Source organism: Capricornis sumatraensis, chromosome 8 (genome assembly GCF_032405125.1).
Source record: "Capricornis sumatraensis isolate serow.1 chromosome 8, serow.2, whole genome shotgun sequence".
Taxonomy (NCBI): Eukaryota; Metazoa; Chordata; class Mammalia; order Artiodactyla; family Bovidae; genus Capricornis; species Capricornis sumatraensis.
This window is the reverse complement of record NC_091076.1, coordinates 74892967-74946883: the sequence shown is the minus strand read 5'-3', so window position 1 is coordinate 74946883 and position 53917 is coordinate 74892967. Positions and strand designations below refer to the sequence as shown.

Here is a 53917-nt window from a genome sequence, read left to right as displayed (position 1 = left end):
ATATATATATATTCTTTTTCAGATTCTTTTCCATTATAGGTTATTACAAGATACTGAATATAGTTCTCTGTGCTATATAGTCAGACTTCCATGGTGGCTCGGACGGTAAAGTGTCTGTCTACAATGCAAGAGACCTGGGTTCGATCCCTATATATATAGTAGGTCCTTGTTTATCCGTTTTGTATATAGTAGTGTGTATCCGTTAATCCCAAACTCCTGATTTATCCATCCCCTCTCCTTTCCCCTTTGGTAACTATTAATATGTTTGTTTTCTATGTCTGTGAGTCTGTTTTGGTTTTCTAAATAAGTTCATGTGTATCATTTTTTTAGATTTCACGTATAAGTGATTGTATGCGATAAAAGTGATATCACATGTAAGTGATGGCATTTCTCTGTCTGACTTACTTCACTTCGTATGATAATCTCTAGGTCCATCCACCGTGCGGCAAATGGCATTGTTTCATTCCTTTTTATGGTTGAGTAATATTCCACTTATGTATGCATATATGGACATCTTCTTTATCCATTCATCTGCTCATGGACACTTAGGCTGTCTCTATACCTTGGCTATTAAACATAGTGCTTCTGTAAGCATTGTGGTGCATGTATCTTTTTGAATTAGAGTTTTCATCTTTTCTGGAAGTGGGATTGCTGGATCATATGACAACTCTATATTGAGTTCTTTTAAGGACACTCCATGCTGTTTTCCATAGTAACTGCACCAACTGACATCCCCACCAGCAGTGTGTAAGCGTTCCATCTCTCCACATGCTCTCCAGCATTTGTTATTTGTAGATTATTTTTTGGCCTCGGCTCATGGCTTGCATTATCTTCGTTTCTCGACCAGGGACTGACCTCAGCCCTCAGCAGTGAAAGCACCAAGTCCTAACCACTGGACGACCAGGAAATTCCCATTTGTAGACTTTTTGATGATATCCATTCTGACTTGTATGAGATGATACCCCATTGTAATTTTGATTTTCATTTCTCTAATAATTAGTGATGTTGAGCATTTTTTCATGTGTCTGCTGGTCATCTGTATGTCTTTGGAGAAATGCCTATTTAGGTCTTCTGCCCTTTTTTTTTTTTTGAGTGGATTGTTTTGTTGTTGTTTTTTACCTTAGGTTGTATGAACTTTTGAATATTTTGGAAATTAAACCTTTGTCAGTCACGTCATTTGCAAATGTTTTCTCCCATCCCATAGGTTGTCTTTTTGTTTTGTTTATGGTTTCCTTTGCTGTGCGAAAGCTGATAGGTTTGCTTAGGTCCCATTTGCTTACTTGTGCTTATATTTCTTTTGCCTGGGAGCCTAAAACATTGCTGTGATTTATGTCAGAGGATATTTCGCCTATGTTCTCTTCTAGGCGTTCTGTGGTGTCACGTCTCAAAGTCTTTAAGCCATTCTGCGTTTTCTTCTGTGTGTGGTGTGAGGGCATGGTCTAACTTCATTATTTCCATTATTTCCCCTGCAGCTGTCCTGCTTTCCCAGCACCACTTGCTGAAGACACCGTCTTTTCTCCATTACATATTCCTGCCTCCTGTGTAAAAGCTTTTAATTTTGATGAAATAAAATTTATCTATTTGCCTTTTGTTGCTCATGCTTTCAGTGTCACCTCTAAGAAATCATTACAAATTTCAAGGTTATGAAGATTTACTCCTGTGTTTGCATTCAATCCTGGCATCGGGAAGATCCCCTGGAGCAGGCTATGGCAACCCACTCCAATATACTTGCCTGGAGAATCCCATGGCCAGAGGAGCCTGGCGGGCTACAGTCCACGGGGTCTCAAGAGTTGGACACGACTGAACACGCATGCACAGCTTCTTTTAGGAATTTATATTTTTAGCTGTTTGATTCATTTTGAGTTAATTTTTGTATATGGTGTGACATAAGGGTCCAATTTCAGTCTATTGCATGTGAATATCCAGTTGTCCCAGCCACACAGACCCCTGGGCTGGGTGTCTCCCAAGCTGCCTGAGAACCTTGAAGAAAGGGCACAGTCGCACCATTTTGGAAAGGACAGGTCTGCTAAATGCCAGACTCAGTTCAGGCCAAGATAGTCTGAGTCTGGGAAGATGAAGAAAGACGGACTAGGAGAAATGAATATGATGAGTAAAGATAGGACAAGAAGACAAAGCTGGCAAGGAAATGAGCTGGGGGAGGCGGGTGGGCATTGAAATGTGGGGACCAGAGGCAGGCTGGCTGTGAAGGATGGGGAGCCGAACAATGACCGAGAGTCTGGAGTTGGGGTGAGGTTGAGGCAGAAGACAGGAGGAGACTTGGAGCCAAGGGTCCCTCACTCACCCAGCCTGGCCGGCCCTGAGGATAAGGACCCTTAGAAGATGCTACGCTAAGACTGCCTGGCAGACTGTTCTCAGCTCCTGGAAAAAACTGGTCCCACCCCTGCACACCTCAAAACAATAGATGTCATCGTTTCCAGGCAGCTGCGACGGTTGGGCTCTGGGACCATCATCAGGGTTCAACTCCTGAGCCTACCATAAACAAGTATGTGCCCTTGGGCAAGTCACTTAGCCTCTGTGAGCCCGGATAAACAGTCGAAGGAGGAAAACCTCAGTGGAGATAAAGGGAGTCAAGTCAGGCAAAAAGTGCTCAGATTACTCCAGCACAGGCTGCTGGCCAAGTGTAACTTTCTTATGCCAGAAACCCAAGATGTTTAAGGATACTTGTTTTCTGATTATTTCCATATTTAGGTTTTTTACGATTATGGTATATACACTTATGAGCACCAAACCCAGTGACACTTAGGATCTGTGTCTTGGCATTTTAACCTGGGGCTGCTCCTGGTTGGGGATGGGAGGCTGAGGGCGAGGGTCAGCCTATTGCTTTGACCTGAGCACGGCCAGGCTGCACTTGGCTGGGAGCCAGCTGCGGCAGGAAGCATTTGCTGCCAGGAATCCCCGTGCCTGGGGATGCCTGGCATGGGCTGCCCCTCTGGGAGGAGCCGAGGCAGACCTTCCACAGGGGGGAAGCGGGGGGTGCAGGGGGTGGGTTCATGGGGCCTCACAGAGGCCACCAGGCTAGCACATGACCCACACTACAGCTTGGGAGTCATCTCAGAGGGTGGGCGACCTGCTGCAGATTTCACACAGGTTTCTGGGGATGGAGCCCCAACCTAACTGGGCTCTCTGCACCCCTCTCAGAAAGCTGAGGTCCAGGCCTGGAGGCCGTGCGAGTCTGAGACATCTCCCTGTGGGGACTCACATCCACTGTTTGGCTGCGGGCGTGGGCTCTCAGCACCTCCTTGGGAGGAAGCTGGCATTGTGTTCTCAATGGCCGGTTGTGGAAAAATCGCACACACAGAGCAGAGTAAACACAGCGCCGGAGCCGCCGCCATGGGAACCGCCGGGCGGAGGTGGCAGCTGGAGGCCAGAGGAGGGAGGCTGTGGCTTGGCCCAGGCTCACCTTGGAGCCAGGAGACTGCCAGCACAGATCCAGAGGGCCTGAAGGGGGCTCGAGGGGGTCTGACTCAAGGAATTCCCCAAGGTCACCCGTGAGCCAGGGCACGCACAGCAACCCAGGCTCTAGCTCTTCTGCTCCCTGCTCTCCCAGCCAGAAAGGCTGGCAGAGGGACAGCAGGAATTTCTTCCTGAGCCATCATGTTGAGGACACTCCGGGGACAGCCCTCATCCTTGGTCTTCTAGACCTTGACCTTGACGGCTGCTCAGAGCAAGGAGTCGTCAATACCCAGGTGACACTGAGTGTAGTTCCAAGTACTGCTTTCTATACTTTCATTAAAGCCCTTCGCAGTTCGATACAGGATACAGGATGCTTGGGGCTGGTACACTGGGATGACCCAGAGAGATGATATGGGGAGGGTGGTGGGAGGGGGGTTCAGGGCTGGGAACTCATGTACACCTGTGGTGGATTCATGTCAATGTATGGCAAAACCAATACAGTACTGTAAAGTAAAAAAATAAAATTTAAATTTAAAAAATCAATAGAAAAAATAAATAAATAAAGCCCTTCGCAACCCCCAGAAAGATGCTACTACCTGGAAGACATTGGCACACAGAATGTGTGAGCCCATGAGAGATAATTAGCACGTGGAGGCATTAGCACATGGCGGTATTAGCACTTGGGAGACAGTCCCACTCGGACGGTATTAGAAACAGAAGGATTCGGTGGGATGGGTCAAACTCATGACACACCACCTGTGCTCCGTTACTCAGGGCCTGATCAGGGGTCCCTTCACTTAAGTGGATGATGAATCAGCTGGAGGCTAGGAGCAGCTCTGTTAATCAGGCTTCCTCGTGTGACTTGTAACACATGCCTTTGGAAGTGGCTGGACCCCTGAGCCATCTTGGGACCTCGGGATAAGGTTGGTTTGCTCCTAGGAAGCTATCACCTCCTGTTTCAAAAAATAAGGATCAAACAGCATGTCCCTCAAGAGTCTCGCAGGAGAGAGACTTGTCCGCCGAGGCCACCAGCCCTGCTCGGCCCTCTGTCACCCACGAGGCTTCGTCTCTGGGCTGCTCTGCGCTCAGCACTCACTCTGTGTCCTTATGCTTCCTCTCCAAGGAATGTGCCGCTGCTGAGGCTCTGCAGAGCCTGGGGCCGGCCAGGAGCCCCCTCCTCTTCTCTCTGGGACCATCACAGTGGCTCACGCAGAGCCGGCCCCTCTGGTGTCCATGGCGGAGGTCCCTGACCTGGCATTCTCCCACAGCCATGGTGGCCTTTCATGTTCCTGCCTGCTCAGCATCTCTTCCTCCAGCCTCAGTATCTCGACTGTCCTTTAGGGATCCCCCTTCAGCCCTTGGGTGGACCTTGCCACCCTTCCCACTCCCCCATCTCCCTGATTCAGAGCATATGACTCCGCATAGCCAACTGGAGCATGACAAGCATTGGTTCAGGAATGGACACAGGACCCCTGTCCCATGGGAGCACAGGATATGAGACTCAAATCAGGGCTTTTGGTGAAACTGTTGGCAGAGAGAATCTCCTTCCTCTGGGGTGGCCACACAAGTGAGATGTTGTGTAGAGCTCCTGGCAGCCATTTTACCACCAAGAGGAGAGAACACCCCCCCTTGAAAATGGAGCCACCACAGAGAAAACCCAGAGGAAGAGAGAGACAAATTCTGTGATTCATAATTTGAGAACCCTCAATGCAGCCATTTCTGAAGCCATCTCATCCCCTAAGCTATTCAGAGAAATGAGCCAATAAATTTCCCACTTGTGCTTTGGCCCATTTAAATCAGGCTGGTGTCCCTTGAAATTGAAAGGGACAGGACTTGTCCACCACGTCCAGTGCAGACTGCTGGACTTGGGAGCCTCCCGATGCCCCTTCCTTTCCTCTGGAAGATCCTAGGCATGTGACTGGCTTCCTGGTGGCCTACATCACTCACTCTTCACTCAGACTAAGAGGGCTGAGGCGATCCAGAAGGCCGGGCTAGAGGGGTAAGAGGCGAACCAGGAGAGACCCTGCTGGGCGATAGCTGGTGCAGGTGTCGGGGGGCCAGGGCAGGGCAGGTGCCTGGTCCCAAGGCATGAGTAGGTCCAAGGTGCAGCTGGAGAGGCTTCTCCAGGCCATGAAGTAAGTGAGATTCAAAGGGCTGGTGAGGGGCTTCCCTGGAGATCCAGTCGTTAAGAATCCACCTTCCAATGCTGGTTTGATCTCTGGTCAGAAAATGAAGATTCCATATGCCACATGGCACCGCCAAAAATAAATGAATAAATAACCACAAATTTTTTAAAAATTAGAAAAAAACAAAAGACTGGGGAATCCATCCTGTCCAGACCCCATTGTGTCCAGGCCAGCAAGGTGACTGCAGCTACAGGGGCAGGGACTGCCCAGGACCCAGTCTCTGGGCAGGGCTCTGTCCACTCCGGGACCGTAGCAGGGCAACTGAGGCTCCACGGGCACCCGGCCCCATCTCCGCCCCCACCCCTTTTCCTCCTACCGATTCTCTGTGCAAGGTTTCCTTTGAGTACACGTGTCTGCCCCCAGACAGTGTGAAACATCACAGCCCGGAACTGAAGGGGGAGAGCCTTAGAGACACCCGATCCCTCCTATACATCCCCAACCCCAGCCACTGTGCAAGGGGGGAACTGGGTCCAGAGAGGGGCTGGGATCTGCCAGAATTTGCATGGCAGGTGCGGAGTGGAATGAGGATCTCCCAGCTCCCAGGCCAGATGCATCCAGGCCAGGTGCATCCAGGCATATTCACTCTCTAAGTCTCAGGAGGGAGCAGGCAACGGGGGAAGTGAAGAGGAGGGGCCTGAGGGCAGGCCAGGGAGCTGCTGGATCACCTGTCTGCATTTCTGTCCCTGGGGCCGGGTGGAGGTGTGAACATGCCCAGTGCCCCTAGTTCCCTTGGAGAAGGGAAGGCCTCAAAACAGTCCGGAAGGCTGAAGACAGGCAAGATTTGCCAAAGGTCCCCCAACAAATGGGAAGCTGGCTGAGACTTGAGCCTGATGGCCTGCAGCTGTGTTCAGGGAGACCCAGCTTCCGCTTCCCCTTCCACCCTCCTCCTTCCCCCACATCTCCTCTCATCTGATCTCTGATGGGGGCGGGAGGGACCTTGTTTAACCTCTCCTCCCATGGGGTGCACTCTTATAGAGGAAGCCCCGGAGGTTGATTCACGGTCACTGGCAGGCTGCATACTTTCAGCTTGGGGCAAGGTCACTGCTGTCCCTGTTCAGAACCATAGTAGAATTTGCTCCTGAGAAGGCCAGGTGTCTTCTCCAGCAGCTGGGAGAAGCTTCTGCAACCACTTACCTGCTGGTCCAAGCCCTGCTGAATTCTGGAGAAGCCACATACCTGCCCTGCAGCCTGCAGGGGGCGCCCTTCTCTCCCAGGAGGGGTGGGCAGTGCAAGTTCCCAGGCAGGGATGCTCTGTGATGATCTAGTTCACCAAAGAGGCAGCTGAAGCACCTGGTGGTGTTCCAGGCACCTGGAGTGCCCCCCATCCCCAGGGACCCTGTGTCCAGGCTGGTTGGGGGATGACTGGATATGTGGTTCCTCAGGCTGGGCCCATGGTGTCGGGTCGGCATCTTACTGGTCAACCCTGGGGCTGCCATCAGGGCATCACAATGAGAATCTCCTGAGATCTGGGCTGAGCCCTGGGTCAGAGGGAAAGATCCAGAGCCGACTCAGCTCAGGAAGACAAAGGAGGGAGCATGATGCACGCTTACGTGTGCATACACCCACACACACACACACAACCTGGCACTGGGGCTGTGAAACGGTTTCAACATCGTCCTGGGCAGCGGACAGGGGAGTGGTGGGCGGAGAGGGGAGGCAGGGAGAGCTTACATTCTCAGGTTAGAAAGACCAGATCAAAGGGTACAGTCCAGGCTGCATGGGGCTAGCTTGCTTCCCAGAAAGAGAAGATCATGTTGTTGTTTCTAGTTAATTTATTAATGTTACTTTCAGCAGCACTGGGTCTTCATTGCTGCATGTGCGTTTTCTCTAGCTGCGGCGAGCAGGGGCTACTCTCTGTTGCGATGCGTGGGCTTCTCATTGCAGTGGCTTCTCTTACGGAGCATGGGTTCTAGGGTGCCCAGGCTTCAGTAGCTGTGGTGTTCAGGCTTAGTCGCCAGGCAGCACGTGGAATCTTCCCGGACCAGGGATGGAACCCGTGTCCCCTGCATTGGCAGGTGGATTCTTAACCACTTGACCACCTGGGAAGTCCAAGACCCTGTTTTAATGAGCACATCCTAGAGCCTGCCAGAGCCTGTGTTTTCTCTGGCCCCTGACAGGACTGGGCTTTAGTCTTCCATCTAATTTATGTTAGTCTAGTAGGCATATGAGTTACCTCGGGCTGCATAATTTACAGTTCTTTCACTAGAAGGGAGAGTCTATGCCCTCCCCAGACACAGCCTGCCGTGGGTGCACCTGGGGGGACGGGTTTTCCCTCCACTGTGGGCACAGGTCCAGCTGGTGCCAGCTCCCAGCATTGCCATACATGAGTAAGAATGTGAGGTCACTGCCACCAGCATCGCCATCCCGCAGGGTTCCTGTTCTGTGGCTCTGCCGTGGTTCCCATTCTGTGGCTGTTCTCTTGACATTTATGATAGCAAATGTCCTCACACAAACGTGTATCGTTCTCATCAGCCCCCATGAATCTTCTTGCGGACAGCAGGCCCTGTTTCTTCAGGACTCTGACCCCTTTTCCCTCTATGTGGCCTTGCTGTTTCTCCTTGGGACACTCCCTGGCCTCTCTGGACTGCAACTCTCACCTGTACGAGAAGAGAAGATGTGAGAAGAGGACTCAGAGGTCTTTCCAAGTCAGATGTCCCAGGTTCTACTATTTTGTCATTTTCAGGGTGAGGGACGGAGCCACAGCCTCCTTGCCCACGACTCCCCAAGGCTGAGCACTGTGTCCATTAACCCCTTCTTAGTCTATGCTCCAAACACCTTCCTCTGCCTGCTGGTGGAGCTGCAATGCAAAGACAGTGCTTCAGGGCAGGTCCCACGCTCAGTGCTGCCGCCTCCCCATGAGGTGGGTTCTAGCATTATTCCCACTTCTCAGACAGTGACACAGAGAGCAGGTCTGCGCTTTTAACCTCTGCACCACACTGCTTCCTTTTTTTAAAAAAAAAAATGCAGCCCCCAAAACCCAATTCAGAATATTTACAATCCAGGTAGCTAAACGCTTGAAAGCCTTGGTGACTGAGACATGGGATTCACCTTGGCTGGGCGCCCCTTGTAGTCACAAGCTCATGACCCTCACTGTCTTCACTGACACAATGTAAAATGGGGTCAGCTTTTGAGATGTCAAGCTGTTCACCCCAGAGCCTGACCTAAGTCCAGACTAGGACCTGCGTGAGGTCACAGGCAGACTGTGGTAAGGAACAGCCTTGGTTCATTAATTCAGACTGTACTTAACCCCTTAGGTTCTAAATGAACTGTGTTTCTCCCTTTCGCTCCCTTTGTTCTCCCTGGGAAACCTCTAGCAGCCCCTCGTTTGCTGGCTTCACCTCAGCTGTTCCATCCAGGTGGGTACTAGGCTCCTGCAGCAGTTCTGATTCAGATGCACAGACGGCTCACGTGCATAAGGCCAAACCTGAGGCTGAGTGAAATTACCCTTGAAACCCTCCAGGAAGGGGTGGGGAGCCAGATCCCGGTGCTTGTCAGTGGTTTCAGCCAGCTGGCTTTCCTGCCAGGCATGGGGCAGTCTTGGTTTTTCCGGTGAAGCCCAAACGCAAAGCTATCTGCACCCTGAGGTCTTGAGAGATGCTTGGCTGAGAAGATTCACAGATCTCTCCCACTGACCTACTGAGTGGAAAAGCAAGTGGGGTGACCTACACCATTTACCATTTACATAACTCATCTCCCACTTGCTCTGAATAAAGGGCTTTAAAATCACCTCTCAGAACAATAAATCTGGGTGTGGGCAACTCAGGCTGTTGTGCAGCTCAGCAATGCCTCTCAACCTCAAACTCCTTCCACATGGCCACGCTCAAAGTGGGTTTCTCATCCTTAACTGGGATGCCTCACGGCCACAAAATAGCTGCTGCAGCTCCAGGCATCCAAACTCTTCATAGGGAGGAAGCAGGGAAAGCAATGGTTTCATCATCTGCATTCTATCCAGGAAGCCCTCTGCAGGTGTCTGCTTAGACTTCTCTGGCCTTAAGTGGGTCATATGGCTGCCCTCAGCAGTCAGGGAACTGAGAAAGCCATTACCTGGCAAAGAGGATTTAAGCTTGCAATTGGCTTAAATCACTCATGATTCATGCACCAGGTTGGAGCAAAATCTGTGCTACCAGGAGTGAAATTATCCAGGGCTCTGTTTGCAAAAAGAAAGCACCTTTGTTGGGTTAGCTAATAATGCCATATATTTTATCAGTTAAACTCACAACAGCCCACTGAAGTGGGTCTTGTTATTCACATTTTACAAATGATGAAATTGAGACTCATTTAGTAACTTGACTGGTAATTAGTAGCAGTTTCATCCCAGGTCCATCTCCTGCGAGAGTACTCTTAACTACCACATATGCTTCAGTACCTGCTACTTAAGAATGTACCAGCCAGGCAGTGACCCTCCTAAAGGAAGGGATCACATCTTTCCCATCTTTGTATTTTAGCAGTGTCTGAAAATTGACAGAAACCCAATTGAATTGATTTAAACACAAAATCATTTGGTTTTGATACTTGCTGCTTTGTAATACGTTTTATAACCAAGAGTGCAAACTTGCCAACACTACATTTAAAAAAAAAACACCTCTCTCTCTTTTTTTTTTTTTTATTGTTTTCCGCTTGCCTATGCTGGGTTCCTGAAGTCCTGGGAGGCATTCCAATGTAAATATCACCAGTGATGGAAATCGGAGGGAAGGAGAGGAGGATGAAAGACTAACTGAGGCCCCGAAGAGTGTCAGTTCCTCATTAACTGCGGAGCCATGGAAAATTCTTTGTTCCCGCCTGTTGGCGTCTTGCCTCCAGGATCTGGGTGGGTATTGCCCTTGGCCAGCTTCCTGGTCAGGTCACAGACAGTTTGATCAAAACTGGGGGACTGTCCTGGGGAACAGAGGGTAGAACCAGGCTGGGTCCTTGGAAGTGGACACGAGAAAAAGATGGGCCCTGAGCATCTACAGCCCGGTAGACCCCTGCTGGCCACTGTACATACACCAGCTCGTGCCGCACTCAGAAAGCCTGTGGGATGAGAACTGCAATGTTACCCATTCAACAGCTGAGAAAACTGGGGCTCACAGAGGTGAAGTCACTTGTCCTAGGTAACACAGCAGAGCTAAGATTAAAAACTAAAACCTGTGGGCTTCTCGGGTGGGGTTCTTTCCCCAGTCAAGAGTGACTGCTATTGCAGGGACCTTGAAGAGGATGCTGACAGCATGTTGGCCCCTTCCCAGAGCTATCACCAGGCTGTATAACTCAGCGGTCATGAGCAGGGGCTTTGAGTCAGAACCAGGTTAGGAAACTAGCCCTGCACTGCCTAGGAACCCAGCACAAGCAGAATAGCACAGTGGTTAGAAGCCTGGGCTCTGAGACCAGACGGCCTGGGTTCAAAGCTCTGCTCTCCTAGGTACCGAGTATGTGGCCCTTACCTCACTGTGCAGCTCTGTGACACTAGGAGGTAAGAACCTGCTCTAAAGTGTAAGGAAGGGGTAGAAGAAGCTGATGCTAAAGATTAAATAATCCACTCAGCCCTGTGGCTGGCTTTACTTCATACCCTCAGAGCAGATGGTGCTGTGAGGTGCCCAAGGCAGATCCCACACCCGGGTCCCATCCTTCCCTCCACCCCAGCAGCTGGTTGTGAATGACCCACCCAGGAGGGCCAGGGCTTATTTGAGTATGCAAAAAAGGTGGGTGTGACTCCAGGGAATTAAAGGCAAATGGAACCCAACTTGCAAATTGGGCATTTTCCATGGAGTGCGGTTGTGGGGGCCTGGGCTGGCTCTTCTGTAAGTCATGGCCTTCTGTAAGTCATGGCCTCAGGGAGGGAGTCCGGAGAAGTAGAGGACGTGCCAAGGTCACCCACAGGGCCAGCGGTGGGGCAGGGAGCCGCGCCTGTGCGTCTGTCCGGAGGCTGGCCACGGCCCAGGCGTCAGGTGTCTTGGGCAGCATTCCCGGTCGGCCGCACTGAGGATCTGGGTGTCTTTGCCAACTTCCCTGAACTCTCTGGGCTCCTGGGCCCCACCTGGGGACCTGGAAGGGACCCAGACTGCGGGGGCTGACCTGGCAAGAGGCAGTGCTTGGGCTCTGGGCCATGGTGACAGGATATCCCCAGGGAGCTGGGCTGGCCGCCACGCAGGGAACACCGGGGTGGAGACCTGGCACCGCCAAAGAGAGGCCCAAGAGAGCACCGAGGAGGGCAAGTCAGGACAGCTGGGCCCCGAGGGGGCAGAGAGCAGCCCGGGGTGACCGACTGTAGGGTGAGGGGCCCACAAACTGAGACTTGAGCTTTTCCTCTGCCTGCAGCCTGGGAGCCAAGGGCAGACCTGGGGCTCCTGCCACTCTGTCCTGATTTCGCTCCTGGCTGGGCCACATGAACAAGTTCTGATCACAGAGCCTGTGAACTCCAGACACTGTTCTGTTCTACCCGCATTGCACAGAAACCCTGGGTCCAGAGGGGAGGGTGCTTTTTCAGACCACCATGGCCTGGGTTGAGCCTGGAAGGACCCAGCCTTTCTTGAGGACTTGACCAGCCCCACTAGTCCAGCCTCAGGCCTGTGGGTAGCCTCTGGGCAAGGCTGAATCAGTAGCCCCTGCTCTCAGCACACAAGAGGCAGGGAGGGTGGTTCTCCAGGTTGAGCGGCTGACCAAGACAAGCCTTGCCCTCAGGCACCCCCAGGCCAAAGGCCCTTCTTCATACCAGGGAGCGAGTCCCAGGTCTCAAATTCCTTTCCAAGCTGTGCCTCCGTCTTAGAAGCCTAGTCAGGTGTAACTATTTACAAGGCAAATACGAGTTTTGTGTTTTATCATCTTACAACCCACTACCAGCTGATGCTCCATAGGCAGACTGGTCAGGCATGGCCTGGAAACTGGAATGAAGCCTCCGGCCTGCCATGCAGGACTTCTTACCTCACAGGTTAAGATGCTGTTAGGCATAGCCCAAGACTAGTTGAGTCAATATGTGCTTGTTCCAGACATTGTAGCAGCAAAAGTAACACAGAGCTAGGAGGGAACCCAACCTGCTGTGTAACCGCTAGCAAATTTCAGCCTCTCTCTGGGCCTTAAATCCCCTTCCATATAATGGGAGTGCTGACTCTCATGTATCCATAGTGAGAATGTCACAGCTCCTGGATGTGATTATACTCACTCAGTCTTTCACTTTCCAGTATTTGTGCCCCATTTCCTTTTCTTCTCTTACACCACTGGCTAAAAACTTGTTCACTCAACCAGTGTCTTCAAGAGTCTAGTAAGTGCCAGACCAGGTGCCAGGCACTGAGATTATCTCAATGATGAGTATACAATGAAGAGTATAAACACAGTTTCAGCCTCGGGAGATTCCCAGCCTGGAGGTCTTTATAATGACCTTCAAGCACTGTACCTCCCTGCAAGGACCTTGTAATGATTCGGATGCAGCTCCTTCCTGTTCTGGAGGGATGCCCCACCTGGATGCTGCAGACGAAAATACAGGCAAACAGGGAGGAGCACACAGATACTGGACCACCCAGGAAGCACAAGTCACTAGCTCCTGGGGGGGGGTCAAGGAGGACTTCTTGGAGAAGGCAGCGTTTGAGCCTGGCTTTAAAGAGTGAGGAGGATTTAGACAGGTAAAGATAAGAAGAACTAGTTTCCTACTATAGGTAGCAGCACGAGCAGAGGCAGGCAGGGAGAAGACAGGTCAAGGTGACGGAAGTCTAAGGTGCTGAGGAGTTGATGTTAAGTGGGGAGACCATGGGGAGCCATGCAAGGTACTTGAGCAGGAGCGCAGCTGCATGGCTGTGCAGGAAGAGGAATCTAGTAGCAGCAGCAAGAGGAGGCAGGCTGGGAAGAAGCAGGCGCACCCTCACGTGCTATGGTCCCCTCCCCCTCCTGAGGTCCAGAGGGTGTCTCTGTCCACCATCGGGAGGGAGATGACAACTTCCTCTCCTCAGCCTGGCTGGGGAGATAAGGGGGCAAAGACAGGAAGTTGCCTCAAGAAGCTGAGTCGTGAGCAGCCCAACCCAAGGCCCCAGCCCCTACGCTGTGCAGGGCGGTCCCAGAGAGGTAGATGCAGGAAAAGGAGGCCAGGCTCCTCAGGCCAAAATACAACGGCCTAGGTGTCCAGCGTGGCAGACCCCTGGGTGCCCGTTCTGTCCCACTGTTGACAAAGCCCCCCACCCCAGGTCCCTGAAGGCCAGGTGTGGCCCCTTCCCAGGAAGAGGCTTCAGACTTTTCCTGCCTTAACTTGGTCATTCAAACACCCTCTCTGACACCTGTGGGAACTGAGGTGAGTCTGGGCTCACGGGGGCACAGGGTGGACAGCGAACGCCCAGGTGCTGGGAGCCTGATGGGATCATGCAGGGCTGAGAGTCTTATTGACCTCAGGGATGCCCCGTGGCTTCCTGGCCTTAAGGTCTAATAGGAATGAGCCCCAGAGGACTGCAGGCTGTTCCCAGCAGAGGGACAGAGTGAGCAAAAGATCCAGAGACAAGACACTTCTTACTGGGTACAGGGAACTAGCTGTGGCCCCAGGGGGACAACATGCGCGGCTAGAAGTGATGGTGAGTTGGGGCTGAGGAAGCTGGACACCCCTGAGGGGCAGGGCCGAGGGGAGGGGACAGGGTGGGGTGCCTGTCCCAGGGCACAGGAGGGGCTGGAGGTGCAGGGTGGAAGGGTGGTTCCAGGTCAGGTGGGGCCCTGGGCCCAGGAGGACTAAGGGTGTGGAGGGGGAGGGGATCCGGAAGTTGCACAGGGGTCCCCAAGCCCCAAAGACCAAAATAACAGAACTTGGGGTTAGGGAAGGGAGCCGACAAGAGGGTCTCCCACTCTGTACAGCTGGGGGTCAGTCTTCCTGGCCCACCTGCAAGGGGTCTGTCCAAGTGGGCGGAATGGGGCTGAGACAGTGGACCTGAAATCCATGCTCAGCAGCAGCATCTTAGGGAGCCTGGGACACCTGCCCACTGGACCCTGGTAACCCCGGAAGAGGAAGTGAGGTTCCCAGGTCTTTAGGGCTGTTTGCATTCAAGTCAAACCCATTTACAAACCAAAGTGGGGCAGCTACAGGGCAACCTCAGCCCCTCTGTCTTCTCTAAAGACCACTGCCCCTGCCCTAGCCGCTCCACTGCTGGCACTAATGTGCCAGACAGGAGGACTCAGGCCCCGAGATGGGCACGCACCTCCAAGGCCTTGTGGCCAAGTCAGCTTTGCATGGCATTTCCTTGGGCTTCTCTGGTGGCTCAGATGGTAAAGAACCTGCCTGCAATGCAGGAGACCTGAGTGTGATCCCTGATCAGGAAGATCCCCTGCAGGAGGAAATGGCAGCCCATTCCACTATTCTTGCCTGGAGAATTCCATGGACAGAGGAGCCTGGAGGGCTACAGTCCCAGAGTCAGACGCTTTCACTTTTTCCCTTGGCCTGAAACACCTTTCCCTCCCCTGTTCCTTCAGATTTCAGCAGAAGCGTGCCTTCCCCCGGGAGACCTCCTCTGATCTCCCTGTCCTCCCCACCATATCTTCAAGGCATCCCTGGAACCCACCGCATGTCTGTGTGTGGTTATTTGGGATGAATGACTTGCTCCCTTCTCCAGGTGAACTCAGGGGAACAGGGACCCTCTCCCCAGGGTCTGGCACCATTCCTGGTGCATGCTGGATCCTTGATAAATATTTGGGAAGGACGGAAGGGAAGAAGAAAAAAAAAAAGAAGGGAGGGAGGGAGAGAATGAGAGTGAGGAGGAGAAGCTGGGACAACGACAGGATGGGAATCCAGTCCTCCTGTCTCCAACCCTCCCAAGCTCTGGCCTGGCACCTGTCCCCTGAACTAGAGCTCGAGACCCTCCCAGCTTCGAAGTGGAGCCCCCATTGACCAGGCTGTCCCATGCTCACTCCTAGGCCTCTGAGGAGCTCTTCCCAGCTCAGCAGCTGAACGCAGCTAAGGAAAGCCATCCGCACAGGAGGAACAAGACTCACAGCCTGGGAGTTTCAGCCAAAGCTCCAATTCCATGGCTCACGTGCCTGCTTGAGTCCCATCCTCTGCCTGGGCCTGTTTCCCCTTGTACACAATGGTGAGATAAGCCTTCAGAGCCTCCTTCAGAGCCAGAAGCATGCAGGGAAGAGCAGGAATACCCAAGGGTGGTGCAGCCAAGGAACTGAGTTTCCAAAGCGGGGAAACACTTTAGGGAATGGAGCTGGAGAGCACGCGAGGCCAGAGAACAGCCTGCACAAAGGGCTAAAGCTAGAATGTGAAAGACCGGTTTGCAGAGTTGTGGGGAGACCGGTCTGATGGGATATGTGTGGGAGCCAGATGGGAAAGAAAAGGCTGTGGCTTCTGAGTTGAAGGGTCTGGGTTTTATCCTGCTAGTCATGGGTCATGGGAAGCAAAGGAAGGTTCTTGAGCAGAGGGATGAAGTCAAGAAATCACCAGCTCAGGCAGGTAATCCTGATAAACAGAAGTGTGGAGGTAGGGAGGCCGGGGAGGAGGCTGTTGCAAGGCTTGAGAGAGAAAGTGGGGCCTTCTCTGAGCAGGGGCAGAGACAGATGAAGCGTGGCAGGGAGAGGGAAGCTGCCGGAGAAAGCCCACTCCGTTTCACCTGCAGGCCCGCAGGACCCTCACACTCCTGCAGCCCCAGATGCACTCCTAGCCTCCTCCCCGCAGCCGCTCCTCCCCGACCTCAGGGCTAAACCTCTCCCCCACCAGGAGCTGGCTGTCATTCCTTACTTTCTCTCATCCCAGAATCTAATCCACAACCAGGTCCCTTCCATCGCAGCCCACTCTGACTTTCGGTCTGACTTTTGACTTTTGGAGGTGGAAGTGTCAGTCGCTCAGTCGTGTCTGACTCTTTTCGACCCCATGGACTGTAGCCCGCCAGGCTCCTCTGTCCGGGCAAGAATCCTGAAGTGAGTTGCCATTCTCTTCTCCAGGAGATCTTCCCAACCCAGGGATCGAACCCATGTCTCCAGCATGGCAGGCAGATTTGCTACCGCTGAGCCACCTGGGAAGCCCATACCTCCTCCTTTTTCTTCGGAACATATGGGGGGTCCTTTCAGCCTGTGTTCTCCCCTTTAGTCCTGCCGTCTTAACAGCTTCTGGGAGGGACACTATTCTTAAAGGCAAATGTGACCTGGAACCCCCCACTGCTTAAAAAGTCAGGCCATTAAATGATCCATCAAGGTTCTCAGCATCCTAGCCCTGCCTCTCTGATCTACTCTCCTGATCCTCCTCCTGCGCTCCTTATGATCCCTCCAGGCAGAGGGACTGAGCCAGTCTCTAGCATAAGACTGAGGTTTCCCACCTTCTACGTAGGGTGTTTTTTTCTGTCTGCAACAGCCTCTTCCTGTGGCCAGACCCAGCGGCAAAGGCTTACCTTTCCCCCACGCTCCGCCCTCCCCTGCTTCAGATGAGCTTGGCAGGCATGCCTCCTGCCACAGAGCTGGTAAGCTCTGCCCTCTTCTGTCCTGCGGGGGATTCAGACAGCACTCGGACTGCGTGCCAGGCTTGGAGCTCTCAGCACCTGGCAGCTGGGAGGTGGGGAGGACAGACCAGCCCTTTGGACAGTGTACCTGTGCCCATGTCCCCCTGGCCACCAGCTGGTTGTCTAGGTGAAAACAGAGGGTATAATGGGGCACACAGCAACTGGGCAAGAAGCTGAGGTGTGAGATGACTGTGTGTGAGTCTGTGGCAGATTCTGTGGAGGGGTACCCAGAAGTTGTCATGGGGGCAGCGGAGTGGGTGGGCATGCTGACAGGTGTGTGAACCTGCCAGCTGCTGGCCTCGCCTGGGGTGGATTCAGAGGCAGGGTTGGGTGGGGTGGGCTGGAGAAAGGGAACATGGGCCAGGCTGCCAGAGCAAACAGACAAGCCTTCTGGCGCTTCCTTCCAGCAAACACCAACTGACAGCTGAGGGCGGGGTGGAGTGGGAGAGGCTTCGTGTTAAGGTCCCTGGAGTTGACAAAGGGGAGTCAGACCCTAGGATGTGTAAGTGGGGGAAGGGAGGGATTTCCAGCTGCTTTTGTGACCAGGGCTTCATGTCCCTGGGAGAGAGGTCTCTAGTGAAGGGCTCTCTGTCCCCACGGAGCCCTGGCTAACATTTTCCCCGACAACTCAGAGATACAGGTAGGGCTGTCTCTGTGGACCACAGAGGTGGAGGAAGAAAGGGAGAAACACAGGGAATATCAGACTTGGGATGTAAAATGTCAAGCTGTGGGACTTTCCTGGCAGTCCAGGGGCTAAGATTCTATGCTCCCAACGTAGAGGAGTTCCATCACTGGTTGAGGAACTAGATCCCATAGGCTGAAACAAAGAATTCAAATGTTGCAACTAAAGATCCCATGAGCCACAACTAAGACGCAGCGCAGCCAAAAAAGTAAATTAAAATATTACAAATAAATAAATAAAATGTCAGGCTGCAAGGAGCCACAGCCAGAAAACCAGCATCGCCGTACCTTAATGGCAGCAGGCTGAGCCCCAGTGGATGCCCCTGGAGACAGTCTGGGTGACCTGTCAAAAGCAGCCAAGGGCTGGACCTTGCTGCCAGCTAGTCCTCACTGATTGTCTCTATATTCGAGGAGGCGAGGCAAAGGGGAGAGAGAGGGAGCAAAGGGGAGAGAGAGGAGGAAGACCGTGGCCCCTTTCTGGGAAAAAGAGATCAGGAACAGGGGGGACACTGAGTAGGTGGCAGCAACAGGGGGGTTGGGCGGGCTGGAAGCTGGGGATTGTGTGTTCGGGAAAGCGTGGACAGCTGGAGCAGCCCGGAAGGGTTTCCGGCTGCAGAGACAGGTAGGGTCTGGAGTCTGAACAACCGACCAAGTGGGCTCAGTCCTGAAATCTCTGACCTTGCACGGCCAAGGTGGATCCCAGAGATCTGGGCAGCACAGGCCAGCATGGTGGGGGTATGTGGTGGTGATGATGGGGGGCTGTGGTGGTGGTGGGAGCTGGGTCTCTCAAGCTGGACGGGTGGGAGCAGATTGCTCTCTTCTGCTCCTCCTTTTGGCGCTGTGAGGGGATTTCTGCCTTCCTACCCCACCCCACCCCCACCCCGTTTCCTTTCCTGACCTACAGCCCCTCCTCCTGGTACCCCTGGACAGACTGGAGCTCAGGGAGCACTGGAATGGGGGTTCCCCAGACCCTCCCCTGCCCTGGGCCAGAGTCACTCTCCCTAGGGGTCTTGGTCAGAGGCCTGCACCCCCCACACCGTCAGACTTCTGGAGGGAGGCCTCCGGCAGTTACATTTCCTACTGGGGTGAGAGTGTGAGTCAAAGGAAACAAGACTGGTTTACTTTATCCTGGGTCATTGTTAGAGGTTCAGGTTGTCTGAGAAATAAGCTCATCGCTGGACTTTAGAACAACAATAAAACAAGCATGAGCATCAGAAGTCTGAGTAAGCTCTGGGAGTTGGTGAAGCCGGGCAGGGAAGCCGGGCGTGCTGCAGTCCATGGGGTCGCAGAGTCGGGCACGACTGAGCGACTGAACTGAACTGAACTGCAACATCAAAAGAAGAAAACATTTGTCAGCTCCGGAGGAGACTTGCTTATTCATAGGCTTTCAGGTTTCCTCTGGACCCACGGTCACACTTGGCAGAGTTCGAGCAAGGGAGTAGGAAACTCCTCTATGGACGTCTCCCATGTTGCAACCCCCCAGGATCTAAGAGGGCTCAAGAGAAGGCAGCTCAGAGACCGCTCAGCTCAGCAGCCCTCCCCAGTTCGCTGCCCTGTGCCCCACCCCCACCCCCACCCCCACCCCCACCCCGTGGAGTTCTGTGGCCAGCGGCCGAGGCCCTTCCGGACCTCGAGCCCTCGGCTCCCCCAAGCTCTGAGCGTTCCGCGTGGGCGGCCTCAGTTCCCCCTTCTGCAGAATGGGCGGGTGGCCCAGCCTCCGCGCCCCGGGGCGCTGCGGGGGCGGGGCGGAGGGCTCCGAGGGCGGCCGGAAGGGGTGTGAGTGCGGGGGCGGGCCCCGCGCCGCCCCGCCCCCGGGAGGGCGCCCGGGGCGCAGCATCCTGGCGGGGGCCCCTGTCGCCGCCGCCACTGCCGTCGGGGAAGGTCCCAGCGCGGTCATGGCCTCGCGCGGCGCCCGTCGGGGTCCGAGTCCCCCGCGCCCTGCGCAGTAGCCCCTCGGAGAGGCGGCCCCCACTGTGCCGACGGCGCAGACGTCCGGGCGGGCGGCATGGAGGAGGCTCACCTGCTCCCGGCCGCCGACGTGCTGCGCCGCTTCTCGGTGACGGCCGAGCGCGGCCTGAGCGCGGAGCAGGTGACAGGCGCGCGGGAGCGCTACGGCCCTAACGGTGAGAGCGCGGGCCAGGCGGGGGCAGCGGGGACCTCGCGCGCCGCGGTCTCAGCCCTCCCCACAGCCCACCCCGGCAAGGCGGCCGCGGAGCGGTCCTCGCCCCTCCCAGCCATCGGCCCCCGCGGGCGGGCGGGCAGGAAGCCAGGGCTCCGGAAACCTCTGCAGACGCTTTTGGGGCTCCCGGCGGGGCCGCGCTGCACCTTCGCCGGGGAAGGAGGTGCAGGTTCCGGGTTCGGAGACCGGACGCCTGGCTCCCCCACCCCGATCTCCCTCCGGGCCCAGGGACCTGTGCGGCCCTTCCGGGCTTCCCACCCCCATCCCGGTCGCGGTCCACTCCCGCAGGTCCTCGCCCAACCCCCACCGCCGCTCCGCGCTGAGTCCCCGCGCCGCTGCAGCCCGCTGGAGTCCGGCAGGTGCGCACAGAGGTCAGCTGGAGGGGGACCAGCCGGAGACCCTGAGGTCCCGCCTCCCAACTCACCCCGAGGGTCTCCCTCGAGGGCTCAATAAAACGCCCGGAAGGTGCAGCTTGTCAGCTGGCAGCTTCGGTGCCCCCACCCTCATCCCCAGGTCTTCCTCTTTCTGCCACCCCGGACGGATGTGGCTGGCGGGAGTCGATGGTGGGGGCTTTGAACTGCTGAGGCGGGAGACCCACCTCCCTGCAGGGTGGCAGGTTCAAGGCCTCGCACTGGGAGTTGCCTGGGGAGGCCTTTCCTTCCTGGGTGACCTGGAGCCACGCCTGCCCCATCTCTGGTCTCAGAGGCAGCCTTGGGCGCTGTTGCTGTTTGGGAGGGAAAGGTGTCATCCTTTCTCCTGTTCAGTGGCGTGTGGGATTCTTCCCCGGCCCAGAGGCACTGGCCAGTGCCTGTACTGTTCAGACGTGGCCCTGGGAAGGCAGAAGATGCAGAGGTTACCCCCTCACCCCCGGTCACTTCCAATCAGCATTTTGCCCTCTTCGTCCACCCCTAGGGCTCGGAGTCCCTAGGGCTCCGGAGAGAAATGTCATCTCCATTCCCAGGGTGCAGCCTGGACCCATGTCTTTTCAGATCTTGGGGACTCACCCTGGCAGGGCTCCCCGCCAGCCAGAGGGGAGGTTCTCTGGCCCGTGTGTCTCACTGCCCAGGACTGGCTTGAAAATTGCAAAGAGCTGTCAGAAAGGGAGCTTTGGGTTTTGTATTGGTTTATGACAACCACCTCTTATATAAATATTATCTTCCTGGAGCAGAAGTCCTTTTTCAAAAAAATTAGCTGCTATATTTAGTTGAGCTGTGGGAGGAACTAGGGAGATAAATATTATTTAGTATCCCCCATTAGTGACTTGGCAGGCAGGGTGTCCTTGCCGGAGGAGTGCAGGGCAAGCCCGGCCGATCCCCCAGCTCATGGGTGGCGGTGGGGGTCAGGGCAGCAGAGCTGGGGTTCCACCGCCTCCTCTGTGTGGCCCGCTTGGAAGTCCTCATTCGCAAAGGAAGCTGGAGCCCAGCCCTTCTCCAGAACTATACAGAGGTTGCCCTACCTCATCCTGGCCAACGCCCTCTCCTTTCTGGCCCTTTCTGGCCCCCATATCTCCCTGAAGGGGGAAGCTGACTGAGAACGAGGGAGCCTTTAGTTCTTCCCCATGTTGTCTGGTTTAGGTGAGAGGATTTTAGGGTGCCCTGGCTGGTGATGGATAAGGATATCGGTGTAGAGTGTAGGTTCAGAGAGGTGGATATGAGTTTTGGGGAGGGCGGTAGGAAAAGTTGGGGAGCGGCTATTCTTGGGCTCCTCCGGTTCCTCTGTGGTTTGATGGTAGTAAAAATAAAAGCTAATGTTCACTGAATATTTACTATGTGCCAGGCACTGGTCTTGGCACTTTTCACCCCTTGTCTTCTTTTCTTCCTAAAAACAACTGCTGTTATCCCCATTTTACAGAGGGAGTAACTGAGGCACCAGGAGGTTAGACAGCTTACCTAAGGTCACCCAGTAAACGGAGCTAATCCTGGGTACCTGCCCCTCTCTGGGTCTCACTTTTCCTGTCTGTTCAAGGGGGTCACAGTTTCTGCAGACTCTGGGACCCTGGAGTGTGAGCCTGTGCTAGGAGCTGGCTCAGCTCAACAGGAGCTAGTGGAACCTTCTGCCCTCCACCCCCTGCCTCCCTGCTCCCCCGCAGCTCTCCCCCCCTGCCCCCCCTCCCCCCTCCCTCCCTGCCCCGGCCCTGGCTCCTCCGAGAGGGCTTTTTCCTCAGGAAGCATTCCAGGGCTCTGGAAGTCCTGAGGTGAGGAGAAGGGAGCCAGTTGCCCCTTCCTGCCTCAGGCTCTCCTCCCCGCCCAGCCCCTGCCTGGGGAGGAGGCCTGGGCGCCCCACACGGCCTATGGAGTGAGGCTGTCAGGCTTTCAGGCCCTAGCTCTGCCCCTTCATAGCTGTGCAATCCTGGACCAACTGGTTGCCTCTCTGTGCCTCTGTTTGCTCATTGTCAGTGAGGTTGTGATAGGACCTGTGCCATAAAGTTATCTGTGTTTGCCTACACTGAGCCCTCCCTTATTGTGGCAGGAGAGGAGCCTGGTGTGGCTCTGGGCCAGAAGCTGGCGGCAGGGGTGGGGGGACACCCCAGGGACTAGTGTCCCCCCCATCCCAGGAGTCTCTGCACCTGCAAAGTCGTTAGTGCTAGAAACCACCAGGAAGTCATTTGCTTAAGTCCTAAAATTCACAAGTTCTGCTGCAGAGGAGGGGGCGGGGTCCTTCTCCCCGCCCTCTGAGCAGAGAGGGGGAGGGCGTCAGTCAGTGAGTGTGCCTGGAGTTGTCCCCCCATCTGTCTGCACCCCGGCATGTAGCCATGCCCTCTGAGGCCCCAACAGGGCAGTAAGTGGGAGGCTCCTGGCCTCTTGTGAGCCCGCACTTTCTCGGCAGGTCCCAGAGGTGCCCAGGGCGGGGTGTGTGGGGGGGATTTCTACAGACTTTCAACTGATTTTGTTTTGTTCTGTTTGTTTTTGACCATGGCTTGTGGCATCTTAATTCCCTGACCAAGGATTGAACCCAGGCCCTGGGCAGTGAGAGTGTGGAGTTCTAACCACTGGACCGCCAGGGAATTCCCTCAACTTGCTTTTTGAATAAAAATGGGCACCCAGCACCACATGCAAAAAGTCCCTAAGGTGTAGGGTGAATGATCCCCAGCCCTGTCCCCACAGACGCCTCCCGGCAGCCCTAGTGTCTCCTTCTCAAGATATCCAGTGCGCACACACCTCTGGGTTTGTGACCGATGGTCTTTTTTACGTGAAAGGGAGTGAATTTTGAGGGCCTTTTGCGCCTCCTCTCCTTGTGACAGTCACTCTTGTGGATGGCTCCACGTGGAGCATCTTGGGCTTTCTAGTGGCTTTGCAGAGTTTCTTCACATGGCCATCCCAGAGTTTCTTCCCTCCGGCTTCTCATGGATTTGGGGTTTGTGCGAAGCCTTTCTTATCACACATGTAAGGTGTATCCTTGTCCTCATGTCATTTCACACACTGTGAAAATCACCAAAGGACAGATTCCTAGAAGTGGAAGGAAGTGTGTATTTTCAGTGTTGACAGCTATCGCTACCCTGTTCTTCAAAAAGTCGCACCAGTTGGCCTACCTGTTTCCCCACCACCTCGCCAACACGGTACCTTATCAGATGCCAATCTGATAGAAGGTGGCCTCTCACAGTCTTCCTTTCCATTTTTCTGTTTGCAAATCCTATTGGGCATTTTATTGTATATATTTAGGAGCCCTTGGCTCTCCTTATGTCCATGGATGGGCTGCCTGTCACTCCTGCTGGACATGAGCCTTGGCAGGAGACAGGACTGGGTTGAGCCATCACCCCCCAAAGTGCCTTTACCCCAGAGCCCAGGGATGTAGGGGTCGAGGTCCCAGGAGGTCTCTGCGGGGAAGGGGCAGTGTTTAAGGGGCCTGGGAGAGGGGCTGTGACGGGGGCAGGCGCCTGGCTTCCTGGGCCTCAGTCTGCCCATCTGTGCAGTGGGTGCTGGAGCTCCAGGGCCACGTGGGAGGGATGGTCTTGATTTAGATTCCTGCCGGTGCTGACTTGGCTGTGACCTTATCTCCTGCCCTCAGCTGAGGCAACCACTTCCTGGACCCTGTTGTTGTCTGTAGGGCGGAGACACAGCTCTGAGATCCCCTGTAGGGGCTTCACAGGTGCGAAGAGCCTTCAGGCTCACCCTAGTTCTCACACCTTTGTTGGGCAGCCTTGGCACCCCACCCCCTGCCCCTCTCCACCAGCCCTGCCCCTGTAGAACCCCAAGCCTGCGTACCAGCAGTTCTCTGAGGCATGGCCGGATCTGCCCACAGCACCTCATGTACACAGTTGCCTTGCCAACACTTCGCCTCTGGGGCCTGGTCAGCCAGGTAGGACTGACCACTCCAGGTGGGGCCTGGAGACCAGGGACAGGCCAGGCACGTGGGGCGGGGTCTGCCCAGCCAAGGCCTCTCCCTGACTTTTCAAATGAGAGTTTAATTGCTCTGCAAATTTACCTTTGAGGAAGACCTTGGTGAGCACTCGCCTCACGCCTCACCCGGCTGGAACCTGGCTGAAACCAACATTTAAAAGCCGAAATACCAGTTTCCAATGAAGGAAGGAGTCAAGGGGGGAATTAAGGGAGCAGGTGGTGAGTGGAGCCTGGGGGCAGTCTTGGCCTTGCACCTCCCTCCTCCTGGGCTCTGGGTTGTGGCCCCAGGGCTGAACCGTGGGGCAAGTGAATAAACAATTCTGGAGGCTCTGGGTGGACCTAGGGATGACTCAGCCCCTGCCCGCCGTAGAGGTACACGGATGCTGGAGCAGGAGGCAACACTGACGACCAGCGAGAGAAGGACTCTTCCAGGAAGCCCTCCTGGAAGTTCCGATGAGATGGGGAGGTACCCTGCACAGAAGGGACTGTGAAAGCAAAATCTTGGAGTGGGGCAAAACCAGGGGCAACCATGAGGCATCTTGCTTGGCGGGTGAAGGGAGGGCCGGCCATCTAAGATATGAGAGTGATTCTGGACAGGTGAGTCCAGGAAGGTCTTGAAGGTTGGTCTTTATCTTGTAGGCCCATGGAAGGTCGGTGAGCAGGGTAGGGTCATTCATTCATTCTGTTTTATTGAGTGCCTACTGTGTGCCAGGTGCTGTCCCAGGTGCTAGGGACATGGGAACTTCTGTTCGCTGTTGTCATGGGTAAGGTCTACTGAACATTCACCATGCACTGGGCTTCATGCACGTTACACAACCTCATGAGGTGGTTGCTGTTATTATCCTCATTTTCCAGATGGGGAAACTGAGGCACATCCAGCCTTAAAGTGACTTGCCCATGGTCACAAAACTCCTGAGATAATAGGATTTGAACTCCAGTCCTTGGACCAGACTCTCTGCTCTAAGCTGCAGTTTCTTTGATCACATCCCAGGACCCTACAGGCCAGCCCTGCATCGGGTATCTGTGGACAGGGGCTGATTCAGTCTGGCAACAGTTACCCAGAGCAGTGTTTGGTCAGGAGAGGCCACCATGTGAACGATTCAGGCAATATTGGAGGGAGTCATATGCCCCCAGATTTGCCCAGCGGGGGTCTGGGAGGGGCGGCACCTCTTGTTTCTGTCTTGGCCCATTAGCTTGGTGGATGGCATCAACAGATGGGGCATTCTTCTTGGAAGGGCCAGCCAACAATGGCTCCCAGCCCAACAGTCAGGACATGGGAGATTATGATCCTTCAGGTGATCTTGACTGGGGGAGGCTCAGGGACCACTGAGGTGGGAAGGCAGGACAGTCTAGGAGTGAGTGCAAGAGGCCCAGAGCACCGGTTTGAGAGCCAAACTGCCCGAGCTCAAAACCTTACCCTGCCACTTCCCAGCTGTGTGACCTTGAACTAGGTAGGCGCTCAACCTTTCTGCACTTCTACTCTGAAAAATGGGAATAATAATCATATCCTCTTTCCTGGCTTGTCTGAGAATCACGAGAGTAGTGCACACAAGGAGGTGATTATCCTGCCTGCGGAGCACCTCCTCATGTGTTAGGCGCACAACACGCCACCGTTCATCTCCGGAGATGAAGTAGGCATGTGGCATGCTGCTTGGTATAAGAGTGTTCAGTCGTTCAGTCGTGTCCGATTCTTTGTGGCCCCATGGACTGTAGCCCACCAGACTCCTCTGCCCATGGAATTTCCCAGGCAGGAATACTGGAGTGGGGTGCCATTTCCTTCTTTAGGGGATCTTCCCGACCCAGAGATCGAACCCACAGCTGTTGCCTCCCGGGCATTAGCAGGTGGATTCTTTATCACTAGCGCCACCTGGGAAGTTCTTTGGTATATAGTAGGTGCTTAATATGGAGAAGGCAATGGTAACTCACTCCAGTACTCTTGCCTGGCAAATCCCATGGACGGAGGAGCCTGGTAGGCTGCAGTCCATGGGGTCACTAGGAGTCAGACACGACTGAGTGACTTCACTTTCATTTTTCACTTTCATGTGTTGGAGAAGGAAATGGCAACCCATTCCAGTGTTCTTGCCTGGAGAATCCCAGGGACGGGGGAGCCTGGTGGGCTACCGTCTGTGGGGTCGCACAGAGTCAGACACGACTGAAGTGACAGCAGCAGCAGCAGCAGCAGCAGGTGCTTAATATGGAGAAGGCACTGGAACCCCACTCCAGTACTCTTGCCTGGCAAATCCCATGGACGGGGGAGCCTGGTAGGCTGCAGTCCACGGGGTCACTAGGAGTCGGACACGACTGAGCGACTTAACTTTCACTTTTCACTTTCATGTGTTGGAGAAGGAAATGGCAACCCATTCCAGTGTTCTTGCCTGGAGGGTCCCAGGGACTGGGGAGCCTGGTGGGCTGCCATCTGTGGGGTCGCACAGAGTCAGACATGACTGAAGTGACTTAGCAGCAGCAGCAACAGGAGCTTAATAACTGTGACTCAGTAATGATGATAATGCTCATTCACACAGCAGCCCTGCAGGGTGGGGGTTGTCCTCCATCTTCCAAATGAGGCCCAGGCCCCCCCAGAGAGCCAGCTGCTCAGGCAGGACTGGAAGCACTTGCATTCCAGGAGCAGGGACGGGCCCTCCTGCATGGATGGGCGGGGCATCTGCAGTGACCTCGTGGCTTATTGAGCCTGCCCTAGGAGCAGGGGTGGGAGTGGAAGGGATGCCTTGCTGTACCCTGGTAGAGGCCAGGTCTGGCGAGAAGAGGGCATTGGTCAAGATCAGCCGGGTTATCCTGCATTACAACCCCCTGATTTCAGTGGCTTGAAACAATTCAGGTCATCTCTTGCTCACACTGTACGTACACACCTCCATGAAGCTCCGTGTCTCCTGACTCTGTGACTCAGGTTCACAAAGCAGATACCGTCACACAGGTCCTGGTTGCTATCGCAGAGGGTCAGAGAGCTCCAGAGTGTGCTGTCCAGTGGGGCAGCCGCCAACCTTGTGTGGCTGTTTGAGTTTCAATGAATGAAAATCAATTTAACATATACCTACTGGCACTTTCCTGGCGGTCCAGTGGCTTAAGACTTGGCTGCCAACGCAGGGGGCCCAAGTTTGATCCCTCGTCAAGGAACTGGATTCCACATGCCTCAGTGAAGATGGAAGATCCCACATGCTGCAACCAAGATCTGGCACAGCCAAATAATTAAATATTTTAAAATAATAATAAATAAAATGTAGCTACTTAGTCACACTAGCTACATTCCCAGTGCTCAGTAGCTCCATGTGGCTGGTGGCTACCGTATCAGACAGCATGGCTATAGGACTCTTCCATCACCGCAGGAAGTTCCACTGGACAGTGCCATTCTCCAACAGTTCTACATTCCAGCCCAAACTAACACACATCCTTCTTTTTGCAACTTGCACAGGAAGATGGGACGTACAGTCCTATTGTGTGTCCACAAGTGGGAGAGAATGAGAAGCCCCGGGGGAATAGCATGATAACGACCACCAAGAGTGGACCTTGGATCGGGCTGTGGGTCAGCAGAAGGGGACAGTCAGGTGGAAGGGGAGAAGGAGGAGACCCGGTGAGACCAGCATGTGGAGGGAGTTTGCAATGGGGACTGGGGACTGGAGCTGGTGGTTGCTTCGCAGGTGGCTCAGATGGTACAGCATCTACCTGCAATGTGGGAGACCCAGGTTCGATCCCTGGGTCGGGAAGATCCACCTGGAGAAGGAAATGGCAACCCACTCCAGTACTCTTGCCTGGAAAATTCCATGGATGGAGGAACCTGGTAGGCTATAGTGCATGGAGTCACAAAGAGTTGGACACGACTGAGCAACTTCACTCACTAGAGCTGGTATGTTCTGGAACAAGTTTCCCAACCCCAGGCCTCGCCCCTATCCAGAAAAAATGCCATGAGGAATATTGTGGCCTCGCGGCTACACATCAGCAGAGGGAGGGGCTAGGTAGACAGAGGGAGGGATTCGGGTGAGACCTACAGATAAACCCTTCCTTAGGTCAGGAATCCTGAAGACACCTGCAGAGGTTGAGGGGTTGAAGAAACTCCTGGGTTGAGCATGGCAGAAGCAGGCTGACGTGTGCTCTGAGGCTGGGGCATGGCTGAGATGACCTCTAAAGGACCCTGCTCCATTGGAGAATTGGCCCAGAAACCAGGGCTGGCCCTCCCTCCAGCCTTTCCTGTTCACTTTAGCTAAATAGATCAGAAGGAAAAAGTCTGTTTGATTTTAATCTCAACGCAGGACACTGGAGATTACATTTTCCACGGAAAATGTCAGCTGTTGCCTAAAATAGGACTTTGGAGAAAAATGCTAGAAAGTGTATTTTTAGGTTATATGTTTTCCTCCTGGATTCCTGAAGCCCAGTGGGCTGCTCAGTACTCCCCATGGTACAGCTGCCTGGTGCAGACCCCAGACCTTCCAAACAGGTGGTCAGGGTAGGGGTGCCCGTGAGCAAAAATGCTGGCTGGTGCTTGAGCTGCAAGCAGGTGGGCAGAGGCAAGGACCCATGTCAGCGAGGAGGAGGGAGGAAGAGCCAGCCTGGGGTGGGGCCTTGGGTTCTGCATTGCTAACAAGCTCCCGGGTGACCCCGCTGTTGCTGGCCCAGGGATTGTCCTGGGCACAGCACAGGAGAAGAGACAAGGGTCAGTTAGGCTCGGTCTGAGAGTCCCCTCAGACAGCCCTGGGCAGATCCTGAGATCGGCAGAAGGAGGGAGAAGCCCTTCCAGGGCCCCTTTCCACAGACCCACAAACACCCCGGCTTGCTGTGTGACCTTGTTCAAGCCACGCATCCACTTTGGACCTCAGTTCTTGAACCTGCAAGACGGGGTCGGCATCCCTACCTACCTCCCCTTTAGGCTGCTGGGAAGATTCCCAGACTTAGCTACTGGGGCAGCCAAGTCCACCTGTAACGTGGGTGCTTCAGGACCTGAAGGAGGTGAAAGCGGAGGCTGTAAAGGCACAGCAGGTCCTTGTGGTGTTTGGAGACATGGTTCTTCAAAATGTTCTGTGGGTCTGGGCCTCGGCAGGCTGGCTGGGTCCTCTCTCAGCCTGCTGGAGCGGGGCGCCTGGGAGGGGACAAGCTGACATTCAGCCTCCAGGAACTGAAGCCCGGGGCGCTGCCTGCTGAGGTCGTGCCCAGGGAGCCCCAGGTGGGGTGGGCAGTGCTTCGGGCCTTGTCCCCAAGGTCCTGTGTCAGAGGTGGCCTGAGCCAGTTATCTCAATTAGAATGAGATATTGTGGGTAGGGGGACCCCGTGGGTAGGGGGACATTGAATGGGACCGGGTGGGCATCTGAGAAAGGGCAGTGCAGGGAGCCCTGAGAACTACCGACTCCCTGTGTGACCTCAGGGTTTCCATCTCCTCCAGATCTCAGTTTCCCCTCTGTGCAACGGAGGTGGAACTGGCCTGGAGGGTCTGGAGGGCCCTGGCTTGGTTTTTGTCCCAGGGTGAGTCAGGTCACAGCAGGCCATCCTCCACTAGAGTCAGGTGGGGGAGGGATGTGAAAGTATCCGGGCACAAACCACGTGTTCTGTGACCTCAGAGACCTGGGGGGAATGTGTCCTGCCCATCGTGGGGGTTCTGATGCGCACCGTAGGGAGGGGACTGCTCAGACTCTGCTCGGTAACCCAGTCATTTCTTGTCTCCTCATGGCTCCTGTGGCTGCCTGGATCCTGCAGAACTCCCGACCGAGGAAGGTGAGGCTGGGGCCAGGGCAGCCTGCAAGGGCACCAGATGACACCCTGGGCCAGTCACCGTCAGGCGGTGTCCTCCCCTCCCAGGCGGTGGGGCCTGGCTGAGCCTCCAGTGTTGCCCATCTGTGCCTCTCAGGGCCTCGGGTTCTTCACCTTCAAATGGGAGGGAGGGAGTGGGCCACCGCAGCTCCGCATAGACGCGATCGGTCAGTCGGTCAGGAGCCCAGCCCTCATGCAGCACTCCCGTTCCCAGGGAAGTCCCTGTGGGAGCTCGTGCTGGAACAGTTCGAGGACCTCCTGGTTCGAATCCTGCTGCTGGCCGCCCTGGTCTCTTTCGTAAGTAGCCCTTTCCCACGGCATCAGGCAGCCTGGGCCGGGGAGCGGGTCCAGGCAGTGCTCAGGGGCCCAGGCTCTGAGCCACAGGGCTGTCCTCTCAGCTGTGGGCATCCCTGGGCCCCTCTCCACCCCCTTTGTTGTTCAGTCTCTCAGTCGTGTCTGACTCTTCGAGACCCGATGAACTGCAGCATGCCAGGCTTCACTGTCCTTCGATAATATCTCCCAGTTTGCTCAAATTCATGTCCATTGAGTTGGTGACGCCATCCAACCATCTCATCCTCTGTCACCCCGTTCTCCTCCTGCCCTCAATCTTTCCCAGCATCAGAGTCTTTTCCAATGAGTCGGCTCTTCGCATCAGGTGGCCAAAATATTGGAGGTTGTGAATAGTAGCTGAAGCTGCTTCAGCTTCAGCTTCCAGTGAATATTCAGGGTTGATTCCCTTTAGGATTGACTGGTTTGATCTCCTTGCAGTCCAAGGGACTCTCAAGTCTTCTGTAGCACCACAGTTTGAAAGCATCAATTCTTCGCCCACCCCATGCACTTGCCCAAACCCTTGCAGCCCCCACAGTGAACTCCCGGCTCTCATCTGTCCCCTCCAGCCCCTCTTCCACCCTGATTTTCAGTGAGCTTACAAAAGCACATCTGACCCCACCCCTCCCTGCCTTAGTGCAGGGTTTCTCAGCATCAGCACCGTTGGCTTCTTGGACCAGACGATTCTCTGAGGCAGGGACCGTCCTGTGTACTGTGGAGTGTTCAGCAGCATCCCTGGCCTCTGCCCACCAGATGCCATTAGCACCCCATGGTTGTGACAGTCAAGTCTACGGATATTGCTGAATGTCCCTGGGGGGCGAATCCCCGGGTTGAGAGCGCATGCAGTACCTTCCATGGCTCCTCAGAGAGACTTCAGACCTCAGCCTCCCGCAGCTGCCTCCTGGCTGCTGCTCCCCATTGCTGCCCGCCATGTCCTCAGCCTAGACTCCTTCTGGACCCACAGGGCCGTGGGCCCAGGGTGGAGCGGTGGGGAGGGGGCCACTGGGGGCTGAGCAGCAGAGACCAAGGGTCATGCAGGGAATGGAATCCAGAGGGTGGTTGTGACTCCTGCTCCCAGCCGTGCCCTCCAGCCGGCAGGGGCCCAGCCAGCTAAGTCTGACCATCCTGGCCACTCACTGTCCTTTGCAAATTGAGGACTCCTGGAAAAGTCTATCCAGCCCGGTGCCCAATACAGCCAAGCCAAAAGGGTTCTGTCACCCTCTCCTCAGAACAGATGGACACACAGAGGCCTGGAGAGGATGACAAGTACCCACTTGGGCCAGGAGGTGGGAGCAGACTGGAACCAGGTCTCCCGCCTCCAGGCCTGGGCTCTGGCTGGTCCTCTGAGCAGAGGGCCATGAACCTGAGATTGTAACAGGATCACCTGGGCGGCTTCAAACACAGACTGCTGGGGTCCACCCCAGTTTCTGACTCAGCAGGTCTGGGATGGACCCCAGGAATTTGCATTTCTAACAGGTTCCCAGGTGCTGCTGCTGCTGTTCTGGGCCCCACACTTGGAGAACCACAGTCAAGCCACCAGTGGCCCCACGACCCTGAGAGTGGGTGGGGTGGGACGTGGGCTGTGGCAGTCACTACCTGGAGGGAGTAGTCACCAAGCCAAGGCCTTCTGAGACAGACCTCTCCAAATCCAGGGCTCCCCAGAGGTACTTCCTCCCAATCGGGAGTAGACGGACCCAGAGTACACAGGAAATGGCAGGTAGATCCTGGCCCATGGCTGCCACTCACCAGCTCTGACCCCGACAGGTCCTGGCTTGGTTTGAGGAGGGCGAGGAGACCACGACAGCCTTCGTGGAGCCCCTGGTCATCATGCTGATCCTTGTGGCCAATGCGATCGTGGGCGTGTGGCAGGTGGGAGACTCGGGGCTGTGGCTGCATCCTGGGGTCTCCCAGCTGCTAGGTGTCACCTTCACCTGGTCCTGGAACCCTGCAGGTCCTTCTGCTTGCAGATCCATCCCAGGCCCCAAGGGGTGTCCTTCCAAGGGGGTGGCCTGCTAGGGCCAGCGGAGATAGATAGCCTTCCTGCCTCTGCAGGAACGCAACGCGGAGAGTGCCATCGAGGCCCTCAAGGAGTATGAGCCTGAGATGGGCAAGGTGATCCGCGCGGACCGAAAGGGTGTGCAACGCATCCGTGCCCGGGACATCGTCCCTGGAGACATCGTGGAAGTGGCAGGTGCTTCGGGGTATTCTTGCATTATGAGACGCTAATGAGCCCACGCTTCTTTTTCTGACTGTACGTTGTAGAGGGGGGCTGTTGGATCCCTCTACAGCTCTTTAGCCAGAACCCCATCGGATGAATAAGGGGACTGTAAGCCAGGGGACGGCTCAGCCCTGCCTGCAGCCCTGGCCTTGGCTTCTGGGAGCCCTGCTGGCTTTCCTGGGAAGGGGTGCCCAGAGCCACACTCAGCCAAGCCGTTCTCCCTCCACAGTGGGAGACAAAGTGCCCGCTGACCTCCGTCTCATTGACATCAAGTCAACCACGCTGAGAGTGGACCAGTCCATCCTGACCGGTGAGGCCCAGAGGCCAGGGGATGGGAGAACTTCACACGGGGCTTCTTGTTTCTTTTTAAAAATATGTATGTATGTATGTATGTATTTGTCTTCAGTGGGTCTTAGTTGTGATTTTGATCCTTACTTGCGGCACGTGGGATCTAGTACCCCGACCAGGGACTGAACCCAGGCACCCTGCAAAGGGGAGTGCGGAGTCTCGGTCACTGGACCACCAGGGAAGTTATGGGCTTTTCACTTCTGATTCTATATCCAGGTGAATCTGTGTCTGTGACCAAGCACACAGATGCCATCCCGGACCCCAGAGCTGTCAACCAGGACAAGAAGAATATGCTGTTTTCTGTAAGTGCCTTATAATAAAAATAATAGCATTTAGATGAATCAGTTAAAGCCCTATGGGAAAGAACCTCACAATCATTGAGAATACGTGAAAATTTCTAGTAATAATAATAGTTGTGTTTGGTGGAGGCTGTGTGCTTGGCCCTGTTCTAAGACCTTTACCTGTATTAATTTATTTTATGCTTGGATCGCCTTTGAAATAAATATACTCGTCTGCATTTTCCAGCAAGGAAATAGGCACCGAGAAGTTAAGTAAATTTCCCCAGGTCACACAGCCAGTGAGCGGCAGAGCTGGGATGTGGACTTGGCCATCTGACCCCAGAGTTTTTCTCCTACCTGCTAGGCTTAGCCTGCTTGAAGCTGGAGAGGGGCAGAGCTTGTGTATAGTCATTCAACAGAATCCTCTAGAGAGACGAGCATTGCCAGAATGGTGGAGGATGTCGGAACCATTTGTTTCTCAGATAAGAAAACTGATCCCTAAGACAAGACACCAGGGAGAGTGTCTGCTCAGGGAGAGTGATGGGGTTCAGCTCTGGGGGAAGGGATCAGCCCCTGTGGCCCCAGAGAGACCTAAACAGTGATGCTCATGGTCTGCCTAGTAACAGCCTGAAGCCAAGCACAGAAACCACAAAGAGTGGTCAAGCCAATTGGCAGTGGCCCTGGGTGCTAAGTTATAAAGTGTCCCCAGAAGTGAACAGAAAGGGAGAAAGTGATATTCACCTGCAGCTCTGCTTGAGGGGAGCACCTCGCCAAGGTGACCGGAAGCTTTGGATAAGCTGCTTTGGATGGGGAGGGGACACCAAGGGGCATGCTCAGGCATCAGCAGCCGTCACAAGAAACTTTAAGGAGGGCGCTCTGGCTAACTGCAGGTCATTTCCCTGGCAGTGCACGCGTATTTAGTCGCTCAGTCATGTCCGACTCTTTGCCACCCCCTGGACTGTAGCCCGCCAGGCTCTTCTGTCCATGGGATTTCCCAGGCAAGAATACTGAAGTGGGGTGCCATTTCCTCTTCCAGGGGGTCTGTCTCATCCAGGAGTCAGACCTGGGTCTTCTGCATTGCAAGCAGATTCTTTACCACTAGTCCCACCTGGGAAGCCCTTCCTTAGCAGAGGGGCCTGTATGTGGGGGCAGGAGCTGCATGGCTCAGGGCAGGAGAGATACTGAAGCTGCCAGCACCCACCTCTCCAGCCTTGGCACGGGGCACCCATCGGAAGGGGATGAGCTATGAGCCTCCCCTTAACAGCTGTTTCTCTCGCCTCTGCTGGACCATTTTACAGGAGAGGACACGGAGGCTCATGCTGGCCAGCCCTTGCATCAGGGCTTGGGGATCTTCCTGGGGCCTTGGGAATGGATGTACTTAAGCTCGGATTTTCTCGATTCTTCAGCAAATACTGTTTAAAACTGTTTACCTGAGATCACAGCAGCACCCCTCTGTGGCTGTTTTGGTTGCGTATGATCCTCATTTTAATGGGTTGGTGCTATGCTGTGCTGTCAATATCAGCTGTTGCTGCCTCTGTGCCAGACCCCATGCTGGCACTGGGAATGTGGCACCAAACCAAGTCCCTGCCTTCATAGAGCTGACACTGTCCAGGCGATGACAGTCATAACTCGAGACTACATAGCTGCGTCTGTCTGGGAGCGCCAAGTGACATGGAGAAAGAGAAAGCCAAGGAGCGGGAAGCGAGCCCTAACCCCAGCCTGAAGGGGTCAGGGGTCCTGGTCCCCTGCTGAGGTGCCAACCAGCCCCTTTGCTTATCCCTCCCTCGGCCAGGGCACCAACATTGCATCGGGCAAGGCGGTGGGTGTGGCAGTGGCCACAGGCCTGCACACCGAGCTGGGTAAGATCCGCAGTCAGATGGCTGCCGTGGAGCCAGAGCGGACGCCCTTGCAGCAGAAGCTGGACGAGTTTGGGCAGCAGCTGTCTCGCGCCATCTCCGTGATCTGCATGGCCGTGTGGGTCATTAACATCGGTCACTTTGCCGATCCCGCCCATGGCGGCTCCTGGCTTCGAGGTGCCGTCTACTACTTCAAGATCGCTGTGGCCCTGGCTGTGGCTGCCATCCCCGAGGGCCTCCCGGCTGTCATCACTACTTGCCTAGCACTGGGCACGCGGCGCATGGCCCGCAAGAATGCCATTGTGCGGAGTCTGCCCTCTGTGGAGACCCTGGGCTGCACCTCGGTCATCTGCTCGGACAAGACGGGCACGCTCACCACCAATCAGATGTCGGTCTGCCGGGTGAGTGGCTGCAGCCAGCTTGGGTGTTGCTGTGTGATGCTCGGCAGGCTGGGCTACCTCTCTGGGCCACTGCCTGACTCCAGAGATGGAGGAGAGAATATGTGCGCTGTCCCATGGTGGGAAGCAGAGCACTAAGTGACATGGAGAAAACCAGTCCCATGGTTCTCCTGGGGCAGAGCAGCAAAGCCTGGCTGGACATGCATCATTTGGACACATGTGGGGTCCTGGCAGGCCTCGCAGGCCATCTGTGAACCTCAGTTTCCTCATCTGAAGTTTGGGTGTGCAAACCCTGCCAGGTGACCATAAAGGAAATAGGGGAGGGTCAAGTACAGCCTGAGCATCTGAGCCAAGCCAGGCCTGGACCCAGGTTTTAATCCTGCTCCACCGTGACACTCTGCGGTCAGTGCCTGTCACCTGATACACCAGCTCTAGTGACCTGGGAAGGGCCCAGGCAGGAATTCTTCATTCCTTGGCACTCGATCCCAGATCCTGGGCTGCTGCCCACGTGCTCCAGGGAGTCTGGCTGAGACTCCAGCAGGTCTCTGGGGTAGGGGAGTGGGTGGGGTGATGCTGAAGGCTGTGGGTTTCCCATTCTCCCAGGCCCCCTCTCCTACCCTTGCTCCCGTAAAACCCTGGAAACCCACACCCTGTGTCTGAGACCTTAGTCCCCGACAGAAGTGCACCACAGGCTGCCACAGGGGTGGGGGCACCAGCGTGCGTGACCTGCTAGAATCCCTAGTAGGACTTCATTTGAACAGTCCTACTAGGGATTCTGAAACAAGGGTTTGAAAAACACATGAGCACACCCTGTGCCCCCCCAGATGTTCGTGGTTGCCGAGGCCGGAGTGGGTACCTGCCGTTTGCACGAGTTCACCATCTCGGGCACCACGTATGCCCCGGAGGGCGAAGTGTGAGTGCTCGGCGAAGGGGCACAGGTGGGCGGGTTTACGGGTGGGCGGGGCTACGTAGGACAACTGTTGAGAGTTGTCATTGGCGAGGCCTCCTGGGGGCGCGGCCAAGATACTGGGCATTGCCCAGGGATGGGGCCAAGAACCCAGTTCTGACTGCTCTGGCTCCACAGGCGTCAGGGAGAGCGGCGAGTGCGCTGCGGGCAGTTTGATGGGCTGGTGGAGCTGGCGACCATCTGTGCCCTGTGCAATGATTCAGCACTGGACTACAACGAGGTGGGCCCCTACCCACTTTCAGTGACTTCCCTAGCATCCAGGCACTAGAACAGACCTTTCTCCCAGAGTATCCAAGCTCCCAGGATTGGAAATCCCTGCCCCTTGGGAGTGCCACACCCCAGGAGCACTGCCATCCCCGTCCCCTCCACACTGCCCCTCATTCTTCCTCAGTTTGGCTTTAGAACCTTGCTCTGGGGCTCTTGGGCTGTGGGGGACTGTAATGTAAAAGGTAGAAAGGCCAGGGGTGCCTGGGAGAAGAGGTTTAGGGGACAATCACTAGGAAGTGTTTAAAGCAAAAGGCACAGCCCAGAAACAGCCCACAGGCCACTGTAACCTAATGTGATCTAGGCGGTGAACCCTTCCTTGTGGCTCTTCCTTGTGGCTGGAGCAGAAGGATGGTGCACATGGGAGGCTCTTTGCCCCTGAGTGGGGGCACTTGGCCAGACCAAGTCAGTCTGATGCCCAGCTGAGGGCAGCAGACAGACAGCAAAGGGTTTAGAGCAGGGGAGTGATATGGTCAGATCTGCATTCACAGAAGATCACCTAGGTCTCAGTGTGGAGGACAGAACAGACTGGGCAAGACCAGGGCCAGGGAGCCCTGTGTGTTCATCTGGGCCCGAGAAGTGTCAGCTGAGTCCTGGCTGGGGCTTCAGGAAGAGGGGAGTAGACGTGAGTTGGAGAGAGTTTGGAGCCAAAATCCTGGGACTTGGTGACCGGTTAGGTGAAAGAGGGAGGAGCTCAGGAAGCTTCTGGCTGCCATTCTGGCTGGAACAGTTACTGGAGTGGCACATACAGAGAGATGGAGGTAGGCTGAGGGTCGGGAGGGGATCAAGTCCAACAGGCAGCAACTGCATGAGTGGGCGTGGAGCTCAAGAGGGAGGTGGCAGTGACCTGGGTGGGCACTGGCTGTTGTGAGCCCATGAAGAGTGGTGGGGGCAGGGGCATAGGAGGCCTCAGGGAGAGAAGAGGGAGGAAAGCAGCAGCGCCTGGGAGCTCCAGGGGTCAGGGAGTGAGTGGGAGGTGGGACCGGGCGCCGCCCCGACCCTCACTCCCTGTACCTGGGCCCCCCTAGACCAAGGGTGTGTATGAGAAGGTGGGAGAGGCCACGGAGACGGCCCTGACTTGCCTGGTGGAGAAAATGAATGTTTTTGACACGGACCTGCAGGCTCTCTCCCGGGTGGAGCGAGCTGGCGCCTGCAACGCGGTGAGCAGCATGGGGGGGCTTGACCAGTCTGTGTGTCTGGGGCTTCTGGGGCATCGGGAGAAGGGAGAGAGGGGAAGGAAGTCCTGGGAGGCTTCTGGGAGGAGGAAGGACCTCAGATGCCTACCTAGTAAGACTGGTCTAGGGAGAAAACAGAGGAACAGCTGAGTGTGGGCAAGGACTTGGAGTCAGAAATTACCCAGCCTCATCAGGAAATGGCAACTTTGGGGCATTTCTGGGGCTGGAGAGGGAGATGGAGGCCTTGAATGTCGGGGTTAGAGGAGGATAGATTCAGCACCGTGTAGGGAGCAAGAGGCTCTTCACAGGGTCGAGCAGCTGGCGAGGAAGCAGCCAGGATCGCTGGCCCTGCCCCTCACGCCTTGACCTGCCTGGGCCCCGCAGGTCATCAAGCAGCTGATGCAGAAGGAATTCACCCTGGAGTTCTCCCGAGACCGGAAGTCCATGTCAGTGTACTGCACGCCCACCCGCCCTGGCCTGGCATCCCAGGGCAGCAAAATGTTTGTGAAGGTGGGCCTGCCCGACCGGCCTGGGGCCTCTGCACACCTGGAGTCCCCGGGGGCCTGCTCTCCAGTCCTCTGACGAGCCAGAGCCTGCAGCCGTGGGACACTGGGGGAGGTGGGAGACCCTTGGCAAAGGGATGCTTCCAGAGTGAGGGTGGTCAGCCTACCACAGGGAACTGGGAGGGGGACCCGGTGTTGGGCAGGTAAAACCCGGGCCAGATGCTGAGGCCTGCCCCTCCCTGTGGTCCCAGGTCTGATCTGAGAGGCACAGCCTTGCCGTATGACCTCGGGGCCACCGTGCTCCCACGTGGGCCTTGGGTCTCCGTCTGAATAGCGGGTCAGGCTAGACTGTCTCAGGAGCCCTTTTGCTTCTGATGGGGACTGTTGAAGTGGTTGGTGTCCACACTTGGTGCTTTGTGTCTTGGAAACAGTCCTAAGGAGCAAAGGAAACAGCTCCATCCAGACTCTCGTCCATAGTCCTTCCTGTCACTGATTTTGAATCTGAAGTAGGAGTCAGATTAAAGCAAAATCTTTAAAATCTGCTTTAAAACCTGCAGTGGGGGGGTTTAACCTGTTTTAAAACAAAAAGCTTCTGTATTGGGAGTTTGGGCTTCTTAAAATACCTAGTGTTTGACCATATGTGTACACATATATATGTATATTCACACATGTGTGTGTGTATATATATTGTATGTATGTATGTATGTATATGTATCAGGGGACTTACCTGACATTCCAGTGGTTGAGACTCCGCATTTTCACTGCAGGAGGCTCAGGTTCCATCCCTGGTCGAGGAGCTAGGATCCCGCATGCCCTGTGACTCGGCCACAAAAAACAAACAAAAGCCCCCTAGTGTTTGGAGTACCTTTTGGGGAGAGGGAGGAGGCACTGGTGGAGGATTCAGAGGTTCTTTCCAGGCCTGGGATGAGGTCCAGGGTGCGACCCCAAGGCCAGTGAGAAGCCTGGCATCCCACGACCACCCTCCAGAGCCACATGCCTCACACCCTCAGCTGGACCCTGTTTCTGGTCCCCCAGCAGGGCTCAGCCCACTTCCCGATGCAAAGCACCCTACAGAATTGGAATCGTGGAAGCACCAGCCTGGCAGGGCAGCGGAGTCTGCAGGAGGGTGCCATTCCCACCCTGTCCCGCAAAATGCTACGTCAGGCCTTCTCAGCTGCAGGCTAATTGCCCGGGGTGGGGGGATGTTCTGCTGGGGGCTTCACACTGCATCACACTCTTATGTCAGCCCCCCATACCCTCTGGGCTCTCTCACAGTGGGGCCCACTTGGTTCCTGCACCAACCTTCTTAAAGATGGATTCTGTTGCGTCCCTTATTGTGTGTCCCCTTGGGTGACCTAAATTACCTGAGATCTAGGCCTCAACTCACAGCTAAGCAGGAGGGAGGGGAGGGGTCCCGACTGACCGAGTTGTCTCCTCCCCTGTCCCACTCCTGCAGGGGGCTCCTGAGAGTGTGATTGAGCGCTGCAGCTCAGTCCGTGTGGGGAGCCGCACGGTACCCCTGGACACCACCTCCAGGGAGCAGATCCTGGCCAAGGTCAAGGATTGGGGCTCAGGTTTGGACACGCTGCGCTGCTTGGCACTGGCCACCCGAGACAAGCCCCCGAGGAAGGAGGACATGCAACTGGATGACTGCAGCAAGTTTGTGCAGTACGAGGTGGGTGCTGGGGCCCCAAGGCTGTGTGCCCACCTGCAATGTGAGGTGGGTGTGCAGTAGGAGGTGGGTGCTGGGACCCCAAGGCTGTGTGCCCACCTGCAATGTGAGGTGGGTGTGCAGTAGGAGGTGGGTGCTGGGACCCCAAGGCTGTGTGCCCACCTGCAATGTGAGGTGGGTGTGCAGTACGAGGTGGGTGCTGGGACCCCAAGGCTGTGTGCCCACCTGCAATGTGAGGTGGGTGTGCAGTACGAGGTGGGTGCTGGGGCCCCAAGGCTGTGTGCCCACCTGCAATGTGAGGTGGGTGTGCAGTAGGAGGTGGGTGCTGGGGCCCCAAGGCTGTGTGCCCACCTGCAATGTGAGGTGGGTGTGCAGTACGAGGTGGGTGCTGGGACCCCAAGGCTGTGTGCCCACCTGCAATGTGAGGTGGGTGTGCAGTAGGAGGTGGGTGCTGGGACCCCAAGGCTGTGTGCCCACCTGCAATGTGAGGTGGGTGTGCAGTAGGAGGTGGGTGTTGGGGCCCCGGGCCCGTGTGTCCGCCTGCAGCGCTGGGCAGGTGGCAGGTTGAGGATGGGTCCAGGCCCCGCTGGCATCTGCCCCCTCCCTACAGACGGACCTGACCTTCGTGGGCTGCGTGGGCATGCTGGACCCTCCGAGGCCCGAGGTGGCTGCCTGCATCGCACGCTGCCACCAGGCAGGCATCCGTGTGGTCATGATCACAGGGGACAACAAAGGCACGGCCGTGGCCATCTGCCGCCGGCTTGGCATCTTCGAGGACACGGAGGACGTGGCGGGCAAGGCCTACACAGGCCGCGAATTCGATGACCTCAGCCCCGAGCAGCAGCGCCATGCCTGCCGCACAGCCCGCTGCTTCGCCCGGGTGGAGCCCGCCCACAAGTCCCGCATTGTGGAAAACCTGCAGTCCTTTAATGAGATCACCGCCATGGTGAGGCCACAAGCTGGGAGCCTGGGGGGAGGTGGCGGCCTGGGGTATGGTGGGAAGCACTAACCACAGGGCTTAGAAAGAGCAACTGGCCAACCCCTGCCACTGCTTCATTCTTATTTTTCCCAACATCTTATTTCAAAAAATTTCAAGCACAAAGAGAAATTGAAATGATGTTTATAGTGAATGCGTAAATAGCATAGGTATATTTGCTTTATCACATTCCTGTCCATCTACCCACTTTTAACCCATCTTTCTTAATGCATTTCAGACTCAGTTGTAGACATCAGTACACTTTGCCCTCACACAGGAGAGGGAACTTTACTGTCAACCCATGAGGTTCCTTTACACACCTTCTCCATCAGGCCACAGGTTGCAATCTCTGCTCTGATTTTTTTTTTTTTTTTTTGGCATCATGGATTATTTTGCCTCGCATGGATTTTCACATGAGTGGGATCATACAGCATTTGCTGTTTGTGTCTGGCTTTTTTTCTTTGAGGTTTATTCGTGTTGTTGAGGGATTCAGCGCCATGATTTTTTGCATATTGTTCAGTGGCATTGCACTGCGTAATACCAGTCTCTTCATCCCTTCCCCTCTGGATGAACACTTGGTTTGGTCTCAGTTTTTGCTCTGTCTCATTCTTGATTGCTGACCTCTTCATCAACACTGATCTTATTCTTAACCTCGATCTCACTCCCCGCTCTTGACCTCAGTTTATAATCTTGACCTCCAGCCTATCCCCGTCCTTTACGTTGACCTGATAGTGAGCTGGGCACCAACCTTGACTTGACCACAACTGTAAACTTGTTCTTGGCCCTTATTTTTGACCTTCACACTGATTTGGTCCCTGACCTCAACCTTAAACACCTTAAACTGATCCTTTACTCAATTTAACCTTGATACGGGTTCCAGTCTTCACCTGGACCCTGATCTGATCCCTGACATTGACTGCCCCCCAACAGTCTATTACTTTATGCTGACCTCAACTTTGATCTGGCCTTCAATCTTGACCTTGACATCAACTCTAACTTCTACCATGACATCATTCCTGATAGGGTCCATAGCCTGGACTTGATCTCTCCCTTAATCTAATTTTTTTATCATGAACATGAGTCCATTCTTGACCTTGTCTTTCACCTTGGGCTCCAACCTTCCCCTTAACTACAACCCCTAACTGACCCTTAACCTGGGCCATGACCTTCACCTCATTCCTGACTTGACCTTAACTTTGTCCTTAACCTAAGTCTCATTTTCTACCCCACATCCCACCTTGATTTCATCCTTGCCCTCAATGTTGACTTACCTTCTTCCCGTCCTCACCTCACCATCTTCTCTGACCTTCAACTTGACCTTCTTCTCAATTTTGTCCTTGTCTGCACTCCCTGCCCTGTCCTTAGCCTCAGCCCCAGATCAGTTTCTAGGCTCATGACCTCACCGTTGGTTCCATTCAGCTGTCTGCTTCCTCGGGGACAAGCCCTAACCTTGGTGACAGGCTGAGGGAGGGGAGTCAGGCAGGTGTCAGGGCAGTTCCTCGGGTGTGAAACCCCCTAACCTGGCCCTCAGACAGGAGACGGGGTGAACGATGCCCCAGCCCTGAAGAAAGCAGAGATCGGCATTGCCATGGGCTCTGGCACGGCTGTGGCCAAGTCAGCAGCGGAGATGGTACTCTCAGACGACAACTTTGCCTCCATTGTGGCCGCGGTAGAGGAGGGCCGGGCCATCTACAGCAACATGAAGCAATTCATCCGCTACCTCATCTCCTCCAACGTCGGCGAGGTCGTCTGGTGAGGCCCTGTGTTCCGTCCTCCCAGCCCTCTGGACCAGCTGTGGATCCCCAGGACAGGGAGAATGCCTGGTTCTGGGATGGGGCTGCAGGGATGATGGGACCCATGTCCTTCCCTGGAAGACTGGGACCTTCCAGAGTCTCACCTCAGGGTGGGCAGGAACGGGGACACCCCATCATTCTCCAGAACCCCTGATGTACCTTAGTCCCCAGGGTGGTGCTGGAGAAATCCCTTGGCATCCCTCCAGCCATGACCTTCTTCCCACTTTCAGAGTCCTGCGAGATGGGAGAACTCACCTCACCTTTGGGCAGTAATATGTTCATGTGTGTGCACATAGGGTGTGTGCCTGAGTGAGAGGCGTGTGTACACGTGTGCATGTGACTTCCTGTTCATCTTTGGGCATGAGTACAAGCACCGAGGATTTGTGCTCGCATGTAATCGCGTACACACTTAGGTTCACGTGTGAGTGACGCCTGTGGCGAATGGCAAGTGCACGTTTGCCTGGCCATGGAAGAATTCTGCATCTGTGCACGTCAGGGCAAGCGTGTAGATGTTTGCTTGTGTTTTGTGGGATTGTGTGTCCTGCACTAGGTTTTTTGCACACATCTGTGAACAAATGTGTATCTGCTCAGGTGTGCACTGTCCACATGTGTGTGTCTGTGTGTGTCCTAAAGAGAACTTGTTTCCTGTCCTCAATTGGAGAGGCCTAAAGGGCGGGTCTATCCAGGCCCCAGAGCTGGGACTGGGGGTTCAGGGATGGCCCAATGTGACCAGAGTGTATGCACCCACTTCTCACTCGTGCACACACATCAGAACTAGCAGAGTGGGGCGGGGCTGCTGCAGAGACAGTGGGGGGCACTCCCGGGCCTGGGTGTGAGTAGCAGCTGAACCTTCCATTTGCTGGGGGCTCAAGCCCACGACTCTGGTTCCAGCATCTTCCTCACAGCAATTCTGGGCCTGCCGGAAGCCCTGATCCCTGTGCAGCTGCTTTGGGTGAACCTGGTGACAGATGGCCTGCCTGCCACAGCCCTGGGCTTCAACCCACCAGACCTGGACATTATGGAGAAGCGACCCCGAAACCCTCGAGAGGCCCTCATCAGTGGCTGGCTCTTCTTCCGATATCTGGCTATTGGAGGTGAGTGGGGCCCCAGCTTTCATAGGGGTTCCTGGAGTTTCCTAAGACCCTTGTATCAGTTGTACTTACAAACTCCTGACCAATATGACTCAGCCTGGCTTATGTCAAGAGAAACTATATGTGGACTCTTGTAACTAAAAAGACGAGGTATGCTTCAGGCATGTTTGGATCCAGCCCTCAGACTGTCATTGTCATATTTTAGCTCGGCCTGAGCTTCATTCTTACGCAGGTGCCCCTTGGGATGGCAGGATGGTTGCCAAAGCTCCAGCCCTCAGACTTGCCCCATTACAATCCCAAATAAAGCAGAAGAAAGAGTCTTATCCTAGGGCTCCTGTAGAAACAGGATGAAATTCTCCGGCCTGTTCTCCACCCATGTTGTATCACTGCTTATCTCCTTGCCAATCACTGTGGCCAGGGATGGAGCAGATGCTGACGGCCCACCAGGGCCACTGCTGACCTGGAGGGAGGTGCTGCACACTAAAGGGAGAGAGATTCAGCAAATTATGGGGAAAGGGAAACAGATGCCAGAAAACCACAGGCGTCCCCCATAGCCAGTTTCTCCCTGCCCTCCCCGCAGTGTACGTCGGCCTGGCCACAGTGGCTGCTGCCACCTGGTGGTTCCTATATGATGCCGAGGGCCCGCAGGTCACCTTCTACCAGCTGGTAAGCAAGGGGTGGCCAGGAAGCCCATTGGGGTCATCTGAGAGGTGGAACTCACAGCCCATGTTGTTGTTGGAGTTCCAGGATAGAGGGCATCCAGAACCCCACGGGTGGCCACTGGCTGTCCCTCCCCACCCCTGCACACCTGTAGACACCCACCACTTAAGGAAACAAGCTCAGAAGCTGCCAGAAGCCCAGAGACAGGAGCACAGCCCCCGAGCCAGAGAAGATGCTGCTCGCTCCCCCTGTCATTCAGTTACAGAGGGCCTCAGGGCTTCACTGCCCGGAAGCCTTACCTTTATCGGGAAACTTCCCAAACATTGAGGGCTCAGTGATCGGAGCACCTAAGTGGTGGAACTTTTGGCAGAGGGTCAGGCTGAAGTGATCAGTAGTGGAGGGAAGGAATCTGCCAGGCTTTCATAGCCAACCTGTCTCTTGGGGAAAGAAACCGTTGACCTCTTGAAGTCCCCTGGCTGGCAGGTGCACACCACAGGCCTGGCTTAGTTCACCCAGCTCTGGAAGCAAACAAGGAGACGCCACCTCCATCCTGACCTCAACTGCTGTCTGTCCATCTGTCCCTCTGTCTGAGCAGCTAACGCATCTCCTTTGCTTGAAAGAACCGTTGCGGCAATTCTGGCCAGGCCAGTGGTGGGTTTCTGGTTTAAAGGAGAAAGCTGCCTGGGTGTAGACTTTCCTTCCTCTGGTGTGCTTGCCTGTCTATTTTCCAGTAGACAGAAGAGCTCAAGAGAGGGACCCCGACCTCCTGCCCCCGTCTTGGGTGTGTCAGGGAAACGCAGTCTTCCCCACCGCTGGGGGCAGTGTGAGGGCTCTTTCCCGGGTTTACAGCTAGGTGCAGGCAGCTGGGGGTGCTTTCTTTCTCCCACCAGCCCTCAAGCCCATGGGGCTCCCCTCCTGGCAGCAGTGCAGAGCCTAGGCCCAGACCCCTGTCCCAAAGGCTGGTGGCCCCCAGCCCTCGGCGGATGGATGAGACACCTGCCCCTGCAGCTCCTGTGGGGGCGCCAGGTGGAGAGTGGGGGCGTGCTGACTGTCCTGCTACAGCCTTCCTCCTGTCCCATCACTATCACCATCCTTTGGGCTATGAGCCACAAATCCCCAGGGACCTCCCCCCATGTCAACCTTCTGAGCAGTCCCATACAGCCAGCTGCATACCTCCTATGGGATATCCCATGGTCCCAGTGCACTCACCAAGTCCGAAGTCAAAATCAGTTGCCTTTTTGCAAACAGTTCCCTCTTCTTCCATATGCATCTCAGTTCCACCTTCTCCCTGGCCACCACACCAGACCCCTGGAGTCCTGCTAGACACACATCCCACACCCACAACCAGTCCGTCCTCAGTCCCCCTGGGGCCGCCTTCCCAGCTGTCCTCGGGTCATTCCATTTCTCATTTATCGACTTGGGCGAGAAGCAGCTGTTAGGCACTGACTGTGCCCGGCACAAACTGCTAGAGCAATGGTGGTGACTGAAATGGCAGAGTATCTGCAGAGAGTGTCCCGTCTGGTGGGGGAGAGAGCCAGGGAAATGGGCGGTCACACTGTACAGTGAGCCATGCTTCCGCAGAGAAAAGGCAGGAGGCTGTGGAACTTGGAGGTGGTCAAGACTTAGACCTAAAGTAGAACTCTCAGCTGCAGGTGTTGGAATTTCAGGAGAGGTGCCCGGAGCCCCGCTAGCATTCCTGGAGGAATGCTGAATAAAGTCAGGAGAGTAGATCCTGGATCCCGGCTGCCCAGGTTCACACCCTGGTTCTATCACACACGAGCTGTGTGATTTGGAACAGGCTACTTAACCTCTCTGTTCACTTCTCCACCCATATAAACTGGGCAATAGACCCTGCCTCATGGGGCTATCCAGACGATTACCTGATTACCCCGTATAAAGTGCCTAAACCAACACTTGGCACGTGGCAAGAGCTATGTAAATGTTAATGAAACCCAGAGGGAGGCTCACAGGTGAAGGCGAATGGGAAATAGCCAGGGAGGAGTAGGAAGAACAGTAGCTTCACCCAAAGAAACAGGCCTGCCACCCCCAGGGGAGGGGTGCTCACGATGAAACTGTGAGCTAGAAGTTCCAGCCCCTGAGCCCCTTCTAACAAACAGTGCAGGAGGCCACACTGCGGCCCACGACCCAGGCACAGTGCAGGTGCTCACTGCTGAAACCCAGAAGGTCGGAGCTGGGCAGGGTGTTTTTGTTTTTGTATGGCTATGATGGGGCTTCGTTGGTGTGCGTGGGCTTTCTCTAGTTGCGGTGAGCAGGGGTTACTCTTCATTGCGATGCATGGGCTTCTCATTGTCTTGGCTTCTCCTTTTGCAGAGCACAGGCTCTAGGGCACGTGGAATTCAGTCGTGCAGGACTTAGTTGCTCTGTGGCAGTTGGAATCTTCCAGGGATCGAACCTGTGTCCCCTGCACTGGCAGGCAGATTCTTACCCACTGTGCCAGCAGGGAAGTCCCGGGATGTTAATCTATTGAAACACCTCCACGTCATCCTATTCTCGTTGTCTTCCCTGTGCACGGGCATAGGGATGCAACCACACGTGTGCCCAAATGGGAGGTGTGTGCATGGCATTTGCGCGTACACGTTTGAGGAAGGTCCTTACTGCTAAGATCTGGAGGTGAGGCCTGACGGTGGCGACACAACCCGAAAGAACATCTGTCTTCTTGGTCAGCTGGGTGGTTTCAAAGTTTAGGACATTTTCTCTGCCCTCTGATCAGTGCCAAATAAAACTGTGCACTTGTCCCAAATACTGGAGCTCAGTTTTTTTGGAGAAATTTCCTCTCCATCTCTTTGTCAAGAGAGAAGTCTAGCCAAGCCATGGTCTTTTATCATTTTGCTTCGTGCATGAGAGAGGAAAGAACCAGCAGTCCTTTCAGGCTGACGGAGTCGCTCTACCCACGTTTATGCCATGTGGGGAATGAGGGATGGATTTCCTGGGCAGGAGGTCAGGCCGCCAATCCTTTTACAGATTTCTCTTTGAGGCTTATTTTCGCAGCATGTGGCCCTCATTTCTAAACTTTAATCTTAAAAAGATCACTGTTTCAGAGGAGATTCCAGGGGCCAGATGCTGGAGAACAGAGCTGTGTAATGGTTGTGAATGTCCATGTCGATCCCCGTGGTGCGGAAGAGAATGAGACGGAAGTTCTCACGAGGGGCCTCAGTTCAGCAGCATCCTGTTACAGCGGCTTCTGAGAGCGAGGTTCAGGGGCAGGAAGAAAACTCCCCTGGGGCCACAGGGGCAAGCGCCACCTCCCTTACCGAGTCCTGAGAGCTCCTTGTTCATTGTGGAGAAGCTGTGTAGCAAGCCTGCACCTGACCGTGCATGTGTTAGGCCTTGTCATGAGCGAAGGGCAGGTCTGGTAGAGCTCGATTTCAGTGGCAGAAATCAAGAGAGGTGTGAATGGAATCTTATTTAATAATCGTGACTGGGGCCCCAGTAGCCTCATCTTCTGGGCTTCCAAGGCGGCACTCGTGGTCGAGAACCTGCCTGCCAGTACAGGAGACCTGAGACTTGGGTTTGATCCCTGGGTCAGGAAGATCCCCTGGAGGAGGGCATGGCAACCCACTCCAGTATCCTTGCCTGGAGAATCCCAAGGACAGAGGAGCCTGGCTCCTACAGTCCATAGGGTCGCGTTGCAAAGAGTTGGACATGACTGAATCGACTTAGCACGCACGCTCACAGCCTCATCTTCTACTAGCCAAAGGTGAATTCTATTCAAGTATAATTTTGCTGATCAATTTTCATATGCATTTACTTGTTTGGCTTTAGTCGCTCAGTCGTGTCTGGCTCTTAGCGACCCCATGGACTGTAGCCTGCCAGGCTCTTCTGTCCATGGGATTTTCCAGGCAGGAATACTGGAGTAGGTTGTCATTTCCTTCTCCAGGGGATCTTCCCAACCCAGGAATGGAGCCCGGGTCTCCTGCATTGCAGGCAGATTCTTTACTCTCTGGGCCACCTGGGAAGCCCAGCTCATTTGGTGGCTTCATTTAATCACTGCCTCCCCCAACCCCTGCACCTCTGATACTCAGGCCCTCACCCCCTGATTCCAGGGCCCCCTGCCGTCTTCCCCAGCCTCATACCAGCTGCTCTCCCCTTTGCTCAGCACAACCCCACCGCAGAACATCTTGCCCTTCCCCCTGGCACAGTGCAGCCCCTCTGTCCCCATCCTGGGTGAGCGAGCACCCCTCCCTGGGCCCTCTCCACAGCAGCACTGGTTGTACGGTGTCCTCAGATGTAAGCTGAGGGTGAGGGGGGCGGTGAAGCTTCCCATGCCCTGGTCCTGCCACTCTTCTTTCTGCCTGCACCCCATCTCACCTGGGTGCCCCCAGAGGAACTTCCTGAAGTGCTCCGAGGACAACCCGCTCTTTGCTGGCATTGACTGCGAGGTCTTTGAATCACGCTTCCCCACGACCATGGCCTTGTCTGTGCTGGTGACCATTGAGATGTGCAATGCCCTGAACAGGTGAGCTGGCAGGGGGTCTGAAGCGGGGGCTGGGACGGGGGCTGAGGGTCAGAAGGGTCCAGAGGAGGGTTCTGAGATCCGACGGGGGCTGGAATTGGGATCCGGGCAATCAAGGGAGACATGGTTGAGGTCTGAGGAAGTAGAAGCACCAGGATTAGGGCTGAGGGTCAGAGAAAGGGGGTCCGAGCCCCAGGACTGGCCCCTGGGGGCTGAGTGGGCAATAGCCACACACCCCTCCTGGCTTCATTCCCAGAAGTGATCCAGATCTTAAAGGACGATGCTCAAACTCAGACCAGCTCCTCCCTGCACCTCACTTGGGGGATGGGTGGGGGACCAGAGTGGGCCCTGCCCGCATCCTGGCCTGAGGTGAGTGCCCCGTGTGCCCTCCACAGCGTGTCGGAGAACCAGTCACTGCTGCGGATGCCGCCCTGGCTGAACCCCTGGCTGCTGGCGGCCGTGGCCATGTCTATGGCCCTGCACTTCCTCATTCTGCTTGTGCCGCCCCTGCCTGTGAGTCGCTGCCCAGCGCTGCTCCCCTCCTGCGGCTCCTGGGGTCACAGGGCCCCAATTCCCCTCTGAGGCTGGGCCTTTCTGGGGCCTCTTTGTGAAACTGCCTGGTGGCTGTGATGGGGGAGAGGCCTGATGGTGCCCCATGACCGCATGGAGCTGGACCCTGGTCAGCCAGATGTGTCCCCCACTTCAGGACATGCCCCCCAGACTTGGGGAACAGAACAAGAGAAAAAAATAGATGAAAAAAGAGGTCCCCCAAGGCTGGGGCAGGAGGAAAGACGATGCCCTCTGCCAGTGCAGCGTCCCTCCACTTCCCACCGGGACAGAAGGACTTGGTCCTGCGGGACGGGCGGGGGAGGACGCCAGGGGCAGAGGAGACTGAGGGGACACGGATCTGGAGGCGGGACGGGGGGCACGTCTTAGACGTGCTTGTGAGGAGTCCACGGTAGCCAGGGGTGTGTGAAGCGGTGGGTGTGGGGGGCTCTGGGCACTCCTTCCTTTAACTAAGACGCCCCCATCTCAGCTCATCTTCCAAGTGACCCCACTGAATGGGCGCCAGTGGGTGGCGGTGCTCCAGATATCTCTGCCTGTCATCCTGCTTGACGAGGCTCTCAAGTACCTGTCCCGGAAGCACGTGGATGGTGAGTGGAGGCCCCAGAACACCCACTACCTGCTCGCCTCCAGCCCGCCTCCCTGCCTGCCTCTGCCCCCAGTCTGCAGTGGGTGTTGGCAGGGTCTTGCACTGCAGGGGCCGGGCCCCTGAGCTCACTGGGCAGCTGACGGGAGCACCGCTCAGGGCTGGGCCACCTCGCTCTCCTCGCTCGCTGCCAGCCCTGCCCAGCCCGGCCTGCTGTGCCCTCCTCTGGGTCTTCCCCTCTGACTTCTCTGAGCTGAGCCTGTCGCAATGCAGGCACTCTCAGGACAGCCTCCCAGACACAGACTGGGCAGCCGCTGACTGCCTCCTCTGGGACCCCAGACCACACAGGGTCAGCCTCATTGGCACCACCTTGTGGTGGGTGAAAGGGGCATTTGCTGAGTTACCATCTCTGGGTCTGCCTTACCTTGGGAATGGAGGGCAAAAGGGCAGGGTGGGGGGCGGTGTGTGGAGGGGTGGGCTGGGGCATGCTGTCCGTCTCTACCCGCCTCTGCCAGGGGCTCAAAGAGCAGGCAGCTGGGAACCTCCCAGGGCAGGGAGGTGGGATCGTTCTCACTCTCTGAACTGCCCAGAGAGGGAGGGAGCAGGGATGAGAAACTCCCTCTTCCTGGGACTTTGAGCCAAGGCCTTGGGTCTGCGGCCAGGCTGCTGGCCCACATTAGGCCCAGAGATGGCCCAGGCCTGTGCTGGAGCAGCTGGGTGGGTCCTTAAGGGCCACCTCTGGCAGGAATGTATCCCAGGCCAAGGGGGGGATGCCTGGGGTGGGGGTGGGGGGCTATAAATAGATCACGTGTCTGGCATTCCACAGGGGCCAAGGCAATCAATCAGCCCCCATCTCCCATGCTGGCCAGCCCTCCTGGGTACTGCAAATATTTTGTCTTATTCAAAAGGCCAGAACAAGTCAGCCTCCACTGTCTGGAGAAGCTGGCCCACCCCAGGTCTGTCCACAGGGTAATCACACATGGTGGAGGAAAAGGAGGGCTCAGCCCAAGGGGGAAAGTGGAGCTGGTGCGAGTGGGAGCCAAAGCAAGGCTCCAGCCCACGGGTGCAGGGAGGGGAGCCGGACACAGCATTGTGCCTGCTGCAGGGTTCTTTCTGCCCGCCCCCGCCCCGGACACTTGAGAGTCCCATGGACCGAGGGGCCTGGCGGGCTATAGTCCATAGGGTCGCAAAGAGTCGGGCACGACTGAGCACGCTGGACCCTCTGGGGGAGGTGAAGGAGGAGCCGGCTCTGTCATCTGAAATTCTATCTTCGGGACCCCCAACTCTGGCTGGAGCGCAGAGTGGGGGGGTGGTCCACCCAGAAGGCTTGACCTTGGCCACACTCGCTCACCTCCACAGTTAGGCCTCCTGGGGGTGCGGGCAGCTTAGACAGCTTCACGTCTTCAAGACTTTCTTTGGCCAAGAGATTCCGCACATTTTCTCGAGAAAACTCCCAAGTGAGGATATTTCTCAGCCAAGGGGAGAAGCCTCTGTTTCCAGAAGCACTGTTCCAGTGCTGGTTGCTGGATGATGGAGGATTTGGCCGGGTTGGGGAAAGAAGCGGGCCCCTAGCAGGATGGGACAGGGGAGGGAGCATCCTTGCCAGGCTGGGGATAAGGTAGGGTTTGAGCAGAGGTTTGAAAGGGGAGGATTGAACTTGGCGGAGAAGGAGCTGGGCTCTTTAGTGGGGCTGAGGCTCAGAGTGCAGGGTACAGGGGTGAGGCCAGAATGGGGCAGGGGCCTCGGTTACCAAGGTAAGGACCCTGGACATTGTCCTCGGGGAAGTGGAAGCCACAGAAGGGCGGAGGCATAGGAAGAACTGGGATCACCATGGAGGGCAGATGGGGTGCGAGGCTAGAGGTAGGGAGGCTGCTGGGGCCTGTAGAGCTGGTCTGGGAGGGGAGACACTGAGGCCCAGGGGGAGCTGGTCCCAGGCAATGCCTCCACCTCCACCAATAACCTGAGATGTTGACTGTGGTCCTGGTGAGGCTTGGCTTGTGAGTGTGATGCTCAGCTGTCAGGAGTGGTGTGGGGCCTGCAGGCTGGGCATCTATGCCCACATCAAAGAGATGGGGTGGAGTGTGCCTGCTGGCAGCCCAGACAGCTCTGCCCCAAGGGCCGCAGTCCCTTGGGTCTCCTAAAGGCATCCAGGGCAGGGGTGAGACGGGAGACCCTGTTATGTTCCCAAGCCAGCCTGATGGCCTTTTAGGGAAGTTTTGCAGAGGACTGATGCTCGTGACTTCCCCATGATTTATGAGGAGTGTGCCCTGCAGAGGACTGTGGGTGCTGGGTCAGCCCCGGGGGGTTGAGGGGTGTCCTCTTGCCCCATCTCCTGGCTGTGCCCAGGTGTGGCTGAGTATCTGTCAGGCGGAGGCCTGTGGGCCTTGCTGAGGGGGGCAGGAGGCCTGGAGAGATTGAGTATGGACCGATCTGGGAGGGTTCACGACGCGAGGTGGGCCTGGGGTTTATTCTGATGGCAGTTAGGGAGCCATGGAAGGGAGTGGTGGGCTGAGTCTGCGGCATGATGCTAGGGGCAGGAGGGTGTTGGTGAGAAGCCTTGAGGCAGCAGAGGACGAGAGATGGGCGAGGCGTCAGGGTGGCCTTGGTTCCCGGACCTCCTCCTGGTGGGTGGTGGTTCACCAAACTAGAAACCAAGAGAAGGTACATCGGATGCTCTGGGGGTGTTGATGGAATACGTGGGGTGATGGAAGCCCCGAGGATGTCTAGAGGGATGGAGCAGGGCTGGGGGCCGACTGAGAGATGCTGTGGAAGAGTGGGGCTCTCCCTGGAGAAAAGGAGGCCTGAGGGAGCCAGCCTGGATGTGTGCTCCCGCACTTACGTCTTCACACGCTCTCGGGTTTTCTTCCAGAAGACAAGGGCCAGAAGTGAGTGCGGGGAGCAGAGTGGAGTCTCCAGCACGTACCTCAGAGTGACGGTGCCCACGCATTCGTTCGCCCCCACCCCCCCCCCCGCCTGCACACTCGCCTGCTTGCTCACTGGGCTCACCACCAGGCCTGGCCTGGGGTCTCCGTCCCCACTCCCGCCTGCCTGGGGGCTCTGTGATTCAGGTCTCCGGGCTCTAGTCTAGGATCTGCAGCCTGCGAGGGGCCTGCCCAGAGGCCGGAGCTGGCCCAGAGCCCTCCTCCCCGGATCCACAAGCATGCACACTCACACTCTGAGCGCTTCCCCTGCTTTGAGGCGGAGCATGCCCTTAGCGACCTGCGGGCGTGTCTACACTGATGGAGTTCTGGGAACCACTCTGATCTCACTCTTAGTGAGTGCCTGGTCTGGGGCCTGGTCGGCCCCAGGGTGAAGAGGGGACATCCGGACCCAGCCGTGCACAGCGAGGACAGACAGCCCCCTCCATTCCACTCCGCTTCCTTGGAATCGACTCACAAGGGCTTGAGCCTGTTTCTGTTTATCCATGCAGGGAGTTGAAGACTCACGGAGAGGGACACAGGAGTGGGGGAGGGGGGCTGAGCAGGGATCCCCCTTTCCTGGGAAATGGCCAGCCTACCCGCCTCAGCTGCAGACTCAGGGTTCTCTGTTCCAAGCAAACGAAACACGCCATCTCTCCGTTGCCTGCCCTGCCAAGCAGAGGATGGAGTTGCCTTCTGTGTTCCTGCCGCCTGAGACCTGAGACCTCCTTGGGGTCGCTGAACACTGCCCTGCCACCCAGCCCAGGGCTCAGCCATCCCCACCTCTGCATGGCCGGGTGACCCTTGGCCTTAGTCTCTGCCCCTGCCCCCCACACACCCATGAGCCAGAAGGGTGTCTGTCACTAAGAATG

At 55.8% G+C, this 53917-nt stretch overlaps 1 protein-coding gene across 3 annotated transcripts; it reads left to right on the top strand.

Moving 5' to 3' along the window:
• Nucleotides 1-19715: 19715 nt before the first annotated feature.
• On the top strand, nt 19716-53073 carry ATP2A3 (ATPase sarcoplasmic/endoplasmic reticulum Ca2+ transporting 3). Of its 3 annotated transcripts, none has more exons than XM_068978493.1 (22): nt 19716-19833; nt 29924-29941; nt 30192-30274; nt 32069-32173; nt 32357-32495; nt 32752-32832; nt 33087-33172; nt 34941-35405; nt 36227-36315; nt 36487-36589; nt 37662-37793; nt 38193-38318; nt 39768-39986; nt 40594-40929; nt 42491-42711; nt 43644-43846; nt 44424-44509; nt 48847-48980; nt 49373-49490; nt 50014-50131; nt 50401-50476; nt 52997-53073. In XM_068978493.1, exons 1-22 carry the CDS (start codon nt 19716-19718, stop codon nt 53058-53060), a joined length of 3120 nt encoding a protein of 1039 aa, XP_068834594.1. In that variant the 3' UTR covers nt 53061-53073. The 3 variants fall into 3 exon arrangements, with proteins under 3 accessions (XP_068834594.1, XP_068834593.1, XP_068834595.1); XM_068978492.1 differs by having other exon boundaries at nt 50386-50476; XM_068978494.1 differs by lacking the exon at nt 50401-50476 and having other exon boundaries at nt 52997-53016.
• The last annotated feature ends 844 nt before the right edge of the window (nt 53074-53917 follow it).

Excerpts from the sequence above, each read along its gene's own strand:
- ATP2A3 (XM_068978492.1), top strand. The coding sequence starts at position 19,716 with ATGGAGGAGGCTCACCTGCTCCCGGCCGCCGACGTGCTGCGCCGCTTC. Across the intron at positions 32,496-32,751 it reads AGACATCGTGGAAGTGGCAG|TGGGAGACAAAGTGCCCGCT; the intron begins GTGCTTCGGGGT and ends CTCCCTCCACAG. Across the intron at positions 43,847-44,423 it reads CCGATATCTGGCTATTGGAG|TGTACGTCGGCCTGGCCACA; the intron begins GTGAGTGGGGCC and ends CCCTCCCCGCAG.